Raw genomic sequence first — 71,524 nt, 5'->3', positions numbered from 1 at the left:
CACCAGTGTTAAGCAGCGGAGGAGCCAACGGCAGAAACGTTGCAGGGATGGAACGGAACCCTAAGCTAACCCTGCTGCTAATAACTGCACCAACGAATTCTTTACAAATTGCAACTTTGCAGGGAGGGCGAAACGGTAGAAAACCTTGATGACCAAGCTGACAGCGGCGCTCTAGCTACTTGTAGATATTTTGTTGATTCTAGAATTCTCTATTTGGTTCATTGTTTTGTATCTCTTCTATTTACAAACACCTAATAGATACGAGCTTAACGTAGGTTATGATATATTTAAGAAAAATAAAACGCACATGAACAACTACATGTATTTGAGTTCACCTAATTAGCAAGATTTTTTCTACGGACATATGCAATTATGTTATTTTTGTGACATATAATTAAACAAAATAATTTAAATAAATAGTGTTTCTAGGAAACAACTAACATAAGCTCCGATGTAACATATGCTTCAGGTTTAGTGCAATTTCCGCATTAGAATATAAAATTACACAGTGGACACGATTATATCTTGATGGTGTATTATGGCTTGGTTAGTTCTTAACTATCACTTAAGATTATATGTTGATATAATGGTTTTTAAGTGCAAAAGTTATAAAAGTTTAGTACAAATGTTAGCAAGCTATCCTACCAATATCACTACCTGGGATGGCCTCTTGGGTTGCAACGTGTGCCTTGTGTGAAGTCGGCCCTCGTGCTACACATGCCTTGGGGCAAACAAGACTTAGGCCATCAGGATCGGGCCAAAGGAACCGGCGGCTTCTCCCTTCTCACCTCGGTTCTATTTTTTCCTTTCTCCTTGTTGTTTAGCTTATATCCAAATTGGCAATCAAGTTCTTGTTTTCTTTGCGGGGGAAAGAAATTCCATTAAATGTTCATAAGATTACAATTAGCTGTCATGGCTTGAGACATTCCAGGAGGAAAGCTCCCCAGCCAGACTTGAGTCTGTCGCGTGTTCTTGCCTATTATGGAAAGTTCATGGCTAACCTGATTACAATCTCTACTGATTTTAACTAAAGAAGAATTTCGTTCCCGAAGAAGATCACGAATGCTATTTATCCTAAACGCATATATGGAGGTATTTGGTGTACTTCGCTTGATCAGCTCCACCGCTTCTAGACAATCTGTCTTAGCCATTATATTCATAGAAGTCCAGGTGTAGAAGAGCTTCAAACCTTCCTCGATCGCCATGAGTTCCGAGTCTGTAGCATCTCTGCAGTTACTTACCTCCCGGCAGGCTGCAACTATCATGTCACCATGACAGTCCCTTAGAGCAATGCCTATCCCTGCCTCGATCCCCTCCCCTGCCAAAGGCGCCATCCATATTCAGCTTGGCAGTACCTTGACTTGGAGGCTGCCAACGTTTTCTAACCTTCTGTCGTCCATCATTAACCGTCTTGGCTTTCTTGAAACCCTGATCAGTATCAACAATCATCTTGCCTTTCTCAACCGCCGCTTCAGGCCATTGCTTGATCAGGAGAAGGGAGTTTAGATAGCTCACCAGGAAGCGCCGAGACCCTTCAATAGGAGGGCAGGGTTTATCATGTGTGAGTTCATTATGTCCATGCCAAACTCTCCACAGCACCATAAGTGTCATAGTGTTCAGAGGTATAGCATGGAGCAGAGTTAACAACCACTCCTTGCCTGTATGCTTTATAATGTCATCAGCTGGCAGATCCCACACTTCTCTCATTGCTAGCCATAGGCTTCTTGCATGGGGACATCTATTAAAAGTCTGAAACGTATCTTCAGGTTCCACTCCACAGATCTGGCATAAACTGGTTGTTACCATACCTCTCCTTTGCATATTGGATTGGGTTGCAATTGTGTTGCAGCATATCTTCCAGACTAAGAGCTTGACTTTCGGTGGTACTGGGCACTCCCAAATAAGCTTCCATCCAGGTCTCTCTCCATCCGGCCTAGAGCTGGTAGCACCCCGATCCTGTTCCTGCATGAGATGGTTAAGCCCAAGACGTTAGGTACTCTTAATAGTAAAGGCACCTCGTTTCTCTGGGAACCAGGCAATGAAGTCGTCATCGTTTCGACGTGAGGGCTGAATCTTTAGGATTTCTTCAACATCATCGCGGGAGAAATATTGTTCCAAGCGTTATAGGTTCCAGGATCCCTCTGGAAGGAGGAAGTCTGCAACCCAGCAATATCTGCATCGACCCTGGCTTAATTGCTAGATTAAGTGAACTGAGATTTGGATGCTAACATCTAGTATGAGAGCCAGACACGACCCTTTCCAAAATTTCCCTAATCATTTCATCTGCCTCATATGTGGCCATGGATCCCGAGCTCAAGGCATACTTGGATGTGTCACAAGCCAGAGAACAGTGTGGTTCGTCGAACATATGGCTCGCATGGAAACTCTTCTCCGATCCACAACCGAACTGTGTGCAACCACTGTGGCAACTCCACTCCCGGCATCAGCACTACCAGCGGCGTTGTCGGGACGGCTAAGTCGAGCTCCAGCACGACCGAGATCATCCTCGCGCCGGTCGGGCTGGCCGAGCCCCGGGCTCCGCTCCCTCCATCGCTATGCCACTTGTGGCCACCCTGGGGTTCCCGTCAACACCAGCACCATGGTATCCGCATCCGGTTCGACAAAATGCGCAACACGAGCTGTCACCACGTCATTGACGGCGATGCTCATGTCGTGCAAATCCGTGTTGCCGTCATTAGCATCACAATCCACGTCCGCAACCAATAAAGAGGTCTCCAACGAGCTTTCCCCCGACAATGATGCTGACGAGCATGGTGCTCCACTCGCATCTTATTCATTGTCCTCGTCACTGACGCAGTACACGGCATGGGAGAATGTGTCCCCAACGGCTCCGACTTCCTGCACCGATCCGATTGAAGGGGCTCGATCAGACGTGTAGATGCGGAGAGAAGATGGCGTCGTAGGTGACGATGGGTCTTCGAGTGATAGGGTGAGCATCGGTGGTGCACGATGTGCGACGGAGGAGCGGGGATTGCGTGACGTTTGGACGAAACAATCAGTTGAATGTGTGGGAAGAGGGAGGAGAGGTTTGACCAAAGGACGAGTGACGATGGAGGAAGGGCGAAACAGATGAGATAGAACACGAAAGGCCTTCGTACTTTTTAAGAGGAGCATATATAGAGATTACTAGCACGAGTTAGACATGACGCCACATTAAAAAGATACACCACCTCGAATTTGATTTTTTAGTCCTTACTCATTATTATGTATAGGCATAGATATATTTACGGTGACGTCTTTTAAAATATCACGAAAAAGTGGCAGTATTTCTTTAACTATATTTGAACCTTCAAATGTAAAAAAATAAATAGAAAAAGATAAATGAAAATCCTTTACACGTGGATGAATCCACCCCCGTCTTCGTTTTCTAACTAGGGAAGTATCCCAGATCAGTAGAGCTAACCTAGCATCTTCTTCCTTCGCCGCTCATTGTCGAGCTTAGAGCCAACCATCTTGGTTGACTGGGAGTTAAGCTTGGGGTATCTCCAGCCAGCGGATGTAAATCAGATGCAAGGGACCGTCTGCATCTACTTGCATCGGTTCGCGGATAGGAAAATAATTATTTTTAATCGTGTGTCCATTTACGTCTAAGGTGGCAGCCCGCCCCATATTTTTCCCAAAATTTTTCATTCAATTGAAAACCATAATTTACATACAAAATAAACAAAAAATAAAAGTAAAGAAATACTAAATTGCCTGCTTAGGTAGCCAAAACCACGGCGCAGCCGCCAGCCGGTGCATGCATGCAACGCCCTGGCAAGCCACGCGGCAGGCTCCCCTCCGTCTAGTCAATCAGGTCGCCGGTCGTCCCGTCCCGCGCAGCACAAGTTTATTCCCCCAGTCAACCGCACGCCGCGATTCCGACGCCGTCGCCGTCGGGGCCGCCTCCTCGCTAGATCTCCCGGCGCATGCAGACCAACCACGACGAAGACGAGGCAGCACAGCACAGCACAGCACAGCGGCAGTTACTTGTACGAGCTGTAAAAACGAGGCGGCTCTTCAAAGACTTCTCCACATAGCTCCGGTCTCCGGCCTGGGCGACTCCACACGCGACCGGCAATACAAGGAAGCGTTTTAAAGCCGCCAGCTCCCTCTCGCGTATTTCTTTCCTTCTCGCGAGGTCCTCTGCTTCGTCCTCGTCCCGCCGTCTGTCCCTCCGTATCTTCCTCCGTCCCCGGCCCCGGCTCCGCCCATTAGTTCTGGGGAGGAGATTTCGCCAGTAGTTTCCTGCCTCGTACGTCGTCGGCGTTTCGGGCGGAGCCATGACCGGCGGCGGGGAGGAGCAGGGGAGGCGGCTCTTCGGCGTGTCGCTCACGGACAGGCCCGTCTGGCAGCAGTTCCTGATCTGCTCCTCCGGGTTCTTCTTCGGCTACCTCGTCAATGGCATCTGCGAGGTACTTGCGTCACCCCTTCTCCTCCTCCTCCTCCCAATTCCCTGTTGATTATGAGAACATACCATCCTCTGTGCCATCGGATTCAGTATTTCAGTATCGATAACACTGATATACTCCTCCGTCCGTCATTTGTAATGAATGAATGAATATCTCGCAATGATTTTGCGGCCTATTTCTGCGACTCGATCAGAGCGCACGCATTTGGTTATTCAGATCGACCTGCACGGAAACCTCGAATCGGGGCTACGATACCGTTTCTTCTCGATCAACGCATCGTTTTCTTCGTAGTGGACTGGTAGAGTAGAGTTGCCTGGTCAACATCATTTTTCCTTTTTTCTCCAAAACTTCTGCATACGATCTTTCTTCTTCCGTTCGTATACATTTTCCACACAAAAAACTGCTGACACACGTATCTTCCATTCGTCCCGTTTCCAAATCGTTTTCTCACATTTAATTCCGCGTGCCTAATTTCTCCTCTTCCTGCTACAGGAATACGTCTACAACCGGCTTCAGTTCAGGTGAGAAGTCTGCGCTTGTGCACACCTGCCTAACGATCAAAACCTGTGATTGTTGCGGAACAGTGTGCTAAATAACAGTCTCCGTGCTGCTGCAGCTACGGATGGTACTTCACGTTCGTGCAGGGGTTCGTGTACCTGGGCCTCATACGGCTGCAGGGGTTCACGATGAAGCAGATGGTGAACCCGTGGCGGACCTACGTGCGCCTCTCCGCCGTGCTCATGGGCTCCAACGGCCTCACCAAGGGCTCCCTCGCCTTCCTCAATTACCCAGCACAGATCATGTTCAAATCCACCAAGGTTCGACGATTGTAGAAACCTCTTCTCTTTTCTGTTCTTTCTTGTTCGTGACAATGTAGATACACTTTGTCGTTCCTATTTTATCGCGGCATGAAATATGCCGTGTCCTTGCGTGAGAAACAGGGGAACTTTCTGTGCTGGGAAATACTCCAATTCAGAACAGAATCTGACATCAGTTTGGCTGGGTGCAAGCTATCCGGTGCAATGATGTATTCCGATTCGACCATCAGTCTATTTTTGAGATGGGCATAGCACTCCTTTGGCTAGACACATTCTGAATGCTTCTATCCTAGGCTAGTCATACAAGTTGACTTCTTTTGATAAAAAAACGTTTGATTTTGGCCAACATTTTGTCAGTAAGAAACTATTTAAAAGTTATTATCTTTTGATGACATCGTACGCAAAGTAGCAGTAATCCTGTCGCAAAGGTACAGTAAGCTGAAGGAGTTGACCTGATGCTCGTAGTACTTCCTCATTCCCTGTCCCTAGGAAGCAGAACAAACCCATGTGAATGTTGACCACTTGTCATATTTTCAAGCTTTGATTTGGTAGTGCGTTGACTATTGGTGATTACTTTGTCATTCAGGTTTTGCCGGTGATGATAATGGGTGCATTCATCCCCGGTTTAAGACGCAAGTACCCGTTCCACGAGTACGTATCAGCGGTGATGCTCGTCATTGGCCTCATTCTTTTCACACTCGCGGATGCACAAACATCGCCTAATTTTAGCATGATCGGCGTAACAATGGTGTCCGCTGCGCTCGTCATGGATGCCTTCCTCGGCAACCTGCAGGAAGCCATCTTTAAGATGAACCCAGACACCACGCAGGTACCTTATGTATATTTTGATTTCCTTTTATTCCATGAGAACTGAATTACATGAACACTGACACTGAAGGTTTACTCTTTGATCAGATGGAGATGCTGTTCTGCTCAACTGTTGTTGGGCTACCATTCCTTGCCGTGCCAATGGTGTTAACGGGGGAGCTCACAACGGCATGGAGTGCATGTTCTCAGGTACAAAATTAGAATCTCGGCTCCATGCTCTCCTGATGTCTAAGCTTTTCAATCATCAGATACTTTCATTCAGAATGTATACAAACCAGATGGTAGCAAAAGAATCAATTGCTCTTTTGTGTATAGGAATCCATCTTCAGTAGAAAGAATATATCTTTGTAGTGAACAAGACATGCCAGCACTATATTCTCCACTCTGGTGATATTACTCTGACCACATTGTCTGGAAAAGTATCTGATCCACTTAAAAGTCAAAAGTGCTCGTATCTAAGTTGCTGCCGTCGTACTTCTCCCAAAAATATCACTAAAAAAGATTGACCTGAGTTACCCAAAAAAAAGATTGCTGAATTGTTTTAATCTGACTGACGTTTATGTTCATTTGACTCATGCAGCACTTGTACGTGTACGCCGTGCTAGTGTTCGAGGCGATGGCAACGTTCGTTGGGCAGGTGTCGGTGCTGTCCCTAATCGCGCTCTTTGGCGCCGCGACGACAGCCATGGTGACGACGGCGAGGAAGGCGGTGACCCTGCTCCTCTCGTACCTGATATTCACGAAGCCCATGACGGAGCAGCACGTCTCAGGGCTCCTACTGATAACCATGGGGATCGTGCTGAGGCTCCTGCCAGAGGACAAGGAGAAGAAGAACCTGGCCGAGCGCAAGCAGGCAAAGATGGTGGCGCAGCTCGGCGAGGACAAGCGGCGAGGAGGTGGAGTAGAGGAGGAGAAATCGCCGCTAGTATGATCCTTAACTTGAACGAGCTGAACCAAAGAGTGCAGGATGGGATACAAGAATAATCACGTCTGTTTTTGTTGAACTCTCTGTAGTGTGTTGTTCTCTCTCTGTAGTGTGCTGTTTGCTGTGCTGAAGCTGTTTTCGGGACTGTAACTTGTAAACCAAAAGGGTTCCAAAGTATTGAAGTGCCCATAGTCGTAGATGTATTAGCCGTTCTTGCTGCATTTTTTCTTGCTCTCCCAATCGAATTCACCTGACTTAAAAAGCATACACATCGGTGACATACTGCAACGTTTCTGGGCGCAATACAAATATTTGTGTTTGTGTTGCAAAAGTGGTTTTGCACGGCTGCATTCTTTGCACTGTTGCTTCTCAATGTACCACATGTTGTAAACCATTCTGGGAAGTTTCACGGAAGGTAGCATCTGAAGGGAAAGATTAGCGTTAAGCATAAAGATGAAGTTCACCGGACGGACACCTCGCAAAGTTAGGTGTTGCCCGTGGGTACGACTTCTTATTATTTATGTAGATTTATTACTACCTGTTTTAAGTAATTTTGTTTCAGTTTTCCTTGTTTTTTTCGTAAGCGGTAATATTGTTTGTCCCATCAAAACAACCATACACGGGAGATAGGGGAAAACACTTCGGCCGTCCGCATTGCTCCCAACGGATGACAATCCCTAACGCCCCAACCAGCCTCCCCTCCCTAGTCAGCGCCATCGGTGCAGGCCGCCGGGGAAAAGCCCGCACGGTGCCGGTGGCGGAGGAGCACCTCTTCCCCGTGCGTTTGGGGGGCACGGGGTCCTCTTGTCCGACGGCGGTGCTCCTTCGCTGATGGAGGTTCCGGCAGCGGCACGCCTGCGGGCGGCGCAGCCCCGGCGGCGGGCTGACGATGGTATGGCTGGTTAGCGCGCAGTGCGGTGGGTCTGTGCCCTCTCAGCCTAGATCCAGGCCCTTTGGGCCCCATATGGGGCTCGTCGCGCAGGGCCTGGGCAAAGCTGGGGTGCCTCCAATGGGGCGGGGGAGGTGGCCAAAGCAGGGGCTGGCTGGGGTAGCGAAGCTTGTCCTGCAACATCCCAGCGGAGGCTTCACGAGCATGGGCTAGGTGGGTATGTGCTCGGCCGGGCCAGGAAGGCCTGGTGTGCCCCTTGCCGGCATGTCCGGATGGGTACCGCCATTGGCAGTGGAGGCGGTTCCCTCCCACGTGGCCACTACCTCAGTACTCCTCGGTTTCGAGTCCCTCCTGAAAGGACACGGATGTCGCCTAGAGGGGGGGTGAATAGGCGATTTAAAACTTTTACGAGATGGGCTTAACAAATGCGGAATAAAACTAGCGTTTACTTTGTCAAGCCCAAAGCCTATATACTATTGTTCACCTATGTGCACCAACAACTTATTCTAAGCAATGGTTCACCTATGTGCACCAACAACTTATGCTAAGCAATACAAGCAAGTATGTGATAGCAAGATATATATAACTTCAAGCACGATGGCTATCACAAGGTAAAGTGCATAAGTAAAGAGCTCGGGTATAGAGATAACCGAGGCACGCGGGAGACGATGATTTATCCCGGAGTTCACACTCTTGCGAGTGCTAATCTCCGGTGGAGAGGTGCGGTTGCTTAGTGCTCCCGAACGCCACAAGAGGCTCACCTTGAGGTGTGGTTGCTCGATGCACACCAACGCCACAAAGGTCTCACCCCAAGATGCGGTACTCACACCACACACCGAACGCTACGAAGGCGCCTCACCTAGATCTCCGGTGACCCTCGCCACAAAGGCCTAGGTCACGGTTCCACTAAGGGATTTCCTTCGAGGCGGAAACCGGGCCTTACACAAAGATTGGGGCACACATCCACAACTTAATTGGAGGCTCCCAACAAATCGCCACAAAGGCCTAGAATCCGTCTAGGGTTCCAAGAACCCAAGAGTAACAACCTTCTTGCTTTCACCTCCACGAATCACCGTGGAGAACTCAAATCGATGCACCAAATGCAATGGCAAGAACACCACAAAGATGCTCAAGTCCTTCTCTCTCAAATTCCAACAAAGCTACACAAGCTATTGGGGGAATAAGAGAGGAAGAACAAATAAGAGGAGGAACACCAAATTTCTCCAAGATCTAGATCTAGTGGATTCCCCTCACAAAGAGAGGGATTTGATTGGTAGGAATGTAGATCTAGATCTCCTCTTCCTTTTCCCTCAAAAAGATTCAAGAAGCATAGGAGGAGTAGAGGGAAAGGGAAGCTCTCAAGGTCAACAATGGTGGAGAGCACAAAGGGGAAGAGGTAGCTGCCCAAGGAGGAAGAAGGGGGGCTTAAATACCCCCTCCCATCGAAATATGACCGTTTGGGTCAGCTCAGGCCGGATTTTCCGGGCCGGATATTTGCAAAATATCCGGGCCCCGAAAAACGGCTAAGGACATGAGAAAACTGCTCTCAGGATGGGGGCCGGACATTTGGCCGGATATTTGCCCGGATTTGTCCAAAAACCGGATTTTTCCGGGGGGGGGGGGGGGGGGATTATCCGCCCCAAACTTGGGCCGGAATATCCGCCCCCCTGAAAACTGGCAGAAACATCAAACTGAAACTGGCATAACTTTAGCATCCGGACTCCGATTTTGATGATCTTGGGCTTGTTTTAAAGCTAGGAACAAGCTCTACAAGATCATGCAGGAAACCATCATAGTCCAACAAGGGAGGATAGAAACAAATGATGAAAGGTTTGACCTATCTAAAAAAGACATACCGGTAAAACCTCCAATCTTGAAAATGCAACAAGTTGCCCGTGCAAAAATCATTCTTGATGAACTAGAGCTTGTCATGAGAATAAGCACAAGCTCTAAATCATCACATGGATAAGTGATGTCTACGTTCCCCCTCCTTTCCTGTAGACAGTGTTGGGCCTCCAAGAGCAGAGGTTTGTAGAACAGCAGCAAGTTTTCCCTTAAGTGGATCACCCAAGGTTTATCGAACTCAGGGAGGAAGAGGTCAAAGATATCCCTCTCATGCAACCCTGCAACCACAAAGCAAGAAGTCTCTTGTGTCCCCAACACACCTAATAGGTGCACTAGTTCGGCGAAGAGATAGTGAAATACAGGTGGTATGAATAAGTATGAGCAGTAGCAACGGTGCCAGAAAATAGCTTGCGGGCGTGTAGTTGATGGTGGTGGTATTGCAGCAGTAGTAACGCAGTAAAACAGCAAACAAGCAGCGATAGCAGTATTTAGGAACAAGGCCTAGGGATTACACTTTCACTAGTGGACACTCTCAACATTGATCGCATAATAAATAACTCTTTCTCATATGTGCTACATACACTCTTTTGTTGGATGATGAACACATTGCGTAGGATTACACGAACCCTCAATGCCGGAGTTAACAAGCTCCACAATAATGTTCATATTTAAATAACCTTAGAGCATAATAGATCATTGCAAAATAAACCAAGAACTAACATAGTGCACACACTGTCCACATTACACTATGAAGGAGGAATAGATCACATCAATACTATCATAATGATAATTAACTCCACAATCTACAAGAGATCATGATCATAGCCTACGACAAGAACCACACGGTGCACACACTAGTCACCTTTACACCATGCAGGAGGAATAGACTACTTTAATAACATCACATGAGTAGCACACAACTAGTAGCGATACAAAGCTCATCATATGGATCTCAATCATGTAAAGCAGCTCATGAGATCATTGTATTGAAGTACATAGGAGAGAGATTAACCACATAGCTACCGGTACAGCCCCGAGCCTCGATGGAGAACTACTCCCTCCTCATGGGAGCAGCAGCGGTGATGAAGATGGCGGTGGAGATGGCAGCGGTGTCGATGGAGAAGCCTTCCGGGGCACTTCCCCGTCCGGCGGCGTGCGGAACAGAGACTCTGTCCCCCAGATCTTGGCTTCGCGATGGCGGCGGCTCTGGAAGGTTTACGTGGGTTTCGTCGAACGCATCGTGGTTTTCGCGACGGAGGCTTTAAATAGGCGAAGAGGCGGCGCAGAGGGCTTACGGGGCCCACACCATAGGGCGGCGCGGCCCCCTCTGGCCGCGCCAGTGTGGTGTGGGGCCCCCGGGGCTCCTCTGGCGGCTCTCGGGTGTTACGGATGGTTCCGGGAAAAATAGGAACACAGGCGTTGATTTCGTCCGATTCGAGAATATTTCGTTACTAGGATTTCTGAAACCAAAAACAGCAGAAAACGAATCGGCACTTGACATCTTGTTAATAGGTTAGTTCCAGAAAATGCACGAATATGACATAAAGTGTGCATAAAACATGTAGATAACATCAATAATGTGGCATGGAACATAAGAAATTATCGATACGTTGGAGACGTATCAGCATCCCCAAGCTTAGTTTTGCTCGTCCCGAGCAGGTAAAACGATAACACAGATAATTTCTGGAGTGACATGCCATCATAACCTTGATCATACTATTTGTAAAGCATATGTAGTGAATGCAGCGATCAAAACAATGGTAATGACATGAGTAAACAACTGAATCATAAAGCAAAGACTTTTCATGAATAGTACTTAAAGACAAGCATCAATAAGTCTTGCATAAGAGTTAACTCATAAAGCAATAATTCAAAGTAGAGGCATTGAAGCAACACAAAGGAAGATGAAGTTTCAGCGGTTGCTTTCAACTTATAACATGTATATCTCATGGATAGTTGTCAATGCAAAGTAATATAACAAATGCAATATGCAAGTATGTAGGAATCAATGCACAGTTCACACAAGTGTTTGCTTCTTGAGGTGGAGAGAAATAGGTGAACTGACTCAACATAAAAGTAAAAGAATGGCCCTTCGCAGAGGGAAGCAGGGATAAATCATGTGCAAGAGCTTTTCAAGTTTTAAAATCATATAGAGAGCATAAAAGTAAAGTTTTGAGAGGTGTTTGTTGTTGTCAACGAATGGTAATGGGTACTCTAACTACCTCGCCAACCAGACTTTCAAGAGCGGCTCCCATGAAGGACGTTATCTCTACCAGCAAGGTAGATCATCTCTCTTCTCTTTTGTTTACACATGTACTTTAGTTTTTATTTATTTATGGGTGACACTCCTCCCAACCTTTGCTTACACAAGCCATGGCTAACCGAATCCTCGGGTGCCTACCATCAATCTCATACCATGGAGGAGTGTCTATTTGCAAAATTAAGTTGCTTTGCTGATGAATCAGAGCAAAACATGTGAAGAGAATTATTAATGCAAGTTGTAATTAATTGGGGCTGGGAACCCCATTGCCGGCTCTTTTTGCAAAATTATTGGATAAGCGGATGTGCCACTAGTCCATTATGAAAGTCTGTCAAAAGTAAATGACAAGGTTGAAAGATAAACACCACATACTTCCTCATGAGCTATAAAACATTAACACAAATTGAGTAGCATTTTGAAGGTTTAAAGGTAGCACATGAAGTATTTACTTGGAATGGCAGAAAATACCATGTAGTAGGTAGGTATGGTGGACACAAATGGCATAGTGGTTGGCTCAAGGATTTTGGATGCATGAGAAGTATTCCCTCTCGATACAAGGTTTAGGCTAGCAAGGCTTATTTGAAACAAACACAAGGATGAACCGGTGCAGCAAAACTTACATAAAAGACATATTGAAAACATTATAAGACTCTACACCGTCTTCCTTGTTGTTCAAACTCAATACTAGAAATTATCTAGACCTTAGAGAGACCAAATATGCAAACCAAATTTTAGCATGCTCTATGTATTTCTTCATTAATGGGTGCAAAGCATATGATGCAAGAGCTTAAACATGAGCACAACAATTGCCAAGTATCACATTACCCAAGACATTTATAGCAATTACTACATGTATCATTTTCCAATTCCAACCATATAACAATTTAACGAAGAAGAAACTTCGCCATGAATACTATGAGTAAAGCCTAAGGACATACTTGTCCATATGCTACAGCGGAGCGTGTCTCTCTCCCACACAAAGAATGCTAGGATCCATTTTATTCAAACAAAACAAAAACAAAAACAAACCGACGCTCCAAGCAAAGCACATAAGATGTGACCGAATAAAAATATAGTTTTAAGAGAAGGAACTTGATAATTTGTCGATGAAGAAGGGGATGCCTTGGGCATCTCCAAGCTTAGACGCTTGAGTCTTCTTGATATATGCAGGGGTGAACCACCGGGGCATCCCCAAGCTTAGAGCTTTTCACTCTTCTTGATCATAGTATATCATCCTCCTCTCTTGACCCTTGAAAACTTCCTTCACACCAAACTCGAAACAAACTCATTAGAGGGTTAGTGCATAATCAAAAACTCACATGTTCAGAGGTGACACAATCATTCTTAACACTTCTGGACATTGCCCAAAGCTACTGGAAGGTAATGGAACAAAGAAATCCACCCAACACAGCGAAAGAAGCAATGCGAAATAAAAGGCAGAATCTGTCAAAACAGAACAGTCCGTAAAGACGAATTTTAAAATGGCACCAGACTTGCTCAGATGAAAATGCTCAAATTGAATGAAAGTTGCGTACATATCTGAGGACCACTCACGTAAATTGGCATAATTTTCTGAGTTACCTACAGAGAATTAGGCCCAGATTCGTGACAGCAAGAAAACAGTTTCTGCGCAGTAATCCAAATCTAGTATTGACTTTACTATCAAAGACTTTACTTGGCACAACAAAACACAAAACTAAGATAAGGAGAGGTTGCTACAGTAGTAAACAACTTCCAAGACACAAATATAAAACAAAGTACTGTAGCAAAATAACACATGGGTTATCTCCCAAGAAGTTCTTTCTTTATAGCCATTAAGATGGGCTCAGCAGTTTTAATGATCTACTCGCAGGAAATAGTATTCGAAGCAAAAGAGAGCTTCAAGAGGCAAATTCAAAACAAATTTAAGTCTAACATGCTTCCTATGAAAAGGAATCTTGTAAGTAAACAAATTCATGAAGCATAATGCAACAAGCATAGGAAGATAAAACAAGTGTAGCTTCAAAAATTTCAGCACATAGAGAGGTGTTTTAGTAACATGAAAATTTCTACAACCATATTTTCCTCTCCCATAATAACTTTCAGTAGTGTCATGAGCAAACTCAACAATATAACTATCACATAAAGCATTCTTATCATGAGTCTCATGCATAAAATTATTACTACTCCCATCATAAGCATAGTTATTCTTATTAATTGTAGTAGGAGCAAATTCAACAAAGTAGCTATCATTATTATTCTCATCAAGTGTAGGAGGCATAGTATTATCATCATAAAAATTACTCTCCATAGTAGGCGGCACTAAAAGACCAATATCATTATAATCATCATAAATAGGAGGCAAAGTATCATCAAAGAAAATTTTCTCCTCAATGCTTGGGGGACTAAAAAGATCATGCTCATCAAAACCAGCTTCCCCAAGCTTAGAATTTTCCATATCATTAGCAACAATGGTGTTCAAAGCGTTCATACTAATATCATTGCTACTAGCATGCAAATAAGATTCCATGGGTTTTTTAATTTTCGCATTAAACCATTCATGTCTTGACTCAGGAAATAGAATAAAAAGCTCACAGATGTTTTCCATTATGCCTTACTAGTGTAAACAAGAAACAAAAAGATGCAATTGCAGGATCTAAAGGAAATAGCTTTGAGTACTTACGGCGCCGGAAAATAGCTTAGTAGCCGAGATCCGGAGTGTGAGTACCTTTTACCTTTCCTCCCCGGCAACGGCGCCAGAAAATAGCTTGATGTCTACGTTCCCCCTCCTTTCCTGTAGACAGTGTTGGGCCTCCAAGAGCAGAGGTTTGTAGAACAGCAGCAAGTTTTCCCTTAAGTGGATCACCCAAGGTTTATCGAACTCAGGGAGGAAGAGGTCAAAGATATCCCTCTCATGCAACCCTGCAACCACAAAGCAAGAAGTCTCTTGTGTCCCCAACACACCTAATAGGTGCACTAGTTCGGCGAAGAGATAGTGAAATACAGGTGGTATGAATAAGTATGAGCAGTAGCAACGGTGCCAGAAAATAGCTTGCGGGCGTGTAGTTGATGGTGGTGGTATTGCAGCAGTAGTAACGCAGTAAAACAGTAAACAAGCAGCGATAGCAGTATTTAGGAACAAGGCCTAGGGATTACACTTTCACTAGTGGACACTCTCAACATTGATCGCATAATAAATAACTCTTTCTCATATGTGCTACATACACTCTTTTGTTGGATGATGAACACATTGCGTAGGATTACACGAACCCTCAATGCCGGAGTTAACAAGCTCCACAATAATGTTCATATTTAAATAACCTTAGAGCATAATAGATCATTGCAAAATAAACCAAGAACTAACATAGTGCACACACTATCCACATTACACTATGAAGGAGGAATAGATCACATCAATACTATCATAATGATAATTAACTCCACAATCTACAAGAGATCATGATCATAGCCTACGACAAGAACCACACGGTGCACACACTAGTCACCTTTACACCATGCAGGAGGAATAGACTACTTTAATAACATCACATGAGTAGCACACAACTAGTAGCGATACAAAGCTCATCATATGGATCTCAATCATGTAAAGCAGCTCATGAGATCATTGTATTGAAGTACATAGGAGAGAGATTAACCACATAGCTACCGGTACAGCCCCGAGCCTCGATGGAGAACTACTCCCTCCTCATGGGAGCAGCAGCGGTGATGAAGATGGCGGTGGAGATGGCAGCGGTGTCGATGGAGAAGCCTTCCGGGGGCACTTCCCCGTCCCGGCGGCGTGCCGGAACAGAGACTCCTGTCCCCCAGATCTTGGCTTCGAGATGGAGGCGGATATTGAAGGTTTATGTGGGTTTCTTCGTACGCATCGGGGTTTTCGCGACGGAGGCTTTAAATAGGCGAAGAGGCGGCGCAGAGGGCTTACGGGGGCCCACACCATAGGGCGGCGCGGCCCCCTCTGGCCGCGCCAGGGTGTGGTGTGGGGCCCCCAGGGCTCCCCTCTGGCGGCTCTCGGGTGTTCTGGATGGTTCCGGGAAAAATAGGAACCTGGGCGTTGATTTCGTCCGATTCCGAGAATATTTCGTTACTAGGATTTCTGAAACCAAAAACAGCAGAAAACAGCAACTGGCACTTCGGCATCTTGTTAATAGGTTAGTTCCAGAAAATGCACGAATATGACATAAAGTGTGCATAAAACATGTAGATAACATCAATAATGTGGCATGGAACATAAGAAATTATCGATACGTTGGAGACGTATCAATAAGATCCAAATAATAACCAAGAAAGATGATGCAAGGATGCAAAAGTTTGAGCTCTCTCCGAACGATACGATCGAGTTACTCACTCGAGAGCCCTCTTGATAGTACGGCAACTAAACTATAAACCGGTCTCCAACTACACTATGAGACCGGTGAGAAAGAAACCCTATCAAGAGCAAACCTTATACTTGCGCATTCCACTTGAGCTTGATGACGATGATCTTGACCTCAACAAGATGGAACGCCTTTCTTGCTTGTGTTTGCTTGACGAAGTCTTGTAGATTGCTCCCCCATAAACCACCATGGGAGAGCTTCTTCTTCGGCGCATCTTCACATAAACATGACCACCATGTGGATTGCTCCCCCATAATCCACCATGGGAGAGCTTCTTCTTCGGCGCATGTTCACATATCCATGATCACCATATGGATGGCAAGACTCAAGCAAAGGATCTCTTCGAGATGGCTCATCTTGAACTTGCACATCATTTCTTCATTCTTCATCATGTTGATGTCTTGAAGTAACTTGAGGGCTCACTTCATCTTCATCTTCAAGACATACTTGACACTTGATATCCTTCATCAATTTCTTCTTATTGCAACATTGAAGCCAACATATGGTTCAAGAATTGCCTATGGACAACTCCTACAAATATAACTCAATGCAAACATTAGTCCATAGGGATTGTCATTAATTACCAAAACCACACATGGGGGCTCCATGCACTTTCAATCTCCCCCATTTTGGTAATTGATGACAATCTCTTTGAGAGGGTTTATATAAGAAATTTAAGTAACAAATAAGTTGAATCTATAGAGCAAACTCCCCCATAATATATGCATGTGTGAATGATCTTGACTTTCATTGCATATATTGGCATTCAAAGCCTAGTGGAGTTTCCTCTAAATATTCAACTATGCAAAGCAACAAGATGCAATGCAATAAAGGCACATGCTTAAGCACAAAGCAAAGACATAACCAAATTCCCTTAAACCCTCCAAACTTCTCCCCCATTGGCACCAATTACCGAAATGGGTGAAAAATTTAGAAGGCCAATATAGTGAGAGTTCCTCCATAGCGTGTGCATTTCTCATAATTTGAGTGGAATCAAATGCACATATCCAATTACGAATATTCGGAAGGAATCACACCATAGATAGGATCAAAGATTGCAAAAAGATAACAAAGTCAAGAAGCTTCAACAAATGAAGCAAGCAACCAAATGAACCACAAAGAAGATACCAAAAGAAAGATAGATATTATGATAAGATCAAGAAGATTGCTCTAAATAATATGAGGAAGCTCCCCAAGGTTTGTGCACAAAACAAGACAATTTGCATTGGAGTATAAAGTGCACAAACATGGAATCATCACTCCCATAATATCATTCAAAAACAAAATATACCAAGTGAATCAAACTCTAATGATCACCAAAAGATAGTGCTCTAAATTAAATGAGGAAGCTCCCCAAGGTACATGCATAAATTAAAATGTTGTATTTGAATACAATATGCATAACATGGAATCCTCACTCCCTCATTACCATTTAAAACACAAACATTTGGAATAGATCATAGATAGAGAAATAAGCTTAACACTTGCAACAAACAAATAGTTGAGCAACAAGTAAGAGGCACCATAATAAAAAGGCTCAACCAAGAGGATATGTGAAAGGCATGATAAAGCATATTATAAGACTATTACAAGGATGAGCAAAAAGCATCATCATAGTCTTCAATGAATTATATTGCTTAGCATGACCAATCAACACGCAATAAATAAATAAGATATCAAAAGGAGATGTATCATCTCTTATGTGTATAAGTTTCTCTAAGTGGGCAATATCACAAAGATATTTATCCACAAAGAAACATGCACACATAAAATAGATACGCAAGAAAAATAGTATGATATCCAAGACGAAGTCATGCAATATACCAATAAGAATTTTTGCTTAATAGCATGGCCAAAGGCTCAATTTTATCTTATTGTACATTCATGAACTTCAACCACAAACAACTAAAATATATCACAAATATCAACAAGGGATAGAAGATAGTTGGGATGCATTTGAGAAAGGCAACAAGTATCACAAACGGGGATACCAAAAGAAGTAACTAAATTTGCACTTTCATCTATATTGCACATGTGAGATCCTTGAGGAATTGATATGCAACAAAATTGCTAGATAGGCATAGTTGGGATGGATGAATCATGAGCATGATTTAAAATACTTCCCAACAAATGCACTCATCTCAAATTACTCACATTCACAATAAAGAGGTTTCATTAAGACTTTTGCAAAAAGCACAACATTTGCAAATCAAGAGATTCATGCCAAGATGCAACCATAAGGTTGGATACAAGAAAAGTATGCATGAGAAGATACTTGTTACCAAGATAGCATTGGTGTGGATGTAGTAGATATGTGTTCGTTGACCATCCTAGCTTGCCTCAAGTTACCATTGAGTCACCACTTCTTTCCAAGAGTGAGACAAGCATTCAATGCATATCCATTGTACCTAACACAAAGGTAAGTACAAAATGGTCCCCAAACTAATTGGGTCCGAAGTAGTTAGACACACTACAACATATAGGACAAACTCCACAATTCTATGTGCATATAGATATGAAATTGAATTTCATGCACATCTTAGCCAAATTAGGATTTGATGGAGTTTACCCTATATATTGGATCAAAGAAAGTGACACATGCCATAAGATATACATATATTAAATATGCATGCACAATACTTTCAAGAACCAAAGGAAGATACAATTTGGACAAAAACACCAAATAAACCAAGAGACAATGGTTGTCCAAATTATATCAAAGAATCAAATCAACACAAGATTGACTTCAAGGACTTATCTCATTATAAGAAGCTAATTAAACCTAAACACAAATGAATGAGATAACCAACTCCCAAGAGAGCAAGGTTCCAACAAATAAACCAAACCCTCGACACTTTTTATGATGGCACAACGTACCAAAAAGAAAATTTTATGTCTCCCAAAACCAAATTTTTGATAATGATCAAGAGATGTTAAGCATTCTAATAAATATAGAAGAGCTCCCCCAATATTGGTGCATTATCTAGGATTTTTCATATGAATACAAAATGCACAAAACTAGGATCATCACGCTACCTATATCTAGTAAAATGCTAAGAAAGTTTGAATAGACAAATTAGATCTATAAGATGCAAGGAAGACACATGGGAGTAAAAGCACAACACATTCATGGCAATAAATAAGACAATTTAAACACAAGAGCCAATGTAAATATGATCAATAAATTTCTACCTCATAATAGATTGCCAATTGTCCTAGGACACAAGGTATTAGGAAATATTTCCCGGTGGTAGTTTGTAAGTATATGTAAGATCATATCTACACCAAATAAAGCATATGGTAAAAGATAAGAGTTAACCAACATGCAAAGAGAGTTTCTTGATAGCTTCAATTAGTCATACCATCATGCAAAGCAATTAATAGTATTCATACCAACATGCAAAGCAATTAATAGTATTCATACCAACATGCAAAGCAATTAATAGTATTCATACCAACATGCAAAGCAATTAATAATATGACTTGAAGCATATGGTTTTCCAAAAATGTATTGAGGGACACATTGTGAAAAACCATGCTAAGGACCACTTTCACAAATAAGATCCACAAAGATATTAGCAATTAAACTATTTAAGCAAATTGGAACTTGTTTGAGAAAACATGTCACATATGAGAGATAATTTACAATATCAATTCTATGTGACACAACCTCAAATGTTCACATTTCCTAGGCTTGTAATATGCACAAAGCTTATTACTCCCCCATAATGTGATAAGGAATTTATTTTCACAAGAGGCAAATAAGATCCAACTAGAGATATTAATGAACATTAGAATTTGAATTTCTCATGAAGATGACATACCACATAGAGACTAGATAATCTTGCAATATCAATTCTAAGTGATATTCCTCATGTACACACATTGTTAGGATTGTGAAATTCCTAAAGGCATATCACTCTCCCAAAATGTTATAGTCCATTAATCTCTCATAAGAGCCATATAAGATACAACAAGATGCAAAGATGCTCCAACACAAGCACAAATACATGGTGTGCAACCTAACATACATAGACTTGATTTCTCAAGAAAAACAAGTAGGATGCACAACATATACAAACACATGTTAGGAACAAAACTAACACATGCAAAGGGGAGAGTAACTTTCAATATAAATGAGTTGAGCACATGTTACCGCAAGAAGGAACATTGGGTATATGATAGAAGTAAGATAACCAAAAGACTTGGCTTGAGATAATATAAATGATGAAGATCCCTTAATTCTTCATGATGTAGCCAAGTCTCCAATGCCCTCCAACAAGCACCTATTGATCAAATTTTGGATTGTTGGTCCCCAACTAAGTTGGGTCCTAAGAGGTTAGTCACAATAGGCTTGGCAACCCAAATGGTTCTTTTCTTGACACCACTTTGAGCACCAACATATTTGGCAAACACATTGCCACCCTCATCCTTACGAAGAGAATAAACATCATCAATGGTGATAGAGTTGGATGAGGTACCAATAGTGCACAAGGAGGAGATGTGGCCCTTCTCACGGCATATGTAGCAAGTTCTTTTCTTCTCCTTCTTCTCACTAGATTTCTCCACAATGGGAGCATTGGCTTGTATCTTCTTGAGAAGTGGAATTTCTTCAACTTGAGGTTGAATATGAGTTTGAGCTTGAGGCCGCTTCCCTTTTTGCTTCTTCTTCAAAGGACAAGATCTAACATGATGCCCTTCAATTTTTCACTTGAAGCAAACAATCTTCGCCGGGTCTTTGACTTGTAATTGGCCCTTCTTAATCTTGTTTCTCTTGGACTTGTTCTTATTGTTGGAGTTGAATCCAAGTCCACTCTTGTCATTGGGGGATTGTTGCACACTCAACATCTTGTCAATTTTGCATTTCCCTTCATGACTCTTTACCAAGTCGTTCTTCAAAGAAGTGACTTGGGCCTTGAGCTCTTTGATTTCCTCTACATGGTTAGTAACAACACAAGTACTAGAGGAAGTAGAACCTTCATTGTTAGAGCAACAAGGCAAGGAAGATAATTTATCACAAGATTTAGCAATACTATGAGTGGATGAATTACAAGGACTAGCACATGGCAATATAGCATTTTGAGTAGTAGTGCTAGTATCCACATGAGGCTCACAAGGTGTTGCCTTAGATATGATAGCCTCATGAGCTAACTTTAGCTTATCATGAGAGGCTAGAAGATCCTCATGGGAGCTAGAAAGCTTTCCATGATTTTCTTCCAATTTCCCATAATTGCAAGTTAGCAAATCAAGTTGAGCCCTTAGCTCAACATTCTCCTTCAAGATAGATGCTTCACAAGAAGTAGAGTTAGTAGCACAAGCATCATCACAAGACATATCAAGAAGAGAGGGTAACATAGCATGCTCTTTTAAATATGAAGCTTGTAGTTGCTCATATGACTTGGTGAGGATAGAGTGTTCGCTCTCCAAGGCCTTGTGGGCCTTGTCTAGATCATCTAGATCCTTAACAAGTTTATCATGACCAACACCAACTTTGAACTTTTCATTTTTAAGAAATTTTAATTTAGCTTTAGCATGGTCTCTTTCTTTAGTGAGTTTAGCAAATATTTCATTTTGAGACACCTCAAGGGTTTGAAGTTGCTCCTCAAGAGAGGCTACGGTCTCTTGTTCTTCTTCAAGATCATTCTTTAATGATGCTACATCATCGGCATACTCTCGTTCAAGAGCACCCTTTTTATCAATGGTGTTCTCATGCATCCAAATAAGTTTTTGGCTCTCAATAGCGGTAGTCAAGATTTCAAAGAAGTGAGAGCTAGCAATTTAATCTTTGTAAAGAACCTTGAATACACTCTCACCTTTATCGCGTAGAGAGACAACCCAATCCTCTTCTTCATATTCATCCTCATTCTTACCACCACGAGACATATTAGGTTCCATGGTAGGAGGTACCGTGGAACCCTTGGCCATAAGGCATATATGAGGACCGTGAGATAAAGATGAGGAGTTACTTGAGGCTCCTTTCAAGATCTTCTCTTGACCAATAGAATCTTTGGTTTCCTCTACATTGTTAGACACACAACAACTAGAGAAAATAGAATCATTTTTATCATGGCCACAAGACAATGCAAGCATATCATCATTAGATTTTTTCAAGCAACTTACACATGATATGCAAGGACTATCAACACAAGCATGTAAATCATTTCTAGTGCTATATGTGTTTAAGTCCAAAGATGAAGCATTGCAATGAGATAGAGATGAAGAATCATCAATAGTAAGCTCAATATCAATATTGCAATTTTCATCACCACTCACCATATCATTACCTTGTGTCTTACCACACTTTGGTAAAGTGGATGAAGATGAGAACTCATCACGGCCGGAAGTGGAAGCAAAACAATCATCCTCAATGATAGTGGACACATCATATTTATCTTGAAGCTTTGTCCATAATTCATGAGCGCTCCCAAAAGGCATGATTGAAGAAGTAACTACATTGCTCACAACAATGGAAAACACATGAGAAGCAAGAGCATCGAGACAAGAGTTTTTCTCCTCCTCAAGAGATAAATTTTGAGGATCCTTAGGAGAAGAAAAACCTATGTCAAGAAATCGCTCCATGTCCGGGGACATACGCCGCAAAATATTAAGCACATAAATTTTCCATAGATCATAATTTGTGCCATCAAATATAAACAAGTTATTGTGCGCTAATCCCCTAACCGACATCTTTACTCTCAAGGCGGTGAAGCCTAAGAATGAGAGACCTTGCTCTGATACCAATTGAAAGGACACGGATGTCGCCTAGAGGGGGGGTGAATAGGCGATTTAAAACTTTTACGAGATGGGCTTAACAAATGCGGAATAAAACTAGCGTTTACTTTGTCAAGCCCAAAGCCTATATACTATTGTTCACCTATGTGCACCAACAACTTATTCTAAGCAATGGTTCACCTATGTGCACCAACAACTTATGCTAAGCAATACAAGCAAGTATGTGATAGCAAGATATATATAACTTCAAGCACGATGGCTATCACAAGGTAAAGTGCATAAGTAAAGAGCTCGGGTATAGAGATAACCGAGGCACGCGGGAGACGATGATTTATCCCGGAGTTCACACTCTTGCGAGTGCTAATCTCCGGTGGAGAGGTGCGGTTGCTTAGTGCTCCCGAACGCCACAAGAGGCTCACCTTGAGGTGTGGTTGCTCGATGCACACCAACGCCACAAAGGCCTCACCCCAAGATGCGGTACTCACACCACACACCGAACGCCACGAAGGCGCCTCACCTAGATCTCCGGTGACCCTCGCCACAAAGGCCTAGGTCACGGTTCCACTAAGGGATTTCCTTCGAGGCGGAAACCGGGCCTTACACAAAGATTGGGGCACACATCCACAACTTAATTGGAGGCTCCCAACAAATCGCCACAAAGGCCTAGAATCCGTCTAGGGTTCCAAGAACCCAAGAGTAACAACCTTCTTGCTTTCACGTCCACGAATCACCGTGGAGAACTCAAACCGATGCACCAAATGCAATGGCAAGAACACCACAAAGATGCTCAAGTCCTTCTCTCTCAAATTCCAACAAAGCTACACAAGCTATTGGGGGAATAAGAGAGTAAGAACAAATAAGAGGAGGAACACCAAATTTCTCCAAGATCTAGATCTAGTGGATTCCCCTCACAAAGAGAGGGATTTGATTGGTAGGAATGTAGATCTAGATCTCCTCTTCCTTTTCCCTCAAAAAGATTCAAGAAGCATAGGAGGAGTAGAGGGAAAGGGAAGCTCTCAAGGTCAACAATGGTGGAGAGCACAAAGGGGAAGAGGTAGCTGCCCAAGGAGGAAGAAGGGGGGCTTAAATACCCCCTCCCATCGAAATATGACCGTTTGGGTCAGCTCAGGCCGGATTTTCCGGGCCGGATATTTGCAAAATATCCGGGCCCAGCAACGGCTAAGGACATGAGAAAACTGCTCTCAGGATGGGGGCCGGACATTTGGCCGGATATTTGCCCGGATTTGTCCAAAAACCGGATTTTTCCGGGGGGCGGATTATCCGCCCCAAACTTGGGCCGGAATATCCGCCCCCCTGAAAACTGGCAGAAACATCAAACTGAAACTGGCATAACTTTAGCATCCGGACTCCGATTTTGATGATCTTGGGCTTGTTTTAAAGCTAGGAACAAGCTCTACAAGATCATGCAGGAAACCATCATAGTCCAACAAGGGAGGATAGAAACAAATAATGAAAGGTTTGACCTATCTAAAAAAGACATACCGGTAAAACCTCCAATCTTGAAAATGCAACAAGTTGCCCGTGCAAAAATCATTCTTGATGAACTAGAGCTTGTCATGAGAATAAGCACAAGCTCTAAATCATCACATGGATAAGATCCAAATAATAACCAAGAAAGATGATGCAAGGATGCAAAAGTTTGAGCTCTCTCCGAACGATACGATCGAGTTACTCACTCGAGAGCCCTCTTGATAGTACGGCAACTAAACTATAAACCGGTCTCCAACTACACTATGAGACCGGTGAGAAAGAAACCCTATCAAGAGCAAACCTTATACTTGCGCATTCCACTTGAGCTTGATGACGACGATCTTGACCTCAACAAGATGGAACGCCTTTCTTGCTTGTGTTTGCTTGACTAAGTCTTGTAGATTGCTCCCCCATAAACCACCATGGGAGAGCTTCTTCTTCGGCGCATCTTCACATAAACATGACCACCATGTGGATTGCTCCCCCATAATCCACCATGGGAGAGCTTCTTCTTCGGCGCATGTTCACATATCCATGATCACCATATGGATGGCAAGACTCAAGCAAAGGATCTCTTCGAGATGGCTCATCTTGAACTTGCACATCATTTCTTCATTCTTCATCATGTTGATGTCTTGAAGTAACTTGAGGGCTCACTTCATCTTCATCTTCAAGACATACTTGACACTTGATATCCTTCATCAATTTCTTCTTATTGCAACATTGAAGCCAACATATGGTTCAAGAATTGCCTATGGACAACTCCTACAAATATAACTCAATGCAAACATTAGTCCATAGGGATTGTCATTAATTACCAAAACCACACATGGGGGCTCCATGCACTTTCACCTCCTTGGTCCCCCTGGCCTTGGTAAGACGGCGATGATGTTTGTAAGGCTGTGGTGGCGCGCGTTGGTGGGCGGTGAGTTTGGTGGAGCACGATTGAGCATCTAGGTCAAGGCTGCGAGGGTTGGGAGAAATCTTTGTCGGTATGGCGGACACCGAAGAGGTGACACCTGCGGGAGCCACTCTTCCTTCCTGAAGGGCGTTGGCCGCAAGGTGAAGCCCTCCTCCCTTGTCCCTGCGTGTACCATAGCTGCCTTTTAAATCCAAACCTATGAGTGTTCATGCCTGATACCTCCATGGTGATGTGGTTTCAAGAGGTTTTATGAATGGATTGGCGGCTTTAGGTACTTGGCTGGTAGTTCGAGGAAGTGGTATTTTACCAGAAAAAAATTGAACTAGCCTAGTACTTTCCCATTTCTAGAACTTCCATACACATGTAAAGGTTGAAATTTCTCCATGTCATATATATGCATGCTCATGTTATATGGAAGAACTTCTAAGCGCTTAAGATTTTGAAACTCCACCTTAACCTTGGCACCCTAGTCTCACCGGTGTCACTTCCATCTTTTGTGTGAGATCTTGATGATTTTGAGTGAATCGTTCGAGCCACATCACCAACATTCAAGTTCAAATTAATAACCATCTATTGTTACCTTTTGAAGGGTGTGCGCCTTCTAGCCAGCTATGGGTCAATTAGGAGCCGTCGATTTTGGGAAGGAATGAAGAAAGTTCTTAAAACCAGAGATTGCCGAATAAATGTGAAGATCTACCCATATTAGTTGTACATGGAATCGATGTCCTAGCTCAAGACGGGATTGGTGAATCCTCGGGCCGAAGGCTTCGTGTCTAGTCCTCCAACAAACGAGGACATATGATTGTGCTAACAATATTAACCTCTTGGATATAAACCTATTTGTCCGCGATCTTCTCAATCTTGGATTCCTCATTTTGTGATATCAATGTTTTGACAAGATTAATTTTGTTGAATTGCATACTTAGCATGGTTGTTGGCAACACACTGACATGGGGATACCTTGTTTGTCTGACCAATCGACGAAACCACCAATACTCCTTTCGTAACACAATCGTTGTAAACCTAGTTGTTCCGGGGACCATGCCCACCATCAATATATCGGATACCTTGTTTGTCTGACCAATCAACGAAACCACTAGTGTCCCCCTTTTCCCTAAAAACCCAAGTCCATGAGAATGGAAATTTCCGAGATTAACTCTCGTCCCATATAATGACTTCATAAAACCTCCATTTTCACTAAGATATGTCGCTGACCTGTTCACCGCCCTCTGGTCCATAGTGGTCGACATTTCATGGTTTTTCTCGGCTCCGCCGCTGCCTTGGATTTTATTGTGGTACATTTTAAGCCTACAATAGCCCTACCAAATGTTGGCATTGCATTTTTTATGACAAAAACTCTTCCTCCCGTCTTTTGCAAATTATTTGACAAGAACTAGACGAATACCCTGCGCATTGTAGCAGAAATCTTTGAATAACCTTGTTTTATAGTTGAAAGGGTATAAGACGTATAAAATATGAAGTTGTATATGAAAACTTGCAAGGTTCAATTGGTTGCAATAGTCAAGGGGTTATATTTAGTTGACTAAAATTGATGTGTACTTTACGACCGAGAATTGGTGAAGTGGACAATTGTATGGCTAAAACGAATAGATGGCACGCATATGTTGCATGCAAAGATATACTATAATTAATGAATGTTTAGTGACTAAAATGGTGGGTGATACGGCACAGACTATCATGAATGATTGTTAGTGATGTTTTGCTTAATTAAAAGTACTCCCTCATAGCTCGCATTGCGATTTTTTTTTGAGACAGAGGGAGTATATAAATATGTGGACGAAATGTACATTGACAAATAATTTCTTGCAACAAACCAAACATTGGCCAAATTATGAGTTTTTTAGGGGAGGCCAAAACTTGATAGATAACTACTAGTTTTTTTTTGGCACAGGCCTAGGTTGGGCAGTAAACCAAACATACCCGTAGTATTTAGTTCTCTTGGGCTCTTTTTTTATTTCTTTGAGAATTCTTTTGGGCTCTTTGTAGGGGCGACTCCTATATGCCGACCAGGTTGGCACATGCACCGGGCCCCACACCCTCGCGCGTGGTGTGGGCCGGCCCGGTTAGGCGTTTTTCTCTTGTTTCTTTCTCCTTTCTCCTTTTCCTTTTCTTTTCTGTTTTCTTTTTTGTTTTTGTTTTTGTTTCTTTTTATGTGTTCTTTTTTCGGTTTTCTGTTCAATAATAATTTTTGAAATTTTGCAAAACTAAAAAATATTCAAATTTGAACAAATATTCAAATTGAAAAATGGTTATATTCGAAAGTTGAATGAATTTTTAAAGTTGAACAATTTCAAAATTTGAATGAATTTCAAATTTTAAACGATTTTTTTACAAATAAATTTTGAATTTTGAACGATTTTTGAATTTTATAAAAATTTAAAAATTGAATATTCTTAAAATCTATAAACAGGAAATTTTGAACAAATTTTGAAAACAAGAAAAGAAAAAACGTTAGATTTTAGAAGTAAACTATAAACAGGAAAAATAAAAAAGAATAAAAAATATTTTTTAATTATACACCCATCAGATATTCGAACATTTTTTTAATTTGATTTTTTAAAATATTTCTATTTTTCGAATCTGAAAAATAAAAGTAAAAAAAAAAGAAAACAGAAAAAACGAAAGAAAAACGAAAACAGAAAACAGAAAAAAGAAAACAGGAAAAAAAGAAACAGAAAAAAGAAAAAAAAGAAAAGAAAAATCGAAAAAGAAGGCAGCCCGCACCTAACTGGGCCGACCCGTACCGCGCGCGGGGTGTGCGGCGCGCGGTACACGCCAACCTGGTCGGTGTATAGGGTTTGCCAGCGGAGCCTATTAATGCACGCACGAATGGAGGTTAAGTTGGGCCGCGGCCCATGTACATGTCTTTTGGCTTTTTCCGGTTTTAATACCTTTCTAGAATATTTCGATCAGTTTTTTATTTTCGTTTTTCTACCTTTTTCCGTTTTCCCTTTGTTTTATTTTAGTTTTTTAATCTCAAATTCGAGCAAATTTTAAATGTGAGCAAATTTCAAATTCGAGCAAATTTTACCTTTGAAATTTGTTCAAAATTTTTTGTTGCTCAGATTTGAATTATGTTGAAATTATTTTTTTCTCAGATTCGAATTTTGTTTAAAATCATATTTTGCTTAGATTCGAAATTTGTTCAAAATATTTTTTTGCTCAGATTCGGAACTTGCATTTTTGCCCAGATTCAAAATCTGTTTAAATTTAAATTTGTCTGATTTTAAAAAATGTAATGCAAATTGTATGGAGAGAGTGGTTTGAACTTTGAACCCAGCTCTTTCCCGTACTCAAGCAAGGTGTAACCACTAGGATACAGGATAAATCACGTTGAGAAAGAAGGAGTAAATTAATGGGCCGATCCATCTGGGGCGTCTTCAGGCGATGCGTACAAACGCACGCTAAGACTACTCATAGTGAGAGTAACTTCACTAGTAACTAAGTGTTCAACTCAGCAAATTTGTTTATGTGGTATTGATTTAATGAGGAGAGAGGAGGATAGAGTAACATAGTAACTAGTTGCTGTAACATCACATTTCCCAAGATATTTATGATACTATTTTTATATTACTAACCATTATGAAGATAGTAACATAGAGTATGTGCATGTTACTAATTTATGTTACTTTCCACTATAACTAGTCTAATGACCGATGTATAGAGGCGCCCCACCTTCCCTTTGCTGCTGTGAGCTTGTGATGAATACCCGTAGTAATGGGCTTGAACAAGCAATCAAGCAACTGGTGGTTTCCTTCTCGTCGCATCCTTTCGTCACGTGAGGCGTTATCTAAATGAGGGGGTGCATATTTTAGCTAAGACTTGCAATTTATCTTGAAGTATTTTCTATTCTGTTCCGAATTGCATCCGAGGAACCATTTGTATTGATGTGAATTAATCCATAAAGCGCTGTTCTCTCAAAAATAAAAATACCGTTCAGTCCAATACACCTAACACAAAGGCCTCACGGTTCCTGATTTTGTTTCTTGGATGAAGCCCACATCGTCTGCCATAGCCATTTCAGCCCATAATGCCCACCTAATAGCGAGCCCGCATCATTTTTCTCCCTTCCCTCGTATATAGCCATTTCAGCGAGCTAGCAGTACTGGTCACCCCTGACACTCGACACCATGCAAATGCATGCCCTCTAGTTACGCAGAGACAACCAGGCCAGAGCTTCTAACGATGAAAGCACGTGCTCAATTTATTGTTGTTAGCATAATATGTGATTATATTATTACTGAAATTAGATTGAAGACGATGTTTAGTAACACAGTTTAGCAATAAACGCTTATATTTGTGGACCATGCTTGACGGGCACTTCTCTCCGGGTACATGTCAGATCTATAATTGGCACTCCACTTCAGTGTCCTTGCCATAGGCATGAGCAGTGGCGGAGCCAGTGCATGAATAATGGGTGTACAAAGTACACTAAAGTTATAATTTTACTCATATTTTTTCTAATTTATTTAATGCATATTGTTCTGAATGTAAATTGGACATAGATACTCAAGCCTTTGCTCAAAATAATGGGTGTATACACTACACCACGTCATAGAATTAGGGACACTTTTACTAGTGGCACTTGTCAAAGTGCGGCTAATAGTACTTAATTAGTGGCACTTTTTGAAAGTGCCCCTAATTGTATATTTATTGGGGCACTTCTCAAATGCCTCAATACGTGTATACCTATTAGAGTATTTTTTTAGTGCCCCAATAGATGTATACATTTTGGGGCACTTTTAAGTGCCACAATTTATCATTTACTCACCTGAACAACTATCACCTTTAGTTTAAGATCAATTAGCCCATGTAAACAGTGCCACATTGGCCCACACCTGCCGGCTGCCGCGACATCGCTGCCAGGCCGCCACACACGCCGTCGTCGTCCTCCTCGAGCGTGCAGTCGTAGAGAGCGGTTCGGCAGAATACGGGCGAGAGATGCGGAAGGGGAGGAGTGGACTTTCTTGCCCCATATCTTAGGGCATCTCCAAAGGGGCGACGCAAACGGACGATGAGCGACCGTTTGCGTCCGGCCGGACCGAAAATGCTTCTGGAACAGGCGACGCATAGTAACCGGGTCGTCCGCAGCGACGCAAACCCCGCGCATATTTGCGCCTGGGATGCGTCGCGGCAGACGCTACGTGAACGCCGCAAATGACCGCTTGCATTTCCACCGGGCCCGCCTGGCAGCGATCCTGTATCGTGGGCATCGCTTCCGCGGCCATCGCTTCCGCGATCAGCGCTTCTGCGTCTGTGTCGCAGCCTTCGCCATCAATGTCGTGGCTGACTCTTCTGCGCGCGCATTGGCGGGCGGCGGCTGGGCTTATGCGCTGCCTTCAATGGCATCGTTTCCCGCGCGCGACCGGCCTTAAAACTCGACCGGCATCGTTCCTGCCATCGCCCACACCTCCACTCCCTCCACCGCCGCCGTAACACCATGGAGAAGAAGAAAAACGACTTCGAGGTGTCCGACAGCAGCACCAAGAAGGCGAAGTGGCCACATAGGGTGCCGTTGCCCGTCAGCGTGGCGCGACTGATGCACGCGAACTGGACGCTGTGCGACGACTGGGGGGACGTGCATATGCCTGGCGGCTGGCGGCTGCGCTACCTCCGGGCGCCCGTCCCGCTCGTGCCTACGTGTGAGCCATATAGGAGCGCCGAGATCCGGCACAGGCAGCGGTACCTGCCGCCGGACATCCGCGCCGATCCTGCCTACGCCATCGACTCCGACACCGGGCGCACCTTTCGCGAGACCGAGAAGGATCAGAGGAGGAGGGCGGGCTTCCTCGGTGACAGGGACTTCCCCTTTGACCGTCCACCGGCGCCTCGTCGTTGAACACGGCACGCGCCGACGCGTGCATAGGACGATGACGACGGCGACAACGACGACCACGGGGACGACGATGAGAACTACATCGAGGCGTTGGCCTACCACAACGAGGAGGCCAAGGACGACAGCGACGACTACGCCGCATGCATTTTCTTGGAAGGCAGTTGGCCATGGTGGAGGGCTGGAAGTTCGAGTACCCGGACAACATGACAGACGACTAGATCGCGAGGCTCAGCGTCCTCGTCTCGGAGGTGGACCGACCGGTGCAGCCGCCGCTGCCCCGGTACACCACCGGCGCCCTCACGGAGGAAGAGGCCCTACGACTGGCGTTCCAGGACTCGGCCACGCAACTGGTGCAACCGCCGCCTCCACCTCCGCCATACAGCCCGTGGGGGCCTCCACCTCCACCACCGGCATGGGCTGCTCAACCTCCTCCGCCGGAGTGGGTTGCTCCACCTCCACCACCTCCGTGGTACAGCCCGTGGGGGCCTCCACCTCCACGCCCGGCTCGGCGGAGGTGGCGGGCGGCGCCTCCACACCCGTCAAGCCGCAGTTCCACCACTATCACCACCACCGCCTCCCCCCGCGCTGTTGATTACCGTTTACCAAAACTTGACGACCTAGTCTTTAGGCATGATCCTGATCTCTCGCGCACGCCCCTACGTGGGTCTCTACGTGTGCACCTTCTCCCTCCTCTACTGAATATATCTGTACCTTTGGTGTCTAGATGAATATAACGAGCACTCGATTCTACTCGTCTTCTTGGTATCAGAGCCAAGGCTCAACAATGACCGAGGCTTCTTCTTCCTCCTCGGCAACCCTACCCACCTCCATTGTCCCTCCTCAACAATACACTCTTGAACTTCTGGAGCATGCCAGAAATAATAATAATTATTATTATTTTTAGAAATAATAATAATTAGGATTAATACCATCTAGTCTAGGGTTTAAATGATAAATTTTATGTTATCATGATAAAATAAAAATACTTTTAGTTTTTTATTTATCTCAAAAATGATTTTTTTATTATTTTAGAATTTTTACTAATTATTGAATTCTCTTGGAACTTAGAATAAAAGAAAAAGCATAATAATATATGTTTAATAAATGAAATTTTATTTTTCATGAAAATGTAATTTATACTTTAATGGATATATTTTTTTAATGAATATTTTAATATATCAATTGTATTTTTTTCCTTATTTACTTTGAATTTGTTAAGATCTCTTTATTATGGATTTGAGCAAAAGTAATTTCCTAAAAGAATTGCAATAAATGTTATTTGGGCTCTAGTCCACGTGGTAGCTGGGCAATTCGGCCCAAGAAGCCAGGTCCGGCTTGGTTGGGCCGGGTTAGACCCAGACCGACCCAACCCCTCTCACTCTCTGCTTCCTCTCTCGTCCTTCACGCGACACGCACGCACGCAAGTTCCCCCATGGCGACGCCACGCTGCCGCTTTTTCCCAGCCGCCACCGGCCTTCTCCGGCGTCGCTGCCTACCGGACCTGCTCCGCCTCCTCCTGAACTCCAACCCCCCCAGCTCGATTTGGCTTTGGTGGTCTCTCTCGTTCGCCCCCGACCCCGAAACCCTAGCCACTGCCGGCCAATTCGGTCATCGCCGGCCTCGGCAAGCATTGCCGTCGGTCGAGGTGGCGCCGCCACAGCCGTCTCCGTCCGCTCCCCTTCGCCGCTTCTTCACCTCTGTCGTTTGGCTGATGCGGTCTCGCCTCAGACTCCGCCCCGGCTTATTACCGCCGCCGCGCGTCCACGCTGCACTGGCCGGACTTCCGCCGACCCTTCAACTGCCGCGACGCCGCCACTAGCATCGACACGCCCCTGGCCAAACCAAGCTGTGGAATCGGCTTGGTTGCCAGCGCGGTGCCGCGCTCCGCCTGCTGCTCCCCAATGGCGACCCCGCCTCCTCGTCGACCACGAGCCCCAGCTCGAGCTCCTGGTGGTTATGTGGTGTTAGTTGCTGCTGCGGTGGTGATGGGGTACTGCAGTACTGCTGCTCTGATGCTTACTTCAGCTGCGACCCCGACGTCGGCGGGACGGTGCCGTAGGCGCAACCCCAGCATCCTCTGCCTTGCCTGCCTCCTCTACAGGGCACTGTGAGCTACTCCTCTCTTTCTCTAGGCATAAATTTGGTGGTCATGAATTTGCGTGTGCTCGAACTGGTTGTTGTATGTCAATGGGGATCATCATATGATGCAATGTGAACCTGCTGCTAACTTATTACTAATAATAATGCCTCCGTTTGGATGTTTTGATCATCCCAAACCTGGGTGTGGCCTGATTTTATATCCTGATGAAACTGAAGCGTAATAATGTTGTTAAATAGGTACTGTTTTAGTGGCTGATGGAATAGGTGTTACATACACCTCGCAGTATCTGGATGGGCTACATATACATTCAGGTTATACAATTTAGGGTATTGATTTCCCTAGTGATGTGGTTGATTTAGAGTGCTTCTATTGGCTGCGTTACTGATTCTAGATTATCAGGTGATAGTCTGTTCATACATCATCATGGCCTGGGACATATTGATATATACTTGCTAGATCACCAATGGGCTTATAGTTATTGTAGCTTTGTTGTGGTGCATATGTGGATGACGGTTACCTGAATGGTTTGTTAAGAGTCCCTAGTGACATAGGCATCCCAAATGGGCCTGCCGAAGATAGTATCCGGGGTTTACTGAAGGCCCACTACCCGAAGAATAAGAAGATTCGGAAGCCCAAGATGTTATTAAGGAAAGCTAGAGTTGTAATAGGAAGTGTTATTTGTAATCTTGCGGGATGAGTTAGAAACCATCCCGGTCTCTGTAACTTGTACAACACGAATCCCTCGGCTCCGCCTCCTATATAAAGGGGGAGTCGAGGGACGAGGAAGGCATCGAATCATTGTTCACAAACCCTAGTTTTCATAATCGTCGAGTACTTTCCGGCTGAAACCTTCGAGATCTATTTGCCCTCTACTTCTAACTAAACCCTAGCCTACAATCCATAGGCATTGACAAGTTAATACCTTGTCAATTGGCGCCGTCTTTGGGAATTAGAGGCGTAAGGATATGATCTCGATGGCACGTTCAAGATCTTCGACATCATCAACCGCAAGCAACGCAATGGATCGAGGTAAACAGATCGCTGCTGGTCCTGTCGATTTTGTTCCTCACCCACCCTCCCGTTTGGATGCATATGCGTATCTGGCGGAGCCTATGGAGATGACGTTCGGAAGGTTTCGCTTTCGCGTCGAGAAGGAAGGATCGTATCGTGTCGAAATTCCGATTTCGTCGGGATCGTCGGTGGTCGATTCCGATTTTTCAAGCTATACATCGTCAACCGAATCAGGAGAAGAAGAAACTTCGTCGACACGCTACGTCAGCACCAGGGCAAGAGAGAAACTCGCCAAGATCTTCAGCGACATGTCGTTTGAGTCATTTGCGGACTCATATATAAGCGATGGCTCAAGCAGTGTCGACAGTTACGACTTCATCGACAAATCTATTACAGTGGGCAAGGTCTTCATCAATCTCAACGATGGTGTCACCAAACCTAACATAGATCTGAATACAAAATATCATCAGATTTATGCCATTGAAGAGCCAAATAATGATCAAGAGGAAACATCTGAGGCTTTCGACGATCTGAGAAATCCATACGTCGATCCCTCCGATCTGCGACGAGGCCTGGGCAATAAGTACGTCGGGCCACAGCCGCGAGACAGAGTTCAACTCTCGCAAGCAGCGTGGGATAGAGCCGCGAGAGCTATGGACGGTTCAGAACCAATGGCCACCACAGCCACGCCAGAGAAATTGCAAGCATATCAATATAGGCTCGCACGAGCTGCAAGAGAATTAGAAAAACAGACAGCTGAGTTAAACAGAAGAAAGGAGGCAGCTTCTGCATCCAGCAGGAGAAGGGCAGATTTGAGTCGACAATCTAGAACTTCGGGTGATAGCCACAGGGAGGCTCGGATCAGAGCAAGATCAAGGTTACAACACATACCCGAAGCAGAAAGAGAGCACTTGGTTCAAAACCTCGACATGTCCTTTATGTCGATAGATACAAGAGGAAACATCATCCCTAAGACACCAGAGGCTGGGTATATGACGACACATGCTTTTATCCTCGCATCTAAACCTCCTCCAGGAGATCCAAGGGAAACACTATACAATATGGTGATAGCAGGAGTTGGAGCTATGGGGACAGCGTTTGTATCAACGCCTCCCGAAGGAGCGGCAAGGCAAAATAGTCCACGACCTGCAGCAGCAACAGCGGCAGCCCCTGAAGGACCAAGTGGAGCAAGAGACACGGCATCACAAGCAAGGGTCGACAGAGCGCGGCAAGGCAGAAGGGAACATCGGCAATCCCCAGAACTTAACGACGAGGATATGTGTGGCTTGCCGTGCTTCACGAGGAGAGTCCGAAAAACTCGAGTCCCTTCAGGATTCAAGTTACCTGACAACTTCAAGAAATTCGACGGCCTTCAGGATCCAGAGGACTGGCTAGTTGATTATCTCGAGACGGTGAAGCTCATAGGAGGAACTAGGGCAACAGCTATGCAAAGCATCCAGGTGCATTTGAGTGGAGCCGCACGATCTTGGATAAAGAAACTTCCTCCAGGATCTATCGACAGCTGGGAAAGCTTCGAGGACGTGTTCGTCAAGAACTTCCGGTCCACATGCAAAAAGCCTGCATCGTTGGAGGAGTTGAGAGCATGTCGACAAAAGCCGGACGAGCCAATGAGAAAATATATCCAAAGGTGGAACATCATCAAAAACTCAGCAGAAAATATATCTGACGAGAGAGCGATAGATGCGTTTGTCGCAGGAATCAGGCGTGGAGATTTTGTCGAGGACTTGGGAAGGACCAACCCAAAGACAGTATCCGCGTTAATGGAAATAGCCAATAGATGGGCAGATGGAGAAGATGCTGTCCATAACAAATGGCACAGGTCGCCAGAGGAGGACCGTGGTCGAAATTATCAACCGAGGCGACGATTTCCTCGGCAGTACCCGAACTATGACGCTCCAGGACAAATTTCGGCAGGTTTTCGGGCAAACACAGGAGGAAACAACAGAGATGATTATCAGAGAAGCCGTGAGCAGCGAGGCGCTAACAGGGACGATTCTCGAAACAACAGTAAAATAGCGGGCCTAGGTTCCCGAGGCCTTTCGTGTCCCCCGAAGAAATGATGAATGGGCCGTGTCAGATGCACTTTTTCCTCGACAGCAACGGAAAAAGACAGTCAGGACACCTGCAGAAAGATTGTCGCAATTTCCAGGCAATGTTAAGGTGGGCAGAGCATGCTAACGCTCGGGCAGCACAGAGAAATCCTCGAGAACCCAGGAGCGAGATTCACTTGCCACCTCCTCCCGCGATTACAGAAGACAATCGACATCAGCTCAGAATAGCGGCAGCACCTCCACCACCACCTTATGTTGATCCTAACTCCAACGGAGCGGTGTCGATGATTCAGAAGGGAAGGCCATCCAATAGAGCTCAGAAAGTAATCTCACGATAGGTGTTTATGGCAGAAAAAATGCCTCCACCAACAGTCGAGTATCTTAATTGGTCAGGACAAGATATTGGCTTCACCATAGCAGATCATCCGCAGCAAGTTCCTCGAACAGGGCAGTCAGCACTTATTTTACCAGCAGTTATTGCGGGGTTTGATGTCTCTCGAGTGTTCATAGACGGTGGCAGCAGCTTAAACCTTATGTATGCAGATACATTGAGGAAGATGAACATATCCCTAGCAAACTTGAAGCCAACAGACACAAGGTTCCACGGTATCACACCGGAGAAACCAAGTTATCCATTGCGGAAGATCAATCTCGACGTTCAGTTTGGAACCCGAGAGAATTATAGAATCGAGAGGCTGGAATTTGAAGTCGTGGATTTTCCGTCGCAGTACCACGCTTTGTTGGGACGACCAGCATATGCTAGATTTATGGCAGTGCCACACTATACATACCTGTTGTGGAGGCTGCCTGGACCAAAGGGACCAATCACAGTCAAAGGAAGCTTCGCCTTAGCCGATAAGTGCGATAAGGATTTTCATCGGATATCAGAAACTTTCGGGATGCAAGCTGAGTATTTGGCATCAAGAAGTATGACTGACTACGACGTGCTGCCAGACGTTGGAAGGCCAAATAAAGAATCAACTTTCAATACCGAGAAAAATTCTAAGGAGGTGCAGATTCACCCGACAGACCCGAAAAAGACGACGTCCATTGCAACAAATATGGATCTCGCATAGGAAAGCGCGCTCGTCAAGTTCCTCCGTGAGCACTGGAAAATCTTCGCATGGTGTCCAGCTGACATGCCAGGAGTACCCAGGGAACTTGCCGAGCACCACCTCAACTTGGATCCTCTCGCGAGACCAATCAAACAACCCTTGCGGCGTTTTTCGGAACCAAACCGCAAAGCTATGCTATCAGAAATAGATCGACTCAAGGATGCTGGTTTTATCAAAGAGATATCTACAGAAGCCACATGGGTAGCTAACCCAGTGATGGTGCCGAAGAAGCACACGACAGTCCTTCGCATGTGCGTCGACTTTACGTGTCTCAATAAACATTGTCCTAAGGATCACTTTCCCCTCCCAAGGATCGATCAAATCATCGACTCCACGGTAGGCTGTGAACGTCTTTCCTTTTTGGATGCATACTCTGGTTATAACCAGATCAGACTAAAAGAAGGTGATGAGGCCAAAACAGCGTTTATAACACCTTACGGCGTGTTTTGCTACAGAACAATGCCTTTTGGTTTAAAAAACGCGGGAGCAACATATCAGAGGATGATGCAGAAGTGTTTGGCGACACAGATCGGGAAAAACGTACAAGTATACATCGATGACATCGTCATAACGTCAAAAAGGGGGCAACGCTGATCGAGGATCTCAAGGAAACCTTTGACAACCTCGACAACTTTTGCCTCAAGCTGAACCCGACGAAGTGTTCTTTTGGCGTTCCAGCAGGAGAACTTCTGGGGTTTCCAGTTTCAGCAAGAGGAATTGAAGCAAATCCCGACAAAATACAAGCTATCGTAACAATGAGGAAGCCAACAAAGTTGAAAGAAATACAGCAGCTAACTGGGCGAGTCGCAGCTTTGAGCAGATTCGTCGCCAGGCTGGGAGAAAAAGCGTTACCATTTTACGCTCTGATAAAGCAAGGAGAGAAATTCCAGTGGAACGAAGAAGCCGACAGAGCTTTCGAGGATTTGAAGCGCACAATCTCGACACCACCAATTTTGGTGGCGCCGAAAGAAAAGGAACCTCTCCTGCTGTATATTGCAGCCACGCCCCAAGTGGTTAGCACGGTGTTAGTTGTTGAAAGAGAAGAAGAAGGAAAACTCCATGGAGTGCAGAGGCCAGTATATTTCATCAGTGAAGTTTTATCGCCTTCCAAACAGCGGTACCCGCAGTACTTAAACTAGCATATGGAGTAATTGCAACGGCAAGGAAGTTGCGCCACTATTTTTCGGCACACCCGATAATAGTAGTCAACGAAGCACCTCTTTCAAATATACTAAACAATCCAGAAGCTACAGGGCGTGTCTCCCTTTGGGGAATAGAACTTTTCCCTCGGGACATCACGTATGAAAAAAGAAAGGCAATCAAATCACAAGTTCTGCCAGATTTCATTGCAGAATGGATGGAGCTGCAAAACACGGGACCCCCAGATTTGTCAAGAACGTGGACCATGAACTTCGATGGATCCAAGAGAGCAGAAGGAGCTGGCGCAGGAGTAGTACTTATATCACCTGAAGGCGACAAATTGAAATACGTCCTTCGGATGACGTTCACTAACGCATCCAACAATGAAGCAGAATATGAAGCCCTCATACACGGGATGAAGATGGCGAAAGCTTGTGGCGCAACTCGACTAAAAATCTTTGGCGACTCACAATTGGTGGCTCAGCAAGTTATGAACCAATGTGACGCAGTCAATGATAGCATGATGGCATACAAGGAGGTGTACAATGAGCTCGAGAAGCTGTTTGATGGATGCGAGGTAAATCACATCAGTAGATTGAGCAATGATGAAGCCGACGTTCTCGCAAACATCGGGTCGCAGTGCCTCCCAATCCCGCCAGGAGTATTTTGGGAAGAAATAGCGGAGAGGTCCACGAAGCCAAAAAAGGTGCAGAAAAAAGCAAAAGAAGAGAAAACCTCGACGCCCCTCAAAGAAACCACGGAGGATGAAGAGGACCAAGAGCTTGTGATGATGGTACAAATTCCTTGGATGCAAGCATATATATCATACATCCTCAGGAAAGAAATACCCGATGATCCAGTTGAGGCAAGGCGAGTTATTCGACGATCCAAAGCTTTCACAGTGATCAAAGGAGAATTATACAAGCGAAGTATTTCAGGCGTCTTGCAAAGGTGTGTCACACCCGAAGAAGGAAGAATAATTCTGAAGGATGTACACGAAGGAATATGTGGCCACCACGCAAGTAGTCGAGCTATTGCAGCCAAGGTTTTTCGGGCAGGATTCTATTGGTTGACAGCAATCGAGGATGCCAAGGAAATAGTAAGAACTTGCGACGCGTGTCAAAGGTTTGCCGCAAAACCTCACTCTCCAGCGGCAGAACTAACACCAATACCATTGTCGTGGCCCTTTGCCCAATGGGGACTCGATATGGTGGGCAAGTTGCATAAAGCTTCGCCTGGAGGGTATGAGTACTTGCTGGTCGCTGTCGACAAATTCACCAAGTGGGTAGAAGCGAAGCCAATAAATTCACCAGATGCAGCATCGGCAATAAAGTTTGTGAAAGGCCTCGTTTTTCGGTTTGGGGTGCCTCATAGCATTGTTACAGATAATGGTTCAAACTTCACATCCAAGGAATTCAAGGAATACTGCGCAGAAGTAGGCATTAAATTGCACTTTGCGTCAGTTGGGCACCCGCAAACTAACGGACAATTCGAGAAAGCCAATGGTATCATCTGCAACGGCCTCAAAAAGCGCCTACTAGGACCGCTTGAAAAAGCTCGACATACTTGGCCAGAGGAATTGCCAAGTGTTTTGTGGAGCATCCGAACAACACCAAATACGGCGACACAAGAAACTCCGTTTTTTCTCGTCCACGGAGCCGAAGCAGTACTACCAATTGAAATAGAGCACGATTCTCCAAGGGTAACAATGTATGACGAAGAAACATCACAAAAATCTCGGGAGGATGATATGGACGCACTCGACGAAGCTCGCGACGAAGTACTTTCACGAGTCACCAAATACCAGCAAGACCTCAAAAACTACCACAGTCGACGGTTAAGACCAAGATCTTTTCAAGTTGGGGATTTGGTCTTGCGGTTAAACCAAAAAAGTACTGAGAAGCTCGAATCACCATGGTTGGGACCTTACGTTGTCACGGAAGTCATCGACGGAGGCGCATACAGGATCAAGGACAAGAAGACAGGGGCTCCCGAGAAAAACCCCTGGAACGTAGCACAGCTCAGGCGGTTCTACGCCTAGAGTCGAAATATAGTCCTTCTCTGTAAAAATACAATGTACTGAAACGCCCGCGAGTTTTCAGACGCACTCTTTTCCTTTTCGGGGCACCGAGTGGGGCCGGAAAGGTTTTTAATGAGGCGGGCTCGCGGTGCTGCAATATAATAAAGATAGTGGAGATATATTTTTATTCTTCGACACGCTCGGGGGCTCAACGCCTTCAAGTCTCAAAATACGTACAATATAGACAAATTAGACTTACCAAAATATTTCGCCTTGGTACACTAAATACCTCGCAAAATATCGGAAGCTAACAAAATTATAAATATAGTGTACACGTCAAGAATCTTATTGCTTTGGTTCAAGATACCTAGCAACAAAAATATAGAACTTCGACATTAAGATACTCGGAGGCTTGCAACCTATTCGGTGAAAAAGTAAAGATATCTCCTCACGACAAGAGGAAAATTCTTCGAGATAGAACAAACAGTACAAACTCTAGCCAGAAGGCTCGGGGGCTCCAACAATATAGAGCAGTTTACAATATACAACAAATTTCTTCGGAAATCAAAAAAGATACAGACATAATGTTTTCCAATATGGTACAAGTCAGTCAAAGCCTAAAATATTATCTATGGACGGGCCCCTGTTTGATTTATGTGCAGCATAAGACCCCTTGACGAAGAATTCTGAGTCCATCCGAAGAAGCTCATCTATCATCGACTCAGCCACAGGAGTTACCATCTCATTGATTGTGTCAATATCATTTTTTCACCGCATCTGGTGAATTTATTGGCTTCGCTTCTACCCACTTGGTGAATTTGTCGACAGCGACCAGCAAGTACTCATACCCTCCAGGCGAAGCTTTATGCAACTTTCCCACCATATCGAGTCTCCATTGGGCAAAGGGCCACGACAATGGTATTGGTGTTAGTTCTGCCGCTGGAGAGTGAGGTTTTGCGGCAAACCTTTGACACGCGTCGCAAGTTCTTACTATTTCCTTGGCATCCTCGATTGCTGTCAACCAATAGAATCCTGCCCGAAAAACCTTGGCTGCAATAGCTCGACTACTTGCGTGGTGGCCACATATTCCTTCATGTACATCCTTCAGAATTATTCTTCCTTCTTCGGGTGTGACACACCTTTGCAAGACGCCTGAAATATTTCGCTTGTATAATTCTCCTTTGATCACTGTGAAAGCTTTGGATCGTCGAATAACTCGCCTTGCCTCAACTGGATCATCGGGTATTTCTTTCCTGAGGATGTATGATATATATGCTTGCATCCAAGGAATTTGTACCATCATCACAAGCTCTTGGTCCTCTTCATCCTCCGTGGTTTCTTTGAGGGGCGTCGAGGTTTTCTCTTCTTTTGCTTTTTTCTGCACCTTTTTTGGCTTCGTGGACCTCTCCGCTATTTCTTCCCAAAATACTCCTGGCGGGACTGGGAGGCACTGCGACCCGATGTTTGCGAGAACGTCGGCTTCATCATTGCTCAATCTACTGATGTGATTTACCTCGCATCCATCAAACAACTTCTCGAGCTCATTGTACACCTCCTTGTATGCCATCATGCTATCATTGACTGCGTCATATTGGTTCATAACTTGCTGAGCCACCAATTGTGAGTCGCCAAAGATTTTTAGTCGAGTTGCGCCACAAGCGTTCGCCATCTTCATCCCGTGTATGAGGGCTTCATATTCTGCTTCATTGTTGGATGCGTTAGTGAACGTCATCCGAAGGACGTATTTCAATTTGTCGCCTTCAGGTGATATAAGTACTATTCCTGCGCCAGCTCCTTCTGCTCTCTTGGATCCATCGAAGTTCATGGTCCACGTTCTCTAGGAGCCCTTGGTGACTGGCATCTTGAGGTAATGAAAGAAGCTGGTAGGCCTGGATGACCGTTATGCTGCTTATTTTCTGGATGTTCTGCAACTACGTTGTACTAGAGGATTCTGCACATTTTGAATATGCGTACCAATCATATGAATTGCATTTACGTATCTTTGCTTATCATAGGAGATATTTCTAAAGGCATAATATTAGTGACGTTTGTTCAACATGTGGGCTTGATGATTCCTTGATCTTGACTATGTCATGCTTCACCAAGGTACTAGTGTCACTTAACTATTAGTAAATTTGTGCACATACGAGTACGTACACTTGTTGTACTGTGAGTCAAAGTCTCTCTTATATTGATCAGCTCCTATGTAAAAAAAAGTGCCCTGTTTCCGTGACTAAATGCATATGTAGTCCAGTCATAGTTGTGTGTACTGCTAGTGTTAGTTGTATCATCAAGTGTGCAATGCTACCATGGATTTGTAGCATCAAGTGTTACTTGTATCAACTGCATCGCACCTTCTGTTAGTCGTATGAAGTGTTGACTGTGTTAGTTCTATCTACTGTATCGCAACATCTGTTAGTCGTATGAAGTGTGAAATTTGATTCACTAAATAAAATTTGCTTCACAGGGACGTGCTCTAGTTTAATTGATTGTTTGTTGCTTATTATGCCTAGATAGTTACTTTCGTATCTCGCAATGCTGCCGCGATGCAAACTGGTATAATGACAAGTGTTCCATTCACTTCATATAGTGTTTACTTGGCTAAAACATGCTTTTTTTGTAGTAAAAATTCCATCTCCGTTTTGCTGACTCAAATTACTACTTCTTTCAAGGTACCATGTTGAATACTGAAGGCGATGCTGATCATTGATGCTGTAAAGGAGCATATTCTTCTAGCTAGACAGGTTTGAAATTCTGAGAGCTTTCCCTGCAATGTCTTTTTAGCTGCTGTTTTTGCACTTCTGAGACAACAGATATTTCATTCATGTTTTTTAGGTTGGTGTGCCATCACTTGTTTGCTTTCTTAAATTCCTGTGGTTTGCAGCTTTTTTACACCCACTGAACTGTATGGTAATTTAGGACAGCCATCTACCAATGTAGAGTGAATAGCAATCACCAGCTGAACGTGCATTTGATATCTTTTACTTCGGTTTCATATGACAGAATATTGTAGAATCACAATTAGCTTATCATGTTTTAAGTCTGCTGGTTTAACCATCGTTTTATTATAGATCTGTAGCCTATAGACTGAAACCTGGTTAGCTTACTGTGTTGCTTTGAGCGTAATGTGTGGGCGATGCATGGACCATGGTGCACCTCTTCTCAATTGTTCGTTAGACCCAGTGGCAGAGCTACAAACAAATACCTGGGCGGGCCTAATTAAAAGAAGAGAGAAGAAATCACGCTCTAGCTTATAATTTGGAAAAGAAAAAGTATAAACATGCTAGTGTGTTGTCTTTTCTGCAATCGAAGGGAGCTGCTCCATTAATGTTGTGCTCTCTAGCTGGTACTTGCATCATGATCATTCAGAGATCTTACCAGCTTACGTTAAATCCATCCTTGCATCATGCATGCAGATAGTTGTAGTACCAGTTAGTAGTTTTTTACTTCCACTAAATATTCCTGAGCCTGTAGAGGACGTGCAGTGAAGTTGCTCCAAGCTAGCATGGTGGTGACGTTAAGAGCTAATTTTACGGGGTGTTGAAGTCTTAGTCCAATGCAGCCCAAACGGTCAAACCTCCTCGGGTTTTATGGGATTTACTTATGCCGGAAACCATAGCTGGTGAGGTCCGCCAACTCTTGCCTTCTTGAGGCTAGCAAGAAAAATAGCACCTGGATGCAGCTTGTTTGGATCTGGAGTTGCCTTGGGTCTCAGTGTTGCCATTGCCATGGCCCTCGGTTTCTGATTTCAGTACCTGCGCTATTCCCGCCTGACAACTTTGATGGTTTCTTGAGATTGTTCTTATTATTTCTGGCGCAATAAGTCAGCATGGATGTGTTGTGAACTCGTGATAAGGCTTGTGTTGCTACTCCGTTTTTCTGGTAGTACAATGAACTGCACTTTTGCTGTTGTTCAAGTTTGTTTTTCTCCCCTGCCAACAACACATGTTGTTTTTAGTACAATATCCGTCTTCGTTTGCTGAATTAAATTACTACTTCTCTCAAGGTACACTGCTGAAGAATGAGATCAACTGAAGGTGATGCTGTCACATTGTGATGGTGTTTGAATTGGAAACATGGTGATGATGTTCACAGAGTACATATTGAGATATTGTGTTGAACATCCACTACATACTATGTTGACACTGTGTTTACAGTGTGTAACTGATATTGGGTGATAATTACAGAATAAAGTGCACTGGATTAATGTGTAGGCATTGTGTGCTGATTCTTGTATGACAGTACATATGTTCATATTGTGTGCTTCTTGTATGCTGCCATTGTTTTTATCTGTTTATAATTCTTTTTGGGACTGCTCAAAGTACCACTAATTGGATTAATAAGGGGCATTTCTCGTAGTTCCACGAAATTGGTTTGAGGCATTTTTTAAGTGCCACAAATTAGGTTTTGGGGCATTTTTAGAAGTGCCACAAATTTGGTTTTGGGGCATTTTTAGAAGTGCCTCAAATTGGATTTAGTGGCACTTTGAGAAGTGCCCCTAATTGGATTTAGTGGCACTTTGAGAAGTGCCCCTAATTTGATTTAGTGGCACTTTGAGAAGTGCCTCTAGGTAGTGCCCCAAATACTTTTAGAGACGCAAGTAAAGGTGGCACTTGAAAAAGTGTCCCTATAGCTAATTAGTGGCACTTTGGTTCAAATTAGGGGCATTTTAAAGTGCCACAACTCTTGTACTGTGACGTAGTGATAATTGTACACCCATGTACTGATCTCCCTCCGTCCATGGGCATGAGACCATCCCTGAAAATCGATTTTGTGCGTAACCTAACTATCATCAAATCTATTTTAGCTACTCTAGTTTAGGTTAAAGAGTTCGACTTCAACATGTAACTTGCTTGTAGTATAATCTATATCTGTAGCCTATACATATAATTGGCATAACTTCAATACTTGTTGTACTTCCTCCATCTCATGAAGATACATCAAGGGAAGGAGTAGCTGCAGCACGAAGGATGGAGTAGGTAGCAAGCATGTCACCCCGGCCGTGAAGGACATGAACAGCACTTGTGTGGCGCCACGCATTGCCACGAGGCGGAGCAGGCCCATTCCGCAGCGTGCCGACGGTGTGGCCTCGACTGCTTCACTGGGCAGTCGGCACACTAATGGCGGGCAACAACCAGAGAGTGGAACCTGCATCGACCTGCGCGCACGACAAGACCCGACTGCGCGGGAGGGGGCCAGGCATGCAAAGCGGAGGAGGTGCATGCAGGGAGAAGAGAAGCTTTTGGCTCTGCCGCCCTCGTGCTGTTTACTTCGAGGGGCCGAGGCCGCCCAGCTTTACGCCGCCTGCCTGCAGCGCAGCGCGAGAGGCGCCAATCGATTTGCTCCCGCCTTCATGGCCGTCACATGCCGAATGCAGCGCAGTGCCAGCCTCGTCTTTTCACGCGATGACCCGGCCGCCGTCTCATCCTGCCGACTTGCCGTGCCACCACCTCGCCGGCGTACACTGGGCTCCTTGATCGGTGTCCGCTTGCACCGTTGCACGGCAGTCCGGCGGCCGGCCGGCGCGCGCCGCACTTGACAGATCAGACTTGAGAGGCGGCGAACGCGATCGAGTCGCTGCTGTCTTCCAAACGGATAAGGCGCGCGTCCGCCCCGAGGCCCGATCTTTGGCAGCCGATGCGTGCTCCGTCCTCGGTGCCCGCGATCGCACTCGTCCACGGCAGCCGGCAAAGCGCGGCGTCCCTTTCCCGTCGTTCCAAGACGTCTTTGTGTCCATGCGCGTAAAGCTCGCCCGCTCGCTCCCACGGTGCGGTGCCGGTGATGGTGTCGTGCACCTTGTTGAGACACAGCGAGTATCGATGATGGACACCACACCTGACGTACTGTACGTGTACTTCGACTGAGTACGTTCGTAGTGCAAAGCGCGCGGTTCAAGCACGATCAATCCACTCATTGGCTAGTGCGTCCGATCGTCGTGCTGATCGAGATCAACCATAGGTCCATAGCCCGACGAACTTAACAAAGACTGTTTTGTACATGGAAGTCAGTCCTCGCCCAACACATGCCACTTTGTGTGGCCTGGCCGCGCGACCTACTTGTCGTCCCGTCCTTGTCCACTCAATTTTTGGTTTCACATCCTTCTCAACGTTTTCCAAACCAAAGGTGTTTTGGCGACGAGGAAACCTACCTAATCTATTTGTTCTATAGTCCTCCCCCTTCTCATAATCATTGTCGTGGTTTCATCAGTTTAGAACGAAGGGAGTAGCTCTCAATTTGTTTTCACATGCTTTACGAATTATTTGGGAGTGGCAATTCCGGCCACATTCAACTTAGATTACTTATTTCTCATCCAATATTCGTATATGTTGATTAATGGTTCTTAACTCAGACTTAGGAATCAGTTTATTATTTGCATGAGAAATAAACAAACCACTACGCCGTTGGCCCGTTAAGAGCATTCCTTAACTTACAATGCCAGGCGAAAGCCTTTTATTTAAGAATAAAACCACTGCAAATTAGGTTTGAAAGAAATGGCTCTGCACTCAGGGACGGAGCCAGGGGGTGCCAGTTGGGGCCATGGACCCCCCTATGCTAAATTTTTTGCTGAAAGACCTCCTAAAATGTATGCGAATTGATCCTTTAATTTGTGAGTATTTGCCTATCTGGGCCCCTCCAAGCAAATTTTTGTTCAATTGGCCCCCTCCAAACTATATTCCTGGCTCCGTCCCTGTAGGTGCATTGTTGCCAAAGTTACCTTTCTAGGATAAGCTCTCCACATATACATTTTGCTGGTTGTCTAGCATCTTCTCGGCAATGTTAATCATCATTCTACGGAGATCTATACCAACTATATATGCATAATAATAAAAAATGTTTTTATGTGAGATCATTGTGAAGTAGACCTCATCTTGAAACAATGAAATTGTTGATGCTGCCCCTCTAGTGTCATGTCATCAATGAAGAAGACGAAGAATATCCCTTGCAAAATACGAAGAAGCAGGTATAGATTGGTTTAGAAAACTAGGTAGTCTTTTTTTATAAAGAACTAGAAATTCTATATAATGTGTTCTAGATGGTCATTAAGATAGCATAGGGCCCAGTATCCTCCAAGCAAGACTATACCCACTAAAATTGCCTAGTCCAATACAATTATAAGTCCGTCGCAATTGAGTTGGGCAAAATTTCGGTGCTCCGTCGATAATGTCGAGGCCCACAACATGACATTATAATGTGATCAGGTACATTTTTGTTTTTGCGAATTTGACTGGGTACATCTTAACTATAACGTACAACACGAAAGAGAGTGCCGACGAGTAATGGATGACATTGCTCAGATACCGCCAAGTTTCTGCAATCTTTTAGAGGCATAGTTTTAGCAATTCGATATTCTAGAATAGATAATAGCCTCACTAAATCTATTTGAACAATAAATAAATGAATAGAAGAAACCCTAAAAGAACCACCCATAGCACCCAAGAAATTAAGAAACCCAGAAAAAGGCAACCAATGAGGGTGGACTGGGGGAGAAAAGCCTCGGTCAAACGGCTGATAAAGGAGGAGGACCTGCCTGCAACACCAATATTTACAAGACCAGAGAGAGAGGAGGAGCAGCAGCCCAGGACCCAAACCCCAATGGCGGCAGCAGCTTTGCCCGCCGCTCTCGCTCGTCCCCGCTCTTGATCCCCTTCCCCCTCGCCTCCTCCCCCTCCCCCCTCACCCGCTCGTCCATTCCGCCGCCACCACCGTTCGCCGCCGCCGCCGTCGCGCATTGGACGCCGATGGACCAGGTAACCGGCGCGGCACGGAGCGATCTGCTTCCATTCCGATACGAGGGGTTCCTGGTACTCCGATTCGATTTCCTCGTCTCACTCTTCTCAACTGTGTGTTTGCGCGCGTGCGTGCGCAGTACGAGAAGGAGGAGAAGATCGGGGAGGGCACGTACGGGGTGGTGTACAGGGCGCGGGACAGGCTCACCAACGAGACCATCGCGCTCAAGAAGATCCGCCTCGAGCAGGAGGACGAGGGCGTCCCCTCCACCGCCATCCGCGAGATCTCGCTGCTCAAGGAGATGCAGCACGGCAACATCGTCAAGTGAGCACGCCCACTCCCCTCCCCCCCTTCCCCCCCTGTTTATCGGACAGCATTGACTTTGCCCCTTACTTGACCCCGGATTTAGGATTTAGCATCTATCGATTGGGTGAACTAGCTCGGATTGATTGAGTGACTGAAACGGGCATTAAGTCGGCCTCTGCGTTTATGCAACAGTAACCACGCTTGATTTTGATGGCGCCATGTTAATGTAGTAGCATCACTAATGTCGTTGCATTTGTGGTGAGGATGGGGCGGTTTGCGGTGCTGCTATGCTGAGGAGCTCTACTCATTCTTTCTTTGCTTCCAGGCTACACGATGTCATCCACAGCGAGAAGCGCATATGGCTCGTCTTCGAGTACCTGGATCTGGACCTCAAGAAGTTCATGGACTCTTCTCCAGAGTTCGCCAAGAGCCCTGCTTTGATCAAGGTGAGCAGATAGTCATGTGTGCCGCTGTGAACTTGCTTCTACTGCTTTCCATGTATAGTTGGACCGTGAAGCACTCGCTTGACCCTGTCCTTGTCAATGGTTCCGTACATGTCATACAGTAGTGTTAGGAAGAGCTTGTGACAGAACCAATGCTTAGTGTTGAGCAGGATAAGTAATGTTACTAAGGAATAGGCACCTGGTTGTAGACTTGTAGTAGACCACAGTTTCAGTCCAGTGCCTTCTCATTTCGTGGAATTTTTTTTTAGCTCCCATATGCTGTAGATTGATTGATTAAGCACAAGACCAAAGCGGAACCCACATTACGTCTCGTGCGCTCCATATATGGCGTATCATCCGTCTTCTTCTGTCACTGTGGTTTATTTGGCAGGACAGTGCCCATTTTTTTGTTCACTAGGGCCACACTTTGCGTAAACGAGTATGCACAGTTGGGGAAAAGTACCCATGTCTGTATTGCCCTGTGCACCTGTTCACTGTTGAACTTGACAACTTGTTGCACCTGAATGCCATTATGATATATGGACATGTGATGTTTCGACATATATGTCTGTTTACTTTAGAGATGCCATGTAAGTACGTTGTTGTGCTAACATTAGACTTTTCTTAGTCCAAAACTAGCTGAATTCCAATCGTGACAGATGCTCAAATGTATAGTTTGAAAACAGTTATGTTTGCTATACATATGCAATGTTTATGTTCGTAAATGTGGTTGTAATTGTCTGTTTACTTTAGAGATGCCATGTAAGTGCGTTGTTGTGCTAAGATTAGACTTTCCTTAGACTAAAACTAGCTGAATTCCTGTCGCGGCAGATGCTAAAATTGCAGTATGAATACAGTGTTGTATTTGCTATACAGATGCAATGTTTATATTTGTAAATGTAGTTGTAGTTCTTTAGAAATGTAAACGTTTCAGTGTTTATCTGATTCTTCTCCTTTATAAACTTGCCCTGGCGAAATAAATGATCTAATATTTCTCTATTTTATCTGCTCAATGTGGAGGACATCTCAAAGCAAACGTTGGAGTTCTTTGAACCCTGTTTTAATAATGTTAGTAGATGACTCTCAGTAACGCGAGTACACTACATGGACAATCAACCAGTATTGCCTTTTAAGACTGCCTTGGGCTCTAGTACCAAACCCCATCTTGGCCAGCCATCTCCTCAGATTAGATCCACTGTACAACACTCTTTGCTCTACAGTAACTCCTGTAGGCTGTAAATAAAACATGGCTTCACTGTTAGTGGTAGCTTTGTTGTAAATGATTGGCTGTGTGGTACCACCACCATCACCCCAGTGCTGTATGATCCCCATGTGGTCACCGTTTCTGTCATGTTTGTTGTCTTTGTGCAACTATTTACTGCACACAGAGCTGGCACTGTTTCCTTCAACTACCACTTCTGACAGCCATGGGCTGTGGTCTTTTGGGTCAAATTAGTTGGTGCATTTCTTTACATGCTATTATTTTCTGATTGCTGATTAGTATACCTGTTCCTTGGCATATAGTTCTGCAGGTCATGTTAGAGTTTGCTTACAGTATGAATTGTGGCAATATATTTTTTGATCAACCTAACTGTATATATAAACATGAAATTCATGCAACATTGTTTTTTATCAAGTTGCTTGTACTGGTATACAAAGAGCAATAAAGATAGCATGAATGCAAGCATTATATTCTATTTTACTGTCTTTATGCCTTCATTCCTAGCATATTTGTCTTGACTCAAAATGCTTCTGGTTGCATCTTGGTATGTGAGTATGTGACTGTTTTCTTCTTTCTCCAGTCATATCTCTATCAGATACTCCGCGGCGTTGCTTATTGTCATTCTCATAGAGTTCTTCATCGAGATTTGAAACCTCAGAATTTATTGATAGATCGGCGTACTAACGCACTGAAGCTTGCAGACTTTGGTTTAGCCAGGGCATTTGGAATCCCTGTCCGTACATTTACTCATGAGGTATTTTTCTTCTATTACTCGTTTACAAGTGCCTTGAGAACTGTTCCAGTACCACGTCGCCTTTTGGCAGGATCTTAGCATACAATTTTGCATCTTAGTATGTACTACATATGATTTTGCATCTAAACAAGCTCATTGTTCTTCTATCGATCCAACACCATGTCACATCAACTCACAAGGCATGTCTATGGGAAGTATTTTTCAGGTAGTAACATTATGGTACAGAGCTCCAGAAATTCTTCTTGGAGCGAGGCAGTATTCCACACCAGTTGATGTGTGGTCAGTGGGCTGTATCTTTGCAGAAATGGTGAACCAGAAGCCGCTGTTTCCTGGCGATTCTGAGATTGATGAATTATTTAAGATATTCAGGTTCGATTCTCTCCCTGATTTCTCATCTGTTAAGAGCTCTTCTTGTCTACTGTATCTGATGTACGTGTTATGTTCTGGTTATTCAATGAAGGGTACTTGGCACTCCAACAGAACAAACTTGGCCAGGAGTGAGCTCCTTGCCTGACTATAAGTCTGCTTTCCCCAAGTGGCAGGCAGAGGTGTGAGACCACAGCTTAAACTTTTCATTAGGCAGTGCCATATGTATCATGTCACTGATATTCCTTGACTGGAATCTTCACTAATCTCCAGGAGCTGGCCACTGTTGTCCCCAATCTTGGATCTCTTGGCTTGGACCTTCTCTCCGTAAGTCAAAGACACACCCGTCTATGATCATGAACATGACACCACATACTGTAACTGTATTGAAGTCCTTCTTTTCACTTGCAGAAAATGCTTCGGTTCGAGCCAAGCAAAAGGATCACAGCTAGGCAGGCTCTGGAGCATGAGTACTTCAAGGACATCGAGGTGGTACAATGAGCTGGCTATTTATTTGATGTTGCATTGGTTGACATATGTATGAGCTGGGCTGCTCATTTCATTCCTTTCGTGAACGTTGTGGCTTTGGCATTTTTGTCATTCAGCTGGATAATTCGGATCTGGTGTGTTGGAGGTGTACTCAGGAATGCTAAATAGATTACCATCTTGGTCTCTATTTGTTCAAAGTAAATATTCCCGTGTGTTTGTTTATCATTGAGCATTTGGTGGTTTGCAGTCGATATTTTAACCCATTGCTTCATCGGGTTGCAAGAACTGCGATTGCTCATTGTATACTCTCCTGATACAGGATGTGAAACTGCTGGCTCATGGAGATAGGGATTTAGTTTTTTCAAATATTTGCTGAACAAAAAATCGATGAGCCATGAACTTGCAAAGTATGCTCGAGCCAATTATTGGATGGCTTGCTGAATCAACGATTGCCTGATTGACACTTCTTGTTTTGACAATGAGGATGTGATCCCTTCTGCTAGAGTGATGGTAATGTAAGTCCCTGTTTAATCACAAAAATGAGGTTGACTTTGGATGGTTTAATTTTCTTGGGTAGTTCTCTTCTAGGCATAATAGTTTTACGTTGCAAGCTGAAGTCACAGCTCTGTACATGTCACTATGCAAGGCTCGTCAGGCAAAAATAAGAAGAGTATCAATTCGTTGATTCAACCCATGCAAGAAAGTTCTGCTGAGCCTTGTTTAATAACATCTCTAAGCAGTCACACACGTTAGCAAAAGAGTATGTTTACACCTCTAGGCAATCACACGCCTCCGCAAAGATCATGTCAAGATATTATCCATAAAATATCAAAACAGCTATATCAGCTAAAACAGATGAACAACACAAACCTATCAAATATTCCATTGGCTTATAAATAAGAGAATACAAGAGGCTATCAGTAAGTTTCAAACCATGTAAACCTCGTGGACCGAGGCAAAAAGTAGCATGGAAAAAACAGTAATTCACATATAAAATCACCTAAATTTACATGAAAAAAAACCCATCTTTACATAAAGCTGAGTGCAGAAAAGTTTTCACAGATTAAACCACCCCCAGTTGATATCTGCGCTGCCAAACCTTGTCATCGTTTCTTCTTCATGATTGCCGTCGTGCGCATCTCAGCATCTTCCTTGGCGAAGCTCCACCAGAGGTACGACATGGGGATAGCCATGGCAAGGCAGATTGCATGACCATCTACATACCCCCAACGTGGAGGGACGTCTTGGGCTTCCAGGAATACTGAGAGGATACCCCCAAGAGCAACAAAGATGATCTTCAGCCGTGAAGGATGCCTTGTCATAGCAGCCCACAATGCCCACACGAGGAGCTGAGCAATGCTAATAACAGTACAAACTTTCGTGTTCAGGCCTGCATAGTTTATAAGGCTAAGCATTTAATTTTCAGGATTACCGCCCGGAAATACCAATCTCAGAATTTTAGCAGCAGAAACAAGGAATTTAAATGCCAGGCCTGCATAGTTTATAAGGCTAAGCATTTAATTTCCAGGCTTTTCTCGCCTCATTGTCATGCATAAGCGAAACAAGGAATTTTGAAACTGTGAGAAACTAGCTTCCGTGTGAAGGTTACCTTTGTTAAGGTCGTAGAAGTTCAGGTACAAGATGTGGGTGGTCACAAAAGCCAGAACTGGAGCTGCAACCATCACCCGTGAAGCTTCATCCCTTAAACTTGAAGTTCGCAGTATAGCCAAAATTAGGGAGTAGCCCAGGAAGGCAGCAGTTGATGAGAAATATAGCTTTTCTGTCCAAGCGGTATCACTGCAACAGGTAGATGAACAGGATTAACTAACTACTGACCAAAAACCATCTGAATTTTGTTTTTTCATTTGGTGGACTGGACCTACCAGCTGTGATATATGGCACTCCAGAACCACGAATTCATGGCCAAGAGTCCGTAAATGTGCCACAGACCAGTATATTCATAGTACGTCGCTTGAGTTTCAGGTCTAAGAGGCAGCTTGTATGAAAGCAAGAGGAAAAACGATAGCCATCCATTGAACTGCACAAGAAGAGTCAGAGCAGATAGAGCTGCCGAAAAAGGTTCCTGCAAATGAAACAGCAGCAGTTGTGTGAGTAAGCGGAAACGAGACGTTAAAATGCTGCAGCTAAACTGATTATGTGCTCCAACTAGCTACCTGAAACACGGATGCACGTTTCAGAGGCCATTTGCCGTGATACTTGACCGGCCCTAGGTTAAGCTCTTCCCGTTCCTCCTCCCTCTCCATCATGCAGTGGTACCGGCATTCGCTGTTGCAGTTCCACTCCTTCCACTGCAAGTACAACGGCTCGTGCGCGTACCAGGATTTGTCGGCAGGCTGATCGTCAGTGGGCACAATGCAGTGTTTGATGATGGAGTCCTCTTTGAGGGCGCCGGTCCTTTGGCATTCCTCCACGCAGGATCTGGTAAGAGGAAAGGAAAACGTGAGCAACTCGCCTGCCGGTTGGTTTCTGGGTCAAGCCTTACGCCCACCCCTCATGGCATTGCAAACCGAAATTCAGAATGCTGATAAAGACAGCGCAAAGTTCACCCGGGAGCCTCCATCCATCCGCGTATCTCCTCAGGTTCTGTCGGATACTGCTGAATTCAAAATCTGAATACTACAAGCTAATGTCCCTCCAAACAGGGACTAGGAACAGACTCTAAGTTGCTAACAAAAGACAGGCCAACGAGCCTCAATCTCAATTTCGTTAGGCAACATCGAATTCGAAATCTAAAAGTCGCGCAGCCGCAATCCAGTGTTTCTCCAAATAGGGATGGACGAGGGAGAGGTTCAGAGCAAGTCAGTACAGATCCATGACGCAAACTTTGGCAGGGCTTGAGCCGACAACGCCATATGCGCAATAGTATACACGGCGCCCGAAATCCATCCCAAATGCCCCCGACGGTTTTATCCTCCTCCTCGTCCTCCTCTCGAGCTGACAGTCGACTTAGTTCAACAGGAGAGGTACGGGCCATGCAAATCGCAGTCCCAATTACAACATGATTACTACAAGTAGTTCGAGCTACAGTTTCCCCCAGAAAATCACCGTACCGTACTAGTACTACCAATGTTAATTAAACAAGCAATATCGTGTAGTACAGTGCTGAAAATCGGAGATGGAGCTGCGTGCAACTAACAGGAACCGCCCCAACTGCCAGCGAGGAAATAGCGCGCGGAGGGAATCTCGTGGGGGGAGAGGAGCTGGTAGGAGTAGTAGCACCCACCTGTAGAGCGGATCGGCGTCGCCCTCCTCCGCCGCCGCGGCAGCGAAGGCCGCGGCCAGTAGACCAAGAAGCAGCAGCAGCAGAGAAGCCCTCCTGCCTCGCCCCATCACCCCTCGCCCACCGCCGGCGCGGCTCCGAATTCGGCGGGCGGAACTAAGGCGGCAGCAGCTACCTACCTACCTACCTGCTGGGAGAGCGGAGATCCGTACATAGCCTGCGAGGGTAGGAGGAGGAGTCGTGGGAGGAAGAAGGTGCGAGCGAGCGTGTGATTGGTTTTCTGTTTGGGCTCCGCGTGTTTGGGGGGAGCAAATCGACAGGGAGGACGATGAGACGGGAGCGCACGGTAGACGATAGCAACAGCTTTTATTCATTCTGGAGTATCTCTCTCTCTGGATGGACGTGCGTGCGCCGCTCGCATCGCATTGGTTGTCAATGTCTGTCAGGGATGGGCCACGACCCCACGGGGATGGCGAGGGAGGGGCTGAGAGTAAAATAAACCTGCACTGACTGTCACGGATCCAGATAGGGCCACGGAGCACCTCGTGTTTTCTTGTATTCACCTGCACCTATCTTTCTTGAGCATGTTGAAGAGGATATTGTACTTCGGCTGGTTTTGTTTGGGAACACCAAGTACACTACTTTCTTGACAATCAATACCACATATAATAATAACAAATAGTACATGGTAGAGATACAGGCCTGTCTCTAACGATTACAAAATGAAGTCTACAAGATACTAGCAAATCCTTCGAGGTCTTCAAACTCTTTCTTCTTCCAAGATACAATCTTGTACTTTCGAAAGACATCCAAAAATACATAACAAACCATAGACCTGTAAATACCAACGAATGTTCTCCCATAATTTTAATTTGAGTCGCAATGCCAAGGTTGCGTACACGCGCACTACCATTAAAGTATTCAACCAACGTCGGCAAGAGTACCAACACCAGTATGCCAGGGAATTAGAAACTGGTCAGCTTTGGATGGAGAGCCGAGAGTGGGAATCACCATTGTCGAGGACGTAGCAACCGGGACGAAAACTACAAGGATAATCCTCCTCGTGGCAACCATGAGAAAAGATCTAAAATCGATCAGGGGAAGCAAGATCTGAACACCCGTACCTAGATAATTGTAGTCTTTCAGCACCACCATTGACGTCGGGAAGGAGATCTCGTCGTCGAACGAAAGGCCGAAGATCACTTAGTGCAAACGATGTCATCTCCACTGAGGGGAAACCAACAAGAACGGCTACCAAAACCCTAACATAGACTACTAAAAAAGACTTTTTTTATTGAAAACTCCGCGCATAGATCGGGTTCCCCACTCCTCCCGACGCCGGTGAGGCCGGTCGGAGGAGGGGGGAACCAATCTATGGAGGACGTTGAGGTGGAGGAGGCTAGGGTTTTCTCTGGAGGCGGCGGCTTCGGAACAACAAGTACTACGGAGTACTATCTGGATGCATGATCTTTTTAAAATGTAGGAATATGGAAACCAAGATTGAGAAGATATGTGTTCAAATTTCTACATAATTTTAAAATCCAAAAGTAGGAAAGAAAATAGATGAATAGTGCATGTGCATTTTGCTTCTCTCGCAAATAGAATAAAATGCGACATAAGCTCTATCTTGAGAATGGAGGGCATATGAACGAATTCAACTGTAATTTGGTCACACCAATACTATGATCCAAATGGCTGGCCTCCATGTGAAATTTTTCTATGGGTTGGGATCCTCCAAAATCCCATTTAATATAAAGAGACCCTCACCTAGTATATTGGGTGTGTAGAGTTTTAGGGTTGATCAAGTCGCCTAAGATGTCTCGCTACTGGCATTGGTTTTCGCTAAAAGGATGATCCACCTTAGAGAACCAGAGAGAGAGAGAGGAGGAGGAGGAGGAGGAGGAGGAGGAGGAGTAAAATGCACTGTACAATAAACTTGGCGAGCGGCATTGGCCGCATGCTAGTGCCTTTCGAGCCCTCCACAAACACCACCTTCATCAACAACCATCTATGTATGACATTCTACATAATGGTATCAAAGTTGCAAGTCATAATATTATTAGCGCCGATGCATGTTCCGCGTTGTGACCTTACCGTGGAACACTGAGAACACCTCTTTTCTCATGTCGTGTTTTTCACAAAGTTAGATAGCATTCAGTTTGGCCATCCATCCTCCTAATCATCCTTTGGAAGGTTTGGGAGTCTAGGAATTCGAAAGGTGTTTAGTCATATTGATCAATCTACGTTCTTCGGTGTGTCAAACATTTGTGCAAGATTTAATATTTGTGTGTAAACTATGACCACAAACACCATATTCTATTTTCAAACCAAATGAACTAAATGTCACAATAGAGTGAACATCTTTTATACCCCCTCGGTTTACCCTTAATTAAGTGTTGGTGTGGTATTTACTCCTCGTTGGAATGATCTTGGGATTCGTTTCGTACGGAAACATTTGAAGCCACTTAAATCTTCAATTAGCATGAAAACGGAGGGAAATCATATGAAAAATAATGTAGTAGATAACAAATTTAGTTTATAAGGTGGAATAACACTGAGTCAACTAAGAAGATAGCACCTTTTTGCAGTAGAAGAACATTGTTTACAACACCAAGTTTTTTTTGTTGTAAAACTGACAAAGTAATTAAAATAGGAAAATCAAGAGTAAAAGTTTGACTGGTGATGTTTCATCCGAGTTTGTTCATATTCTAAGGGTAGTTTCCATCATTTATCACATGGTTTTGTTCTATAGCCAAAACTAAAGCGTGTACCTTGGATTTGTGAGTAACCAAGACATTTTTTTCCAAACAATTTGTGAGAAGCATCAAGCAAGGTAGTGTGTTTTGCCTGAACCCAAATTTTCTTGTATACTGGTTAGATGCATTTGAGAAAGAAATAAAGCATACATTGACCAGAATCCAAACGTACCCACGATGCATCCCGACAAGAACAAATCAATCATGTACCACAAGGTGAGACGACAAGGGTTAATATGTTAATATCAGGAAACATGGCGCGTTCAATCTGCAAATACAGCTGAGAGCAACAGACCAAAAGACTTTCGGTGATTATCCTGGTTTTTCTAATCGCCCAAAACGCGGGGGCCCATCCGCGTGAGCGCACGGCGCTTCACGACGTGGGAAGAGCCGAGACCCCACCTCCTTTCGCCAGCCATCCGATGGTCTCCGTCGCACCGGCCGGCCGCGCTGCGCCGTCCGATCACGGCCGTACGTGGACGTCGCGTCGCACCGTACAATACCCTGCCCTGATTGTTGTTGTCTCTAATTAAGAAACCGCGATGAGTAGTAGACTCTCACGTTAGCCGTTGACGTTGGATTAGTATACGAGCCGCCAATGACCGACCATTAGCGCGATCTTGTCATGTCAACATCGATGGTTAGCGAGCACACTAAGTACTCAACTGTTTTTCATCAAGAAGATGTTCTTGTTTACAGTTTTCTGGTCCGTTGCCCCCGTTGATACTTTTCGGATGTGGAGATTATTGTTACCAGTTTGATGCTGACATCTTTTCTTTCTTTTAGCACAGACGCTGATACAGTGACGTGTCTTTTGCAAGAATAGGTGAAGCGATGTTGACGTCTCAAACGGAGACTCTTCTTTCTAGCAGGTATGTTGGATACTTGGATGCATCCCAGATAGTTTGGCTTAGGAAATGCTTTTTCTTTTTTTTCTTTTTTGAGAATACACCACGGGTCGTGTATTAAACATATACGTAGAAGAAAGTCCAAAGACAGTTGGTATAAGGTTGAGAAGGCTACAACTCTGCTCCGTGATGGATGGCACAACGCCAACAATGGCTGCCACAATACAAACGCACACCAGATTTACAAATCGAAGAATGCTTTGACCAACAACCATTGCGCCCTGGAAGCTCACGGTCCAAGCGTTGACCAAACATCAACCCCATAGATGCAACGATGACTCCAAAAAACCAAAGCAAGGGTTCTAATAAGGGAACGACACTGTGCCGCCACCGCCCCATCGGATAATGGGTAGGGTTTCCACCGTGCTCGAGGCCGACTCATCGTTCATTCTCACGCGGATACTCTATACTATGGATGCGTTTGGCTTTGACTCATCAAAACCCTTCTCAATAAGCTCAACCACTGATTTGGAATCAACTTAAAGAATGATCTTCCTCCCTTATATCGGTGAGAGTTCACTAGTTTCATAGACCCCATGTCAAAAACAATTTATGTGTACAAACTTTTAATAAGGCGATTTGTAAACTCAATACAGTAGAATACAATATGTCCAAAAGGCTCCAAAGGTAAAGATATTGTGTCGCCAATATATCCCAATGCTTGTTATACACCAACTCCTTAATCACAAATCGGTATAAGATTGGCTATAAGATTGGCTCAAAGACCTTAAGCATTGTATATTATCCCCAAGGCGTTCTACAAATAGTGGACAAAACAGTCGACTTACGCTTCCAATCAACAAAGAGAACAACCGGTTACACTAGTAGGAAAACCCTTATAGGCGAAGCTTAGTTCTGTAGCGCACCGTTAAAAATGCGCCACAGAAAATTATTTTGTGGCGCACCAGGCAAGGTGCGCCACAGAAATAGCTTAATTTTGTGGCGCACCATGGAACACTGCGCCACAAAAATTTGTGGGGCCCACACCCTGTCACGCCCAATCATTGGTTTCACTTTTTCTACGGCGCACTGCACTTGGTGCGCCACAGAAATAACGTTTTCTGTGGCGCACTGGCTTAGGTGCGCCACAGAAATGACGTGTTCTGTGGCGCACTGGCCTCGGTGCGCCACAGAAATAACGTGTCCTATATCATGGCCGTAGCCCTCCCTCGCCCGTATACCACTCTCTCCCCCTCTCCCCGCGCCGCCGCCTTCCATGGCGAGTGCTGCCGTCGCCGCCGCCTTCCTCCGCGAGGGCCGCATGCCGCCACGCTCCACCCATCCCCGCCACCAGCAGCACAAGCCGCTGCGGCGTGGAGGAGGAGGGGCCGGCGCGGCGTCAAGGTGGAGGAGCCGCCGCCGCGTCAAGGTGGAGGAGCCGCCGCGACCTCCACCCCTGCCGTCGTCGTCGGTGAGCTCCTCCACAACTGCCGTCGTCGGTGAGCTCCCTCCCCTCCCCTCTTCCTCTCCCGCGCGAGCACAAAGTGCTCGATGAAATGCTTCTTTGTGATTTTCTGCTCTTTGTTGTGCTCGATGAAATGCTGTTGTGCTCCCCTTTTCTTATTCTGTATAACTTGGCTAATTACATGGATTGAATTATGATCCCATTGATGCCATTTATCTGGTATGTGCACATGGATTGAATTATGATCCCATTGCTTGCAGTTGTTGCCTGTCAAGCACTGCATGAAAGCCTTGATAAAGTGCTTTACTGAAGCTTTGGCTTTAGTGAAGTGTCATGTGCAGGTCACGCTGCTATTGCTTGATTAATTGGTGCTATGCTTGTTACTGATGGAGCTATAGTTGATTAATTGGTGCTATGCTTGTTACTGATGCTGCTATATTGCTTGATTAATTTGTGCTATGCTTGGTACTAAATTGGTGCTATGCTTGGTACTAAATTGGTGCTATGTTTGGTACTAAATGGACATGCTATATGAACACCAGCTACTAGCAGTGACATGCTATATTGGCTCTATATATATCTGCTCCAAAGGTTCCATTTGGAGCCTGGATTGCTAGTGGTTATTGTCAACTTATATCACTTGCTATGCCTGTGTGGCTTACTGGATCATATGTACCTGTTGTTTGTGGAGGTTTACTGCCACTTGTTATTGATGAACCATGTGATGGTAATGATTCAATTTAATTCAATGATGTTAATTTGATTTCCATCCTTTGTTGGAAATAAATCCATGTCTGAACCTGTACAAGGTAATGAAGATTTGCTCACTTGGTATTGCTTGCTAGTTGGACATTTGGTTGGTTTTGATGCTACTGGTTCATTTAAATGCATGAAATGCTACTATGGTATGCTACTGTGGTATCCTTGTGAAGAAAATGATGGATTCTTGTGAGCTTATGGTATGCTACTATGCTACTATGGTATCCTTGTGAAGATTTACTTGATGGATTCTTGTGAGCTTATGGTATGCTACTATAGAGATATTCACATTAGGGAATCATGTAAATAAATGCCACTGTGGTATCCTTTTCTTGTTGGCTTTGATGAAAATAGAGATATCCACAGTAGGGGATCATGTAAATGAATGCCACTGTGGTATCCTTTGAAGAAAAATGACTGTTTCTGATGGTTTTAAAAGGCTAGGTGGTGCTAGGTGATTCAGTTGGCTACCAAGACTTGTCTCATCTGGTTAGCTGGGATATGCTATGTGTTGTTGCTTGTTTAGGCATATCTAACACTTACTGGATTTACTGGTTCTTGATTGGCCTCTCTTTTGCCAGCATCACTTGGTCTATATACCAAGTGATGAATAATCCCTTTGGAGCATCTGCTCCATGCATGCTATGTGTGTTTGAGCATCTTGACTTATGTCACCATGGTTGCTGGTTTGTTGGTGTTTTTGTACTTGCCGATGATTAGATGGTTGGTCGATCACTCGTACACTCGGGGGTGGAGCAAGTGAGCCTGGTGTGATGGCACAAATATCAATATTTTGTGCATCCTACCTGGCCTCACTTACTCCATCCCTGGATGTTAATATTTGTTTCGACCAACAAAGTATGAGGCATTCCATTTAGTTCATACTAGCTACTTCTTAATTGCATTGGCCTTTCTTCCATTTGAGTGCCGATGATTAAATTGTTTGGTCACTTGTACACTCTGGGGTGGGGCCAGTGAGCCTGGTGCGATGACACAAATATCAATCTCTTGTGCATTCTACCTGGCCTCACTGACCCCATCCCGGAATATTAATATTTCTTTTGACCAACAAAGTATGAGGCATATGATATCTAGTTGAGATACCACTTGGCTCTTTCTTCCATTTTAGTGCCGATGATTAGAATGTTTGGTCACCTATACGCCGCAATATACTTTGTAGACGGGCCCCCCTTTCCCCGGCCGCCGTTCCATGAACGAGTCTTTGACGAGACAACAACGCCGACCTGCCTCTCCGGTGCATCACCACTTTTCTTCTCTCGCCGTTCAGTACGTGAACGAGTCCTTAATGCAAAGACGGTGTCAGCCTCCCTAGCATCATGCCGACCCCTGTTGCCGTGCTTCAGGCCGTGTCTCAGGCGCCCTGCACTCTTCGCCTTTTTGCCCGGTGAACGAATAGACTAATCGTTGGAATAAGGAAGCCGATGATGGCCGATCGCAATTTAATCTTGCGACCGGCCATCATCGGTTTCCTTATTCCAACGATCAGTCTATTGGTTCACCGGGCAAGAAGGCGAACAGTGCAGGGCGCGGGACACACGGCTCTGCGCGCAACACGGCCCGGCATAATGCTGGGCAGGCCGGCACGGTCTTTGCATCAAGGACTCGTTCACTGGACGGCGAGAGACTGCCGTGGTTCTGCGCCGGAGAGGCAGATCGGCGTCGTTGTGTCGTCAAGCACCCGTTCACGGAACGGCGGCCGGGGAAAGGGGGCCCTTCTGCAAAGTATACTGCGGTGTATACTGCGGTGTATACTGCAACTATGGTTTCTGACCATAGTATTTGTGTTGACCAACAATGTATGAGGCACTTATTCCATTTTGTCATTCCATTTGCTTTGAGATTTTCAAAATGCCGATGATTAAAATGTTTGGTCACCGTACACTCGGGGGCGACTTAAGTGAGCCTGGTAAGATAGCACAAATATCAATCTCTTGTGCATCGGACTTGGTCTCACTTACACCGTCCCTGAATGTTAATATTTGTGTTGACCAACAATGTATGAGGCATTTATTCCATTTCTCTTGTGCATCGGACTTGTTGGTCTCACTTTCTTTCATTTTCATCATAGTAGGAACTGGATGAAGGACCCCGATGCAAGCGAGCCTGGTGGGTAGAGATGAGGGAGCAAAGGAGGAACCGGATGAAGACTACTTTGTATCTCAAAATTGTGAATTTTGTATGAATTAAGAGTTGTATGCAAAACATTTGACACTTAATTGCCACTATATATGTATCTCGATCGGGCTCTAAGTAATGTGATGATGATGTCTATGTTATATCTGTGCAATGTACATGATATTTATATTATATCTGAATGTTGCTGTATATAACCTGTATATCTGTATATTGCTGTCTATAAACTGCATGTGTATAGCAGGCAGCACAAAATCGTGTATAATACAAGCAAATTCTGTGGCGCACTGAAAACCAATTCTGTGGCGCACGCTTTTCTGTGGCGCACCTAAGAACACGTGCGCCACAGAAACCTTAATTCTGTGGCGCATGGGAAGGTGCGCCACAGAAACCTTAATTTTGTGGCGACGTTTCTGTGGCGCACCTCCCATGCGCCACAGAATCCATTTTTGGTGCGCCACTGATGAGGCTTTTCCTACTAGTGTTAATTGTAAATATAATTATACTAACATTTTACACTTTTATATTCATTATGATATTGCGGTACTAATGATTATATGTTTTATATTACTTGCCTACCACTATTAACCACACCACAATTTCGCGATTTTTTCCGTTACATAGTTACAATGCATACAATTGAAAATATATACAAGTCCAGAGTTGTGCTAAAAGTACTATTTTCTTTCTTTTTGAGATAATGCCCCTTAACAAGACACTAAAACGGAAATACTTTATGTGTGAAAATAAATAAAAGGAAAAAATGCCTACTTGAATTAAGTTTTTACAATTGTTGAATTCTATGGTGTACATGTATACTTCTGCCTGAGTTTTCTTTTCTCTTTTAATAAAATTAAATATATTGGTAAGTATTCCGAACCATAAATATCCCAATAACTATCTTAAGAGCAGTTGTATACGAATAGGGACAATTTTTTTAGAAACTTCTAGAATATAAATCGAACCATTGTCATGACTAGTTCGGTAACAAATTGACAACCTGTTAATACTTTATACTTACTATTAAAATAACAACGCTCATAGAAGCTCGAAAAGTCTGCAAAAGTAGCGTATTATCTGCACCCGCCGTATAATAGCAAAATTTTATCCGCTGCCGTACCCGTTAGATATCCGCTTGGCCAATATTTATATTTTTTAAATGTTACCAATATTCATATTTGCATCCATATCTAGCGGATTTATATAGTTGCATACCATATCATTAAAAACAGACATGGATGCGGATTCAGGTGGTAAATATCCATACCATTTACATCTCTGGTCACCAGAAACAGAAACGAGACAGTTGCACTGTACTTTGCGGCACAATATCTTTGTGTTTATATATGTACACCGTTTACTCTTCCTTTTATTCCACGCCGTGATTGTGTTGCATTAAGGTATGTACGGATCGATCAATCTTGGGGGAGGAGGCTAGGAGGATGACGCATGCCCTATCTACAAACCCGAACAACACTGCTGAAACTAGCGTTGTTATTGTGGTGTGGCGACGACCGAGAACTAGTTCATGATAGCCTACCGATGCCTGTGTAGCCTAGCAAAGCATCACTCTATGTGATTTCATTCTTCACTCTCTGCAGCTTTCGGGGAATAGTTTTGTTTATCTCGAGCTGTTGAACATTTGTCCTTTTTCCGTCGATCAAGAGCTACTAGATTGTCAATGTTTGTAAACAAAGTGCACTTGCATTTATGAACCCATTTTCAGCCATGAGAGTTCACTAGTTTCATAATGTTTGTATTTTTCATTTCCGTTTATCTTGCATGACATTACTACACATCACGTTCGGTTCGAACCATGTGGTGGCTTTATTATTGGAAAATTATGGAGCTTGCATGTCTAGGCGTGAGTGGGACGGCGTAATGGCTCCATGGACGCACATTTTTTCACGGAGGATTTGGATGAAAATTTTGAATTTTTCAGTTGTCAAGTTGCCATCTAATTTATTGTTTATAAAGAGGAATGAATCCTATTTCAAGAGAGATTATTAGAAGAGACTTCAACCGAGTAGTTGCACATTTTAAAGAACCTTGTGCACTAAAAACAAAATAAAAACATGTACTGTGTTGTACACATAGATGATTGGTATTTTTTGTTCCATTTGGCGTAGGCAGAAACCAGCGCCAACTCCAGGGGATCCGAACCCCTTTCTTCTTATCCTGTACTCGATATCATCATGAGGTGGCCAGGCCAGGCAGTGCACGGTCATGAACAGGAGGGGATTCCACTCACCGCTATATACTTATCGCTATAATGACTGGCTATATTATCGCTATATGAACTAACTTCTCAAATAAATTTGCTTCACCTTCGCAGTGTGAATGATTGTCAAATGACAAAACTGAAAATCTTGCTTATGAGCTGCTTGTTCGGTATTCGGTAACTATGGCCCTGGTGGTGCCGTGGATGCGTATGTAATCGAGAGTCGAGACTCTGTTTCTGAGAGCATCTCCACTCGTGCCCCCGTCGAGGCCCCCGGCGAGCGTTTTTTCCATCCGGACGGCGTAATTCGGCCCAGTCGCGCCCCCGGTTCCTCGTTTTCGTCCGGATTTGGCCCTTCATCCATCCGGCGAGCCCACGCCACCCCCGGCCCCCCCGGGGAGCGCTCGGGGACTCCGGACGAAACGAAAGCGCGCGAAACGTTCCCGCGCATCTGGTGGCCCCAACTTGTCGGCGAGAGACACCGATCGTCGTCCTCATCGCATCGTCTTCCGCGCGCTGTAAAAGCCTGCCGCCGGTCAGCATTCGCCGGACGCGTAGCTTCCACGCGGCGAGTTAATGCCGTCGCCTCGGTTTCATGCGCGCCTACCGCTATTTATCGCCGAACTACCCCGGCTGCCCCGCATTCACCTCCTCGCTCGTCTTCCCCCAAATCATCCCCGAACTCGAAGGAACCAGCAATGGCGAACGACGGTGCGGCCAACAACGGCTTCGGCCGCCGCTCTCTCCACCAATGGGAGGGGCGACTCCTGCACGCGGCGGGCTACCCTGCGCCGCCGGACTTCCGCGCGCCGGGAGGCTGGAGGCTGAGCGCAGCGGCGTGCCGATCCCGCCGCCGCCAACGGGTGGCGGCGCACTCGGCGGCGATCGAGGAGGTGCGCGTCACTCTCGATGACGAGCGGCGCACGGATCCGCGCTTTGACCCCGACAACCACGAAGCGTGGATCGCGTTCTTCCGGCGAAGGTACGAACGCGAACTCGCCGCTACGACGGCCCTCCTCCTCCTCCGCAAGGAACAACGCCGCCGGCCGCCGCCGATGGTGGAGCGCGCCCAACCGCACCCTCGAGAATGTGCTCGCGCACATCGAGGACGGAACTCCCTGTCCTCGGGGATGCCGCCGCCGGTGGCGGCTACCGTGTCGCGCCGGCACGGTAGTTCCCGGATACCGAGGGAGGATGGCGCCGTCCTCTTCGTCGTCGGGCTCGAGATCGGCGTCTAGGTCCCGGCGGGTCGACGCCGGCCACCGTCAAGAAGGAGTGGCCGTCTCCGGCCACCGTGAAGAAGGAGCCGGCGTCCCCACCGCCGACCGAGAGGCGCAGCGGCGGCGCGCTCGTCATCCGCGACCAGCCCTCCTCGCCGCAACGCGGGCGGAAGAGGAAGACGGCGAAGAATGAGGCCGCCGCGGCCGCCGCCAACCAGCTCGCCGAGGAGGAGGCGAAGCGCGCGGAGGACGCCGCGGTGGCGGAGGCGATCGCCGTGTCGCCGAAGGACCTGGTGCCCGCCGACAACAGCCTCCCCATCGACGCCGCGCTGGAGTGGTCCAGCGCGGCCCGGGAGCGCCAGAGGCGGAGCGTTAGCGGCGGATGTTGGATCTGCCGCCGCGCGACAACTCGCCGCCCGCGCCGCCGCACCGCCGTCCTCGCGGAACGCCGCGCCCAGGGAGGTGATCAAGCTCGAGGAGAGCAGCGACGACGACATCTACCGGCCGTCGCCTCCACGCGCCGGCGACGCTGCCGTGGCACGAGCCGCTGGTACGAGGCGCCGCCGCCCCAGGACGACGCCGGCTCCAGCGACGACGACGACGGCGGCGACTACACGACCTTCTACCGCCATTTCGGCATGTAGGAGGCCGCTTTTAGTTTTAGTATTAGTTTGCCAATCGCCGAATTCAAATATATGTACGAATTCGGCCTATTTATGTACGAACTCGCCTCCATATGTTAAATATCATTAAATTTCGCTTATGTTTGAACGAATTCGCCTATTTTATCTGAATTCGTTTGCATCCATCCTGGGCTCGCGGCTGGGAAAATGGGCCTCCCCACGCCAAATCTTCCTCCAATCCGGAGGAAAATTTCGCCGGATCTGGACGTGGGGAGCGCAAACGAATGGGGATGCTCTGAGGAGCGAGACCTCCTCTACTGGTAGCAAAAGGGCCCCTTCAGCATCCCGTATTTCCTTGGACAAGGCAACGCCACTTGGAACATTATTGAACCCACTGATGGTGCCGTTGTGAGCAGGGTAGCTAGCCGGTCACTGTTTTTTTCTACAGAGCGCAAGTGTTCCTGCAATCGCGCAAGAAACTCCCTTTCATGCCAGTCACTTGCACCAGGAAATAATTCAAGTAAACACCCAAAAAAGAGTAAATTCGACAAAATGAAATTAGAATCCGAAGTTCAATTCTGCTCCATCCACCTTAAAAACATGTTTCCAATTCTCAAAAATTTCCAACACAAAAATTGGTAATTCGCATGTACATCATAAAGTTTCGCGAAAAATTGATATTTTTTGTGATCGATGTAAAAAAAAGATAAAACATGTCTCATAAAAAGCTTTATTTTTTGCACCAAAATTTGTCATTTTTACACGCCTAAACGATAAGTCAATTTTTCATGAAAAGACTTTGTGCGCACAAAGCATATGAAGATGAACATGTGAATTTTTTGTTGAGAATTTTTTTAACATTTTACGATCAAAGATACATTTTAAAATAAAGGAAGCAGATTACGCACATGAGCCAAAACATCACTCCCAGTTAAAATGGCATTCATTTTTAAGTAATCGCGAGTCGACGTTTAAAACTCGATAGTACAAAAAAGAAGAGAAAACATAAATCATTTGTGCGCGCCATATGATGATACAAGCTCCCCTTGCATAATCTTACAGGAAAATAGATCAGAAGTACTACTAAGCATTGCTAATTGAGCTGATATGTGTCGATTAGATTAAGCTTACCGTTTGTGCACCACAGCAGAGGTCTCGAACTTCATCATCTTCCAACGGATACTTGCGCTCCTATCGTCAATGGCCCCACGCACTCCCGGCCTGCTCCTATAAAGCCCCGGCCCGCCCAACGGAAACGAAACAGTCGTCAGTCTCGCACTCGCACGCGCACGCGCACTCACCAGAGCACAGAGCAGCAGCACCAAGTCATCAGAGCACCCAAGAGCGCCATACACGCACCAAGCCAGGCACCACCGCGCGCGCGCGCGTCATGGCGAGGCAGCATCCGAGGTCGCGGCTGGAAACGGCGGCGGACGCGGCGTCCTGGTGCCTCGCGCTGTCGGCTCTGGCGGCGGTGCTGCTGGTGTGCGCGACCGGCGAGGAAGGGGAGACGGTGCGCGGCGCGTCGCTGTCGGCGCGGTGGCGGCCGTGCGAGGAGATGTACGTGGTGGCGGAGGGGGAGACGCTGCACGGCATCAGCGACCGGTGCGGCGACCCCTACATCCTGGAGCGCAACCCGCACGTCCACGACCCCGACGACGTCTTCCCCGGCCTCGTCCTCAGGATCGCGCCCTCCATTCCCAAGCCTCGCTAGCTAGACCGTCTCATGGATAGGTAGAGCAGAAGCGAGTCCCTGAGAAAATCCGACAAGCTCTTACTCGTCACGGATTATTCCTTCCACTGATACTGATAATAGAACTCCAGTTTGCGCGCGTGTAGTTGCGCTGCCGGAGCGAGTCTTACTGCGCGCTGGTCTTTTCTGAAACATATATACTCCGTAGTTGTAATTTGAGATGTCCAAGTATGTTTCAGCGCGTGTGTATGCTGGTTGGTTTTGATTTCTTCTGCTTTTGCTGAATGGAGTAGAGCAGAGGCGGCGTGGAACATCTCAGAAACAAACTGCGAGGAGCATGTATTTAATCTACCAATATACAGCAGGCCCCTCAGTCGGGCATCATGGTATATGTTTTATAGTAGTAGGCATTAGGTACATGTCATCTCACGAGCAAGGTCTACGACTCTAGCTACGAGGCTCTGGAAATAGACCAGGTCTTACAGGAATTTTGGGCGGCTACAGTAGATGACAGCCCCCTACTCGCGCATCTGCTGGCAAGGAGTAGCAGTCGAGTTTGTGCCTGATCAGCTGCATTTCCGGGGTGACCTCTATGGCGACGAGGGAGACGGCGTGGCGTGGTAGATTGAGCACTTGGTTCCAGTTGACAAGCTTTCGAGGGAAGTACCCGGTGACAATGGTCGTCGAGATGCAGAATCTGCCGGCTCCGCAGTAGCTAAGCGTGGCGGTGTGCGGGTCTGCGAAGTATCTGGCACGCTGGGCCAGCTTTGAGGGGATGGCCTCTGGCCAGGACTTGATGATCACCGGATGAGGCCTAGCCTCCATATCGCAGGCGCAGAAGTGCCCATCCGCGGAGGAGAAACCAAAGAGCAGCTGCTGGCCGCCGCCCAAAAAGTCGGGGATCAAAAGGGCCAGGCCCCTGACGGGCAGCTCCCAGGTGCCTTCCATGCGCCACTGGCGGCACGCCGTGTCAAAGGAGAAGGTGCCTTCACGCGAGAAGGAGACCCAGACGCGCGTGCCCGCCACGAAGTAGCCCGAGATCCGCCATTCCCTCTCGCCGCCAGGGCGTAGGCTGGACAGGAGTGGTGGATCCGGGATGGGGTGCCAGGCCAAGCGACCGCCGGCGTCGGTGTCCCTGGCTAGAAGCTCGGCGTGGGGAGTGCCTTCTGGGTCGAGGTGGGGGAAGAAAGACATGGCGAAGACCATATCGTGTGCGACTGCGACGGGGACAAGAAGGATCGAGACTTTGCCGGATCGCATGTCCGGGCCAGTCGAGGTGGAGCGCGAGCCAGTGTCGTAGAGCAGAGTCCGGGACTTGGAGGTGGCGACAACGAGCAGGTTGCCGGAGACAGTGGTGGCCATGTTTTCCCTGCTGCGTGGTAAGTTGCTGAAGCTGGTGGCGGGGTCGGGGATGTTGAGAATGGATGGGAACTCCTCGTCGGGTTCGCCGGAGAAAAGATGGTCGAGGTTGAGCTCGAAGATGAAGTAGGCCTCGTTGGGGTCGTCAACAACCAGCAGGGCTCGATTGCGGTGGCTCTGCGAGGCGGCCATCCTTGGTTTCTTGCCCCCCGTACCAATTGCTGGAGATTTTGATCTGGAATTCTGGATCCGACGACCAACAGCAACAGGGTATATATACTACTGTACAGCGTTTTGTTTCCGAGGAGGACACGGTTTTGTTCCGTCACGCGGCCGGCGCGAAGAGGACACGGTTTTGTTTCCGCGGACGGACGTAACGTCTGGTCTTTCCATGGACTTCGTTTTATTTCCTTGCGAACTACTGGCGACGTCCGACTCCGATTGCATATGGTCTGCTCTGCGTGATTGGAGGTAGAGCTAAACGGATATAGACATCACGCTACCACATGGTGTATGCGGTGAGCAACTTTTTTTTTTTGAACAAAGTAGGGCTCTAGAAGGGCCTTGAACCTTTCATTAAGTCAACAGCAGAGGTACATAAAAGTTACAAAGGACCCCAAGAAATGAGAAAAACACGTATTGGTCCCTAGCAAATGCAGAGAAGACCTTGCTAAAAAAATTGACCTTGCAATCTAGTCCTCCCTCTTCTCCACCGCGGAGCAGGAACCGCAGCGCGCTGCAACCATGGACGAGTGCGGGGACAAGACCACTTGCCTTCGTCCTGGCAAAGCTTTCAGCGCCTACAGTGTTGAAGGACCTCCAGACGGAGGTAGAAAAGCTGTCGGAGCATACCGGCGTTGAAGCGACCATGTCGGTCGAAAATTTTGGCGCCCAATTCCTGGACGCAGATGAGTTGCTCCAAGAAAAAAAAGGTTCTTGATCTCCAAGGCTGCCGAAGCAGAGCAACAAGACCACAACGGCACGACGGCAGAGAAACCAACCTACCATGGTACCCAGGACTACCACGAACCTGAGGAGGCAAGCATAGATGAGGTCGATGGCGCCT

The 71,524-nt window shown here is 45.4% G+C and overlaps 4 protein-coding genes and 1 long non-coding RNA gene across 6 annotated transcripts; 4 read left to right on the top strand and 1 right to left on the bottom strand.

Annotated features, from left to right (window-relative positions):
- Window positions 1-4,033: 4,033 nt before the first annotated feature.
- LOC127297357 (UDP-galactose/UDP-glucose transporter 2) lies at window positions 4,034-7,223 on the top strand. The gene is made up of 6 exons (XM_051327667.2): window positions 4,034-4,415; window positions 4,905-4,933; window positions 5,029-5,230; window positions 5,817-6,059; window positions 6,146-6,247; window positions 6,639-7,223. Exons 1-6 carry the CDS (start codon window positions 4,284-4,286, stop codon window positions 6,987-6,989), a joined length of 1,059 nt encoding a protein of 352 aa, XP_051183627.1. The 5' UTR covers window positions 4,034-4,283; the 3' UTR covers window positions 6,990-7,223.
- Window positions 7,224-32,572: 25,349 nt separating this feature from the next.
- Window positions 32,573-45,083, top strand: LOC127297356 (uncharacterized). Of its 2 annotated transcripts, XR_011744141.1 has the most exons (4): window positions 32,573-33,995; window positions 42,653-43,379; window positions 43,484-43,555; window positions 44,818-45,083. It is a non-coding gene; the product is annotated as an uncharacterized lncRNA (long non-coding RNA). The 2 variants fall into 2 exon arrangements; XR_007849095.2 differs by having other exon boundaries at window positions 42,653-43,555.
- Window positions 45,084-48,298: 3,215 nt separating this feature from the next.
- Window positions 48,299-52,341, top strand: LOC127297355 (cyclin-dependent kinase A-1). Its single transcript, XM_051327666.1, has 8 exons — window positions 48,299-48,559; window positions 48,679-48,863; window positions 49,171-49,291; window positions 51,091-51,264; window positions 51,470-51,633; window positions 51,725-51,812; window positions 51,904-51,957; window positions 52,042-52,341. The coding sequence occupies exons 1-8, from the start codon at window positions 48,551-48,553 to the stop codon at window positions 52,129-52,131; spliced, it is 885 nt and encodes a 294-aa protein (XP_051183626.1). The 5' UTR covers window positions 48,299-48,550; the 3' UTR covers window positions 52,132-52,341.
- Window positions 52,342-52,975: 634 nt separating this feature from the next.
- Window positions 52,976-55,557, bottom strand: LOC127297354 (uncharacterized). The gene is made up of 5 exons (XM_051327665.2): window positions 55,364-55,557; window positions 54,294-54,558; window positions 54,003-54,202; window positions 53,729-53,916; window positions 52,976-53,509 (listed from the first exon to the last, which is right to left on the bottom strand). Exons 1-5 carry the CDS (start codon window positions 55,468-55,470, stop codon window positions 53,223-53,225), a joined length of 1,047 nt encoding a protein of 348 aa, XP_051183625.1. The 5' UTR covers window positions 55,471-55,557; the 3' UTR covers window positions 52,976-53,222.
- Window positions 55,558-68,790: 13,233 nt separating this feature from the next.
- Window positions 68,791-69,362, top strand: LOC127297353 (uncharacterized). The gene has a single exon (XM_051327664.1). It carries the CDS (start codon window positions 68,797-68,799, stop codon window positions 69,118-69,120), a length of 324 nt encoding a protein of 107 aa, XP_051183624.1. The 5' UTR covers window positions 68,791-68,796; the 3' UTR covers window positions 69,121-69,362.
- The last annotated feature ends 2,162 nt before the right edge of the window (window positions 69,363-71,524 follow it).

This window comes from Lolium perenne, chromosome 4 (genome assembly GCF_019359855.2).
Source record: "Lolium perenne isolate Kyuss_39 chromosome 4, Kyuss_2.0, whole genome shotgun sequence".
NCBI classification, from domain to species: Eukaryota; Viridiplantae; Streptophyta; class Magnoliopsida; order Poales; family Poaceae; genus Lolium; species Lolium perenne.
The sequence above is the reverse complement of the archived record's forward strand: the minus strand, read 5'-3'. Positions and strand labels throughout refer to the sequence as shown.

Excerpts from the sequence above, each read along its gene's own strand:
- LOC127297357 (XM_051327667.2), top strand. The coding sequence starts at position 4,284 with ATGACCGGCGGCGGGGAGGAGCAGGGGAGGCGGCTCTTCGGCGTGTCG. Across the intron at positions 4,416-4,904 it reads TCGTCAATGGCATCTGCGAG|GAATACGTCTACAACCGGCT; the intron begins GTACTTGCGTCA and ends TTCCTGCTACAG. Across the intron at positions 6,060-6,145 it reads TGAACCCAGACACCACGCAG|ATGGAGATGCTGTTCTGCTC; the intron begins GTACCTTATGTA and ends CTCTTTGATCAG.
- LOC127297355 (XM_051327666.1), top strand. Across the intron at positions 48,864-49,170 it reads CAGCACGGCAACATCGTCAA|GCTACACGATGTCATCCACA; the intron begins GTGAGCACGCCC and ends CTTTGCTTCCAG. Across the intron at positions 51,813-51,903 it reads TCCCCAAGTGGCAGGCAGAG|GAGCTGGCCACTGTTGTCCC; the intron begins GTGTGAGACCAC and ends ACTAATCTCCAG.
- LOC127297354 (XM_051327665.2), bottom strand. The coding sequence starts at position 55,470 with ATGGGGCGAGGCAGGAGGGCTTCTCTGCTGCTGCTGCTTCTTGGTCTA. Across the intron at positions 54,203-54,293 it reads AACGTGCATCCGTGTTTCAG|GAACCTTTTTCGGCAGCTCT; the intron begins GTAGCTAGTTGG and ends TTTCATTTGCAG. Across the intron at positions 53,510-53,728 it reads CTTCTACGACCTTAACAAAG|GCCTGAACACGAAAGTTTGT; the intron begins GTAACCTTCACA and ends TAAACTATGCAG.
- LOC127297353 (XM_051327664.1), top strand. The coding sequence starts at position 68,797 with ATGGCGAGGCAGCATCCGAGGTCGCGGCTGGAAACGGCGGCGGACGCG.